Raw genomic sequence first — 72,089 nt, 5'->3', positions numbered from 1 at the left:
CTGGCTGGCTAAGATCTCGGCAATTACGTTAACTAGAGACTTCAAATTTTCACTAAAAGCTTTCTGCAATAGCAAAGAGTAAAGTATTCTTTGGTCTAGGCTCTAGTCTATTTTGAGTTAGATTACTTGTGAGATCGATAATTTTAAACTTAACTAATAAAATACTGATCTGTATTACCAAAAATGCGATTCATTTATTATTTATTTTTATTTATTATCCGTCTCTTGTTCATCATGCATATGCTGATTTATAATTTGTTCCGATAAAAGACTTAAGTAACAAAATTATGTGAAAGAGTAGAAACAGCCTGAAATTTAAATTTGACCGCCGCATGCGCGATTTTAAGTTTCTCTGGAAAATAAATTCGAAAAATGGTCCAATTTTGAGGTGAAAAGGTTATAGTAACGAAATCGTTAAAGTGAAGGGTATAATATGTTACATAAAAAATAAGTACTACTTAACCTTTTCGCTGCTAAATTAAAAATTCGAGTGTAAACAGCCTGTGCTAAATTAAAATTGTACAAAACGTATATTTACGTACGTCGCACTGAGAGAAATCGTCGCGCCTATATATACGTCATCCGCAGAATGATTTGCAGCACCCAGCACGTGCATATACGTGCACAGCAAGGTTGGGAAGTAAAGCTCAATGTATTTTATCGGAGGGGCATAAAAATTTGTTTATTTATTTTTGATTTGATTTTTCTATTTTTTATTTAATTTTTTTATATTTTTTTTATATAAAAACAAAAAAATAAAAAATAAATAAAAAAATAAACCGCAGCCTCCTACTTCGTCAATCCACCGTATTCATCCGCCATCTACTGATTGACTTATGGATAAAACAACTTATCAAACGTCTGAATAAATAACTACTACAACAAAATAAATGCGCACACGTGCTACCTGAAACCGTTTTTAGCGTACTGGACAAAACTAAATTGAGTCGTGTTGGTACTCGTTGGAAAGCTCACGAAATGGGCTTTCGGATGGTGTGAAATGATTGCAGCACGTTAATATACGGAGGTAGCACAGAATTTTAAACAGGTACAACGTATATATACGTACGTCGCACACAGATTCCGCATTTTCAGAACGTATATATACGTGCGCAGCAGTGAAAAGGTTAAGTACTTTCCAACTCTTCAATGAAATATGGGGTTTGGTACACCAGTGAAATACAACGCGCCACTGGTGACCAGAAATCGATCTTTTATTGTAAAGGAATTATGATTGGAGGGGGGTCTTCGATGCTATATACCCTTTATAAAGTATACAAGCGGTGTTCTGTGATACAACAAAAAAATATGCATTGAATTTACTGTAATGAGGAGTCGAGAAAACGTACATCCACGAAAAGTACAAATTTAAAATTCCATCTGATCGGGTATATTTGCTAACGTACTGTAATAAATTCTGAGAGGCGCCTAAACAGATTTTTAGCGCATTTCCACAAAAATTAAAAAAAAAAGCGCTATTGTGGCCACTTTGTCCGTCCTCTCGTTTTGCGACGCTACTAGTTCTTTATCTTAAGAAGCTATTGTTCTACTTTTTTCGCTATTTGGTTCGTTATGGTGACGAGTCTTGCACCAAGGAAGGAATTTTTTCTGTACCGCTTACAAAAATAGTACTTTGTGTACCAAGGCGGGAAAGTGGTTGTTTTCCGGGGCGAAGGAAGATATGGCCAGGCGAGGCGCAGCCGAGGCTGGCCACTTCCTGAGGCCCGGAAAACAACTTTCGTGCCGTGGTGCACACAATATTTTTTATCCTATACACTTTCATTTAAAATTAATCCCTCAACAACGTCCGACCGCAAGCGCTTGAATTTGGATTTGCTTTAACGCGTCAACGTGCACGCGTTTGTTTTGTTTATTTCCATGTTTCCTGCTGACTACGCGAAAAAAATTTTACGAAACGGTGCAATCTAAGTGGGCCCACGAGTATATTTTTTACTCGTAGATCTACCCCTTTCCGTTATAATACAGTTCAACGCAAATTCAAATTCTAACGCGCTTGCGATTGCACAGTGCGGAGTCACCGAAGGGAGTCACGGTGCAACAGAGCAGAGGTGCAAGTGAATACCGATCATGTGCGAACTGAGTTGACATTTCCGGCATTTCACTGGCGCGTGATTATTTCCTTCGAAAATAACGGGATTTAAGGGGTTGTAATTAATACCAGGCGCATTTGAAATTATTACTGGTCTTGTGTATTAACAAATGTGTTTTAAAATTGAATGTGTGTTTTCAGGGACAAAATCACACCGGTTATATTTTAAATCCTTGGCAGGATCCATGTCTTGTCAAATGTTAGATGCTTTTAAGACTGGATTTATGCTTGGCGACGAAAGCGCAATGGGCACACTTTAAATCCTTGATGATCTTGTATTTTAAAAAAATGTGTTTTATAAATAGATTTAGGTATGATTTATTCATTCCTTACAGTCACACTGGACACATTTTAACTTTGGGGTAGTCTCGTATGTTAAAATGCTACTTATTGCGGATAAGCGGTGTTCTACTTACAGTGCAAAGTAAATCTTGGTGTTAAATGTATTGACACAGATGCTCGTTTGAAAGTAAATGGGAGATTATGACTTAAGTTTGAAACGTTTGAATTGGTCACGTGATATTGGGAAAGTACCTATTCAAATTCACGAAACATTGATAGGTATAGGTTCGCGGTAATTAAATGAATTCTTGAATTCAGTAAAATAAAGTGAACATAGGGTAAATTTAATTATTAAATCAGTGTTGACGATTTTATGTTTCTTATTTAATTAAAAAGAAACTATAGATAGGTCCTTACGGACCTATCGGCGCCGTTTAATTAACGTACGCCTTTTTTTGTTGTTTACCGTATAGAATTTTTTTAAATTTTTTTAAAAAAAGTTTTTATATTTTTTTTAAATTATTTTATTATTTTTTTGTTTCTTTATGTAGTTTACCGTTTGTCAATTTTTTTAATTTTTTAATTTTTTTTATTTTTTTTTGTTATTTTTTTGCTTAATGGTTGTTACAATTTTCTAAAACGGAAAAAGAAATTTGATTCTGTTCAAAAAAGCATCGATATGTGAATGGTCAATCTCATTACATAGGTTGGTAAAAATGCTTCGCATTTTAAGACTGCGCTAGAGTAAGTATATTTTGCACAGATATCGCCGAAAAGAGGGGTATTATACGTTTGTGTATTAATTTTTGGAGATGTAATCTATGTTCGGCGCAATACGATTTTTGCACAATTTAATTAGATGATCCTACCTACCGCGCGCTTTTCATTTTACCGCACTACTGCAAGAAATAGTCTAAAATGATATATGTTTTTCGTTTGTCAGATGTCAACACGCACTATGAGGTTTGAACAAAGACAATTTCTCAGTTTCAGTTTTGATGCGGTAAGAAAATGATATTGAGCAAACTGAATTAACATTTGTTTTTTGGATACATCACATACATATTCAAAGTTGTTAAATTTCGATTCCAGATCAGCTCATAATTGCACATAAGATTTTCTAATTTTGGGAACAATTTTTAGGTATGATGAGACATACTCGCCTCGCTCCGATTTGTTACGGTCCATAAGTGATGTTTCCAAAAAACAAAATATTCGTCACAATTTTGAAAAAATTGGCAATTTACTCTGCTCAATATAATTTTCATACTGTACCAAAACTGAAACTGAGAAATTGTCTTTGTTGAACAGTGAACAGTACGAGGCGAAGCCGAGCTATGGTCCGTAACAAATCGAAGCGAGGCGAGTATGTCTCATCATACCCAAAAAGTGTTCCCAAAATTAGAAAAACTTATCTTGTCGAATCCCGGTCTGCACATAAGATTTTTTAATTTTGGGAACACTTTTTGGATTTGATGAGACATATGTACGATGGGCTCCGGCGGCTCTCGCCTCGCTCTGATTTGTAACGCATAGCTCGGTTGCGTCTCGCACTGTTCGTTCAACAAAGACAATTTCTCAGTTTCCGTTTTGGTGTGGTAAGAAAATTCTATTAAGCAGACTGAATTAATATTTTTTTGAATTTGTGAGGAATATTGTTTATGAAAACATCACCTATACAAAGTGACTTTTTTGAAAATTTCTATTCAACTTGTTGCATCCAGATCTGCACATAATTCACATAATACTGTTATCACTTTTTGGTTTTGATGAGACATACGCTCGGGGCTCGCCTCACTCTGATTTGTCGCGGTCCATAGCTCGGCTTCGCCTCGCACTGATCACTGTTCCACAAAGACAATTTCTTAGTTTCAGTATTGGTAATGTAAGAACATAATATTGAGCAGACTGAATTGACAATTTTTTTGAATTTGGGAAGAATATTTTTGTTTTTTTGAAACATCACCTATATTAAATGCCTTTTTTTTGAAAATTTCTATTCAGCTTGTTCAATCCAAATTTGCACATAAGATTTTTTAATTTTTATTATCATTTTTTGGGTTTGATGACAAATACGCTCGGCTCCGGCCGCCTCGCCTCGCTCTGATTTGTAACGGCCCATAGCTCGGCTTCGCCTCGCACTGTTCACTGTTCTACAAAGACAATTATTCAGTTTCAGTGTTGGTGTGGTAAGAAAATGATATTGATCAGACTGATTGGACATTTTTTTTGAATTTATGAGGAATATTTTTGTTTTTTGGAAACATCGCTATGCAAAGTTTTTGGAAAATTTCGATTCAACTTGTTGACTCCAGTTCCTAACATAAATGCACATAAAACACAAATGGTAATACTTATTGGTTTTGAGGAGATCCGTTCGGCCTCGGAATTGGTGTGAAAAAAAGTGTAATGTGTTATTGGGCATTGGTAAATGTCGTTTGGCACTGTGGACGTAGAGAGACGAGTCTAAGGGAGGGCCAGAGTTTAGCCGAACTCGCCTTCGGCTCGCTCGGCATTGGTGTACAAGACGCGTGTGTTAAGAATCGAAAGTCTTTGGTTATTTTACTTGGTTGGGGAAACAATTAAAAAGAATTTTTGTTTGAATTTGTATTTCGAAAAAAGTTAAAAAAAATAGCTTAAATCTACAAATAACCTAATGTCCACCGCTGCTTGGTGTCACATTCGATTTAGCTTCATTTATAATTTTTGTTTGAATTTGTCTTTTAAAAGTTAAACAAAATTTTAAAAATCTACAAATAACCTAACGTCCCAAGCTGTTTGGTGCCACACTATTCACTTTCAGTTTTTTTTTAAATTTGTATTTTAAAGTAGTATATATAAAATATGTAGGTATAAAAAAGCCTCGCACTGTTCAGTGTTCAACAACGACGATTTCTCAGTTTCAGTTATGGCGTGGTAAGAACATGATACTAAGCAGACTGATTTGATAATTTTTTTGAATTTGTGAGTAATATTTTTGTTTTTTTTTGGAAACAACACCTGTACAAAGTGATTTTTCTACTCAACCTGTTGAATACAAATCTGCACATAATTGTACATAAGATTTTTAGTTTCGATAACACTTTTTGGTTTTGAGGGTACATCCGCTCGGCTCCGGCGGCTTCGCCGCCTCGCCTCACTCTGATTCGTAACGGTCCGTAGCTCGGCTTCGCCTCGCACTGTTTTCTGTTCAACAAAGATAATTTCTCAGTTTCCGTTTTGGTGTGGTAAGAAAATGCTATTAAGCAGACTGATATTTTTTTGAATTTGTGAGGAATATTGTTTATGAAAACATCACTTATACAAAGTGATTTTTTTGAAAATTTCTATTCAACTTGTTGAATCCAGATCTGCACAGATTTTAAATGTTGTTGTCAATTTTTGGTTTTGATGAGACATACGCTCGGCTCCGGCGGCAAAGCCGCCTCGCCTCGCTCTGATTTGTAACGGTCCATAGCTCGGCTTCGCCTCGCGCTGTTCACTGTTCCACAAAGACAATTTTTCAGTTTCAGTTTTGGTAATATAAGAGCCTGATATTGAGCAGACTGAATTGACAATTTTTTTGGACACATCACCTATATAATAAAGTGCCTTTTTTTGAAAATGTCTATTCAACTTGTTCAATCCAAATCTACACATAAGATTTTTAAATTTTGTTATCACTTATTGGGTTTGATGAGAGATACGCTCGGCTCCGGCGGCAAGCCGTCTCGCCTCGCTCTAATTTGTTACGGTCCATAGCTCGGCTACGCCACGCACTGTTCACTGTTCTACACAGACAATTTCTCAGTTTCAGTTTTGGTAATGTAAGAAAATTATATTGGGCAGACTGAATTGACAATTTTTTTTAATTTGTGAAGAATATTTTTTTTGGAAGCATCGTCAATACAAAGTGACTTTTTGTTATTCCGACCTATTGTTGAATTTAACAAATTCAGATGTGCATATAATTGCACATAAGATTTTTTAATTTTGATAGCACTTTTTGGTATAAGACATACGCGATTGTACGCACTCATTCTTGCTATCCCCCTAAGCCGCGACAGCGTCTAAGAACGCTTACTGTTTAACTTCCGGAGCGTGAAATCACAAAACCGGGTGTTTCGCGGGGGAGGAATACCCCTCGCGAGATTTCCTAAATTGACAATTTTTTTAATTTGTGAAGATTTTTGAAAACATCACCTACATAAAGTGCCTTTTTCTGAAAATTTCTATTCAACTTGTTCAATCTAAATCTGCACATAAGATTTTTTAATTTTGTTATGACTTTTTGGGTTTGATGAGAAATATGCTCGGCTCCGGCGGCTTTGCCGCCTCGCCTCGCTCTGATTTGTAACGGTCCATAGCTCGGCTTCGCCTCGCACTGTTCACTGTTCTACAAAGAAAATTTCTCAGTTTTGCTAATTTTCAAAAAATTTCGTCCGCAGGTATAGCAATTCTAATAATAATTGCGGTTTCCCCATTATCGTATATCGAATCCCGATCGCCTTCCGATCGATCGCCTCCAATAGAGAACTAAATATGCTATAATTTTCCCATTGTAAGTACATACCTACGAATTACCGTTTAAAAATTATAAAAGAAACTTGGCAAACACGCGATATAATCGTTTTTTTAGAAACAAATTTCCAGAACCTTTATTTTTCAATCGATTCGGACGGGGAGCGGTGCATACGATAGCTAATAATTCGAGCTAAATATTCCCCATTGAACGTACCCGCCTGGCAAGTCTCTTAAAAAATTATAACCGAAAAACTCACGCGTCTATGTCACCCTTAACTTAAAAAGCATTCGGATGACTTCCAATTTCAAAATATACCCAAAACGCAACCGGCCACGTATACATTAAGTCTTCCGCAATAACTTTTCCATTGTAACATTATAACTATTTTCGTTCCTTTTAATTAAAATAATTAATATAAAAAATTTGTCAAAAAAAGAAAAAAAAACGCGCGCGCGCTCGGGTTCGAACGCGCAATCGTCAAGTTGAAAGTCCGAACTGCTTACCACTAAGCTACTGGGACTTACATTAACACTTCTTTTAAACCATTATAAGTAGGTACGTCGAGAATACGTAAATTAGCAAATTATTTAAACGTACTTTATTTACTCCACACTTATTCGAAGCACTTTTAAACTTTATAATAATCAATTTCAAACACTTACCGATCATTTTAATACGTTAATTTCCTTTAAAAAACACTTTGAAAACTTGACGGAATCCGTTTGACAGTTAACCGACACTTAAACTTTATCACTTAATTTCGAACACAAATCGATCACGCACCGTCTCGAAACCGATGTTAACACATTCCTCGTAGTTTTCTCGAATTTTTGAGACCTCTACCGAAATTCTCCGTCCAAAATTAAGCTCGCAATTAATTAAAAAGACAGTACGGCGCGTTCGGCAATCTTCGGCGCTTAATGTAGGCGAAAAACAAAACGAAGCGGTCACGTGACTTTTGCAGACCTTCGGGAGAAAATTTACCACGGCGCCGTCGTCCGAGTTACCTCCTCGAGGTAAACGGAAAAAGAAAGAGAAAACTTGGCCGCAGGTATCGAATCCGATTTCGAGCCCGTATCTCTTCGCCGGAACGCGCTATTCAAAATCTCCGGTTTTTCACCTCTCACCCCCCTCCGGGGGGTGGTAGAGCGACCCGCGACCCCTCGTCTCGTAGATCTCGTCGAGATCTACAATCGCGCAATTGTACGTTTTGCTCTAACTCGAACGGTTCGGCCTGTAGAAGGCGTCAAAGTTGGAAAATGCGAAAAACCACCTTTTCGAGAGCGACCCTCCGGGTCGCGCGGTTCCCGAACGGGGCTATAGAATGGAATCGCACCCCGGCACAAATACGCTCCTCCACGTCGCCCGACGTCTCAGAAAGCGCGAAAAAAAGTTCCGGTGAAGTTTTCGAGTTACGAATTTTTTTCTAAAATTTTCGATTTTTTCGCTTCTTATGGCAGCTACCCCGACGGGTGCCCCCAGAATTTTCTTAACCCCACCGAAAGTCGCGCCAACTATCTAAACTCCCCGAACCGGCGCCTCGACTCCCTAACCCCAACCGTATAGCTACGGCGAATTTTTATCCGAGCCCGCGCACCTCGACGACGATGCTCTTCAGCCGCTCACGAGAATTTCCCAGTAGCGAAATTCTCGGAATCGATTCGAAATCGTCTCAAAAAGGTCTGATAAAATTTTCATCAAAATCGAATCATTTTTAATTAAATTAAAAATGAAAATCGAGTTGTTGCCTGAGTTCCTTATTTAAGGATCGAAAAACCGAAGCTGCGGTTTTTCGATCCTGTTAATAACTTCTTTGACATTTTATTACAACCGCGCCATCTAGCTTACATAAGGCGTATTTTTTTTCTCGCCTAGCCGACAAAATTGAATTTTTAGGCTATCATCACAAAAACGTTGATTTTGTGGTCGCTTTTGCGGCCATAAAGTTTCACTTTATTGTACGCTTCTGTCAAACTTTACTTTATTGTACACATCTGTCAAACTGTACCTACTTATTTGAAACTGATGTGTGAGAAACAGTAATCTGTTTGATACAAAGCGTCTATCTGGTCTAGCCCCATCAAGGATTGGGCCATCCACGTGCGTTTTTTTTCATTTTCGGACTTGTAGGAATGTTTCACACTATTTTGCATAATCACAATGTTCGTATTTAAAATTATAGTTTGACGTTTCAATCTTTGCTCCTTGCATACCTTTTCGAAGTGTAGAATCAAAACATGAGGAAGATGTTATTGCTTACATTATTATACAAAGAATCACCAGCAATTAACCGAGAACACAAGTAGCTACCTATACCTGCCATCAAAGTAGGTAATCAGGTTTCTAATAATTGTACAGCATGTTAACTATAAGGTCTTGGAAGCCACAGTTACGAAGGACCTATTGCATTTGACATTATTAAAATCTTGTGCAACGGAGGAAGTTGCGATTGTACTTTTACTCTCAAACGCCTGCTCATCATATATGACTTAGGGTCGCAACGCTTGCAGCTTCCAAAATTTCATTTGGGGTATCTGAACTGTCGCTATCACCCATTTTGATACGCACAAAACACACGCAAAGATGCTAACTATAATTACATATGACAGGAAATGCTTTGTTTTTAATTGTCTAAGATAACTATGATTTTCAGAAAAAATATGTTTATGAGCAAATTTTTGAATTCTTTTTTTGATGATCGCCTAAAAAATGTTGTGTGCACCTTGGCCAAAAGTGATTTGTTAGGCCTCATCTGAATTGCGGCCTCGGCTACCGCCTCGGCCGCAAACAACAGCTTCGGCCAAAAAACATCACTTTTACGGCCTTGGTACACAAATAACTATTTCTCGCACCATGCGTGCAATTGTCTTCTTTCGCGTCCTCACACAGGCGAGAAAATGTAAGTTTCTCCTTGTATAGAATAAAAAAGTTATTGTAAAAAACAAAAAACCGTTTTTTACATGTTCCATAATTTTACACTTTTGCCGTTTATTAACGATCCTACAGATCGTTTATAATTTTGTATTGCTGTCTGTCGTCTGTCTGTTGGTCTGTCCGTCTGTTCCTTTGTCTGTCTGTCTCTGATGTATCTGTCCGTGTGAACGATAACTTTGTTTAGAAATGTCTGATCGCTTTTACATCTCCGTTAGTTATTAACTGAACTGCATGAAATTCAATATGGGCATAGCTTTAGCCATATAATACGCAATGCCAACAGTTGAGTCGAATCGATTCAAAATTCACCGAATTCCAAACTTTTTTAATTATAAAAGTATTTAAATGAAATTTGATACATAGCCACTAGGAATAAAGGAAAATCCAACGCCAGTTTCAAAATTTGGTTTTGCGCATGCGCAGTGCCAACTTTTTTATTTATGGAAGAATTTAAATTAAATGTGATACATAGGTGCTTGGAATAAAGGAAAATCTAGCGACAGTTTCAAAGTTTTATTTTGCCCATGCGCAGTGCCAACTTTTTTTATCTATGGAAGCATTTAAGTGAAATTTGATATTTAGGCGCTTGGAACAAAGGAAAATCTAACATGAGTTTCAACATTTAGGTTTGCGCCAACTTTCTTATTTAGAAAAGCATTGAAAGAAATTCTTCTCATAAACTGAACTTGAAGTAGCACGTCAAAAATGGATTGCCCATGTGCAACGCTTTCTTTCATATTTGTGGCCGGATTTTTACGATTTTAACAGAAGTTGCATCTTACAAATGGGAAATGAATGCAAGTGGAAATGCGCTTTATGTAAATCGTTTACGATTACTTTTTAACTTGTTGCTTTTACCTTTAAATGTAATTTGATCTATGTAAATAAGTAAAGGAATGTAGACTCTGTCATGGAAGAGATAACATTATGCCCCTGTGTCGAATACCTACGATTACCTCATGGCAAAAGGCTATTTCTTTTTTACGGAACTAAATAAGTGGTTAACAACTTCCACTTACAGTGTCTATCTAATGTAGTATTATCTTTGCATGAACGTAGTTTTGTGCCTATTTCTCAGAGAAGATATGCCATCATGGATATAGAAATTATGATTTGCAACCGTCAGTCCGGTTCTAAATATTGATATTTGGTATATTTTCGGATATTACTCAGCACTAGTTATTTCCACAAAAATCACAGTTACAAATGATAAATGGTAAGCAGTCAGCACTGAATAGAAAGAAAAAGTAATTTTTGAACCTGTTATTACAGGTCAAAAATTGTAATCCATTAGATTTTGCTAGTATAAGGTATAGATATACATAAATTTTAAAAAAATTTATTCGCATAAGACTCCAATAAATTTCTAAAGCAGCTGTAACATACGTATACTATAAATCTTTATAACACAGAATAAATGAACATTTTCTTAGAAATACAGAAATTACATATTACTTACTTACTATGAAGTTAAAATCTTTAAACTTAATATTAAAGCAACTAAGAGAACACGCTTGTATTGACTATTGCAGTTTCTGGCCCATCTGAATTTCCCCCAGTTCCAAGCTGTCCGGTTTTGAAGTAAGGATAACATATTCCATTTTGTGTAATGCTATAAATTGTGATTAAAAACATAAATGGCACATCCAAAGTTACAAATGACCTCAAGCACCATTGGCGTATTTTGGGTAAACCTAACGCTTTCGGGTAAGAGGTCTTTGTTATTATGTATAGGCTGATTAAAACCCCCCCAAGTTTTGACTGGAGGGATTATTAAGGGTGCAAGTAGAATATTATGTAAAAATTGTAAAAAGATATTGCAGAAAAACTGTAATTGATTTAAAATAATAAAAAAATGCAAATTCCAGAGATATTCCGTGACTTCCTATGGAATTTATTATTTACACGTGTGATAAATTACAAAACACACTGTCTAATAATAGTATTTTACATTATTAGCCAGGTAAGTGAGTTTTTTACTGGCGATAGGAGAAGTTGACTTGCGAGCCGTCAGACGAGCCTGTCATCTGCTAGAGCCAGTAAAAACTATTACCTGGCGTATAATGTACAATATTTTATTTGTTACTCATTTGTAAACGTAAATAATTAGTTCTTAAATTTATCTTGAAGAAATGTCTAAAATATCATGTGATCCATGTAACCGAGACTTCGCATTAATTCTGGTCAATGAAATTACTAGATTACTAACTTGTAAAATTTTTACAGGTCTGCTGTCAGTTTTACAAGTCTGCTGTCAGTTTTACAAGTCAGTAGCGTTTAAACATGACGTTTACCCGTTTGCGTTTTGTCTTGTTAATCAACGTTTACAACTGAGTAACAAATAAAAGTTTTTATCCCAACTAAGAATTTCATTTGCACAATTTTTCTAAGCATTGTTACTCCAATTGTCATCCTTAATAATCTCTCTAGCCCAAGGGGGGGGGGGGGGAATCACTCTGTATCTGTATAGTAATATTTTATTATTTTACTAGACTCCTTGTCAAACTTGTAAAATACTCACTTAATAAATCATTAAACGCTGTTGCTATATTAAGACGATTAATAGGTCTCTTGCAAACATCCTCAATAGTTGGATTTCCCTGATTTTCAAAATCCCATTTTTCTAAATTCCGTCGCAAGCACTTCAGCCTTAAAAACAATTTTGTAATCAATATCGTGTATAAAGTACAATTATTTAAAAAATACCTATTTCGTTTCAATTGCATCTCTGGATCTACAACTGCAATCCTATACAAAAAATATATTAAAAGTATTGTTTACACTTAGTTGCTTTCTTACATAGGTTTTTGTCTAGGCGCTTCTGCTGCTGGTGGAAGTTCAGTTTCAACAGTAACGTCGCGAGGTGCTAATGATATGTGCTGCTCTTCAAGAATGGGTTGTGATGATAATCGTTTTTCAAGCATCGGAACAATGGATTGATCTAAGCCGCTCGTAATCCGAGTACTTTCAGCTACTGGTAGTACATCTATTGCTGGCAGATCTGGTCTAATATATCGCAAAAATATTAGTTAATCTAAAATCTACCCTACTTACATTGGAGGAGGAAGAATGAGTTCCTCACGACTTATTTGCTCTATTGCTGCGGTTTTGCGTCGCTTAGAAGCTGGCGGTTGATGAATATCTACAGTTACAGCCATCTGATGTTGTTCGGATATTTGAAGAGGAGTATGCATAGTTTGAGTTTGAGCTAAGGAGGAAACAGCTCTACTGTCGACTTTTGATAAAGCATCTGAACGTAGTATACTGGGTCTTATACTGCACAAAAAAAAATTATATACAAATAAGCAAAAGGAGAATTTAATTACTATGGCGTTTCCTGTATGTTAGTTAGGAATGTGTCGCCTTCGTCCAATAATGGTCGTAAAAATGGCAGAAGGGGAAAAATCAGTTTGTCTGCATCTTCTGGTTCGGGTAGCGTAATTGGGCACCAATTTTCATATTGCCATAAATCAAACAGTTCATAGTCATCCTCCTAAAATAATATAAAATTACCAAATGATCCCCACAAAATTCCTTGTTTATAGAGATTGCAAGAGTAGTATTATATTTTGGCAAATACTGATTTTTTGAATTTCCTACATGAAAAGCGCTAAAATCTAGCGGCTTGGGGCCGGATTTCGGTGACACCTTCCGCGCCCCTCCATCGTGAATATGTTTTTAGACAATCGACCCTATGCTGGTAATTGACCCCCTAAATTAATCAAAATTCAGGAACCCAATCCGATCATGCAGGTTTTTTGTTACCAACGCCCATAATTTTCGTAATTAGAAAACGTAATTAGTAAAATTCTACCTAGCTGGGTAGACTGGGTCAATACAGCAAAGGTATTAATTAATTTTTCAACAAGATTCCTAGACACCTACCTCACACCGATTGATATTCACAGTACGCCTTGCCCGTATTTTAACTAAAGTTTTTGTTAGTGGAATCGCCTTTCTTTCTTTCTTTCTCTGCGGTGTTTTAACAATTGGCTGTTCAACTGATTTCTCAACTGGAAGTATTGGTTGCTCTAATATTTTCTCGACGGATTTGGGACGTGGTGCCACAACTATTTCTGTAACCGCCTGCTCTGTGTCTTTTTCAATCACATCTATTAACCCAGCAGGCTCTGGAATCACACCTTCCTGTATAGGAGCAGGGAGGATTGCATCCTCTTCTTCACGTCTCAGCAATACTGCCTGGGCTGGGATCGCCTTTTCCTTTCTACTTTTTGTGCGCTTGGTTGGTGTACGTGGAGGCACAGTTGCCCTGGTAAATACATTGATAAATCATAGTACAAGTTGGTACAGATTGTTCCAATGAGATGCACAAACTGCAAATTTATTGGGCACGTTCATAAGACACAACTGTTGTGGAACAGTTACCGATACATCTTATAATGATGTCGCTACTTTTACGGAGCAGTCAGCCATTTTTAGTAGCGCTACACTTGTCAAAGTACGGATTGTGACATAACACCACAACTGTTACTGATACGCTACCTAGTAGCATAGTGATAACTGTTGTGTCTTATGCTCGAGCCCAATATTTTAATTTTCAAAATCCGTAAATGTGTTATGAATGTGCACATCCCTTGAAACACTCTATAAGTTTATTGTGGGAAATGTTTAGTGAAGGAATGATGATGCAGGTGTTACTGTATTATGTGTGTAAGCTTTGTATACGATTAGTATAAAAAGGAAGACAGCGTGGGACTAACTGTAGAGGTGTAGAAGCCTTGGATATGAAATCAGGAAGAGCAGGTGCAGCAACATCTTCAAGTATACCAAAATCACCCAGTCCCCTTGCAATATCCTACGAAAAAAAGGAAAATGAGACATGCATAACCATATGTTAGTTCAAGAGGAATCATCCAAAGATCGTATCTGATTCAGGTAGTAGGTAATTAAACATAAGGCATAGAATGTGAGGAAGTTCCATGTGAGATTATGTAACTCAATTCTGGAGTGTTTATATGGAAATAATAGCTTTTCATTAAGCTGTGGCGTTCTTTTCGACTAATTTTCCACAGTTGAGTTTATGTAGTTCCGCTAACCTTACTATATTATTTACTTACTATACTGCTATGGAAAATATGTGAACTAATTCTAAAATAATACAAATGGGGTAAGTTTTTTTTTATCTCTAGGTAGTTTATCAACCATGTGTTCGAACACGGTTTGAATGACAATTTCAGTTTATGTATAAAAAATTTTTTCATATCTCAAAAATTCTGTTTTTCTTTACTTTTTGGATATTTTCTGAATTTCGATTTTTGTGTATTATACAGCTAACATCAGTAACATCCAGCCAGGCATCTATTGGCAACTGCTTATATACAATATTTCAGTATCATTGTTAAGCATATTTTGTATTTGCAATATTTGTGGTGGTACCTTTGAAAAACAGCAATGTTGTTGAGAAAGCGAATCACAGCAGACACTTTTTGTGGAAGTTCAAAAATAGAAAAACCTGCTAGTTTACCGTACGTACCCAATGTTTATAAGAATGTAACCAAATAATTTCTCTCAAATTCATGTAACTGCTTTTAGTCAAAGTATAGCCATATTAATCAAAGCAGTTTTTGTGTGGCTGTAGAATAAGCTGATGGGATTTTTTAAAATATAGGGTGACCCATAAACTACGGGTGTATTTTAACATCTTGTAGATTAATTTATATAGATACAAACAAGAATAACGACTTTTGTCGTTTTAAGTAACATTTTGGAAATTGACTATGTATATGTATAGGGTTATTCTGTATATTTGTAGACAGAGCATAGCACGTTTATTATAAGAGATAGAAAAAAACTTTACATTCAAAAGTGGCGGGGTTTATCAAAAATTGCCAGAAAAACTAAAGTAAAAAAAAAACAAATGAATATCGCAGTTAGTAAAAAATCAAATTTGGTAGATTTTTAATGGAAGTTCAAAAATGTTATTTCCTCATTTCAAAAATGTACCGGGTGGTGACTTGCGTCACGCATCATAGGAATTTCAATGTAAAATTCATAACATGCCATTATTGGCTCCCCAAACTATTTTAGAGCAAAAATATATTAAGGATTTTTGTAGAAAAAATTTTTTTACGTAAATCAACCGTATTAGTTTTCAATTTTTTGCATAATAAAGACGGAAAATTAGAAAAATAAAACCCCCATCTTTTTCAATAATCTGTGATGCCATGGAATTTTATAATACAAAACTACGCCAATATCCGTCATACCATGGAATGTCTGCTATGAAACAAATCAAAGTCTACCAAAAAGTATTATATTTAGAATACAACATAAAGAAAGACCAAATTAGTAAAAACGGTTTCCTAATAATAACAATTTACAATAAATGTTCGTGTTGTCACCATTAACTGCAAGACAGTAACCAAGTCGATCATAAAATCAATTTCGAACTGCTGCTAATTGATAACTGGATATCTTTTTGTTTTAGAAAATTCCATGGCATCGCAGATTATTGTGTATATACAGGGTGATTCCTATAGTACCTGCCACCGTTTGGGAGCGTATAGGGGGTGCCTAGGGGAGTATTTTGATATAGGACACTTGGGGTCGGAAATCTAAAATAAGGGCGCCAGAACCAAATTTATCTTCTGGAATTTCACGCCTGTATGTAGGCAACCCAACCGACCGACGTTTCGCGCGGAGCGATGCAGAGCGAGTTAGCGCGAGGAAGCGACATGGGAGGGAAGGAGGGAAAACGACAGTCAAAAGCAATAACGTTTACAAGTGTTCAACGTGGCCACCGTTGTTCTCAATGCACTTCCTACATCTAGCCAACTATTATTATACTATTGCCATAGTGTTTATTCACTTGATACGCGTCGTTGCAGACGGGATTTCGTGGGTTTAAACAAAATTCTGATCAAGTGTCAGCCACACATCGCCGCCTGAGATCGCTCCGTGTGCACCGCCGGCCGGTTGGGTTGCCTACCTACAGGCGCGAAATTCCAGAAGGTAAATTTGGCTCTGGCACCCTTATTTTAGATTTCCGACCCCAAGTGTCCTATATCAAAATACTCCCCTACGCACCACCTACACGCTCCCAAACGGTGGCAGGTACTATAGGAATCACCCTGTATATAAATATGTTGATATTTCCTTTTATTTGCATTTATGATATATTATCAAAATGTTTTACCAAATCGCAGGTGCCATAACAAAACAAATGACCTTTACTATTTATTATTAATTTATATATTTTTTATATCTTATTTATCCTGGAAATATATGATCAACATTACTTCCAATAGATTTTCTGTAGTTTGCTTTCAATTTGCGAATGTGTGTATTTTCGTTACATCATCTCTGCTTGGGAAAGAGATATCAAAATGCGGTTTTCACTGTTTCATCTTATTTTATATAATATATATAATAATTATATCGTTTCATTTGAAATTTCCAAGAAAACCTGCAAAGTTTATGCTAATGTCAAACAGCACCCTATAACCTTTAACATATACTAAAAAGACTCTATTCATGTAAAATCTGATTATACGAAGTGAGCACTTTGCAACAAGACTTATTATGTGAAAATCGATTTACCTAAACCGAAGTTACATTAAATTCTTTAAATAGATGTTCCCCTTCCTCCACTGCTCATATTAGACGCCTATATATCACATGCATTTGACGTATTTTGCAAAGTATAACTACTAAGAAGTGCAATAGTCTAAAGATGCTGTAAGTAAATGTGATCATGTTTCATATTATATTTCACTAATGCGACAGATGCATCTGGGCAATAACTTTTATCTGCATTTTGTGAGTACCATGTGCAACATTCCGTTTTCCAACAAACATTACCCGTTACTAGTGATGCAATCCAGTCAACTGCGGCGCCGTCGGATGAGTCTCAGTGAGACATATCACTCTCGCTTTGTCACTATAGCGCGTTCGCACCTCCAAATTCAGTATGGTGCTTATGGACATGCAGTACATGCTTGCAAAACGTGACAATGACAGCACAAGGAGATTATGTTTTGTTTTAATGCTTCCATTTAATCATATGTCAATTTGACATCAATGCGGTTAGAAACAAGGATAGTATCATCAAAGAATGACACAAAGTAGTAAGAGAGGCAATTAGTCCATAAGACCCCATACTGAATCTGGGGGTGCGAACGCGCTATAGTTAATCGTGCATAGGGTTGCCATCAACAAAATTACACATCCAGGACAAAAAGCAGGAAAACCCCGGATTTTGGGGCTGTAAATCCGGACATTCTAAGTAATTTTTAAAAGTTCATGAATAATGTTTATTTATTATCCTAAAACAATACAGATTTTCTGATAATTAAAAAAAAATAAGCAAACTAATTCTAACTTTTATGTCCTACGTCGAAATTTGAACCTTCCATTTTTTATATTTCTCCGCCTTGCCTATACTATTTAAAACTTCTTTCTTATCTAGGAGGAATTTATAAAAATTAATACAATTGTAAACTTTAAAATTGTACTTAGTTTTTATTATCGACGAAACGGTTGATGTCAATAGCATATTTCGCTCTTTCGTCCACTGTTGGGTAATTAATGAGAACACTCTTTCTACGTTTGCATTATGAGCCGGTATGCAAAAGAAGTACTGTGCAATTTTTATCAGTTCAGAATACAAATATACATTCGGAGTTTTAAAAAAATTGAACCATAATTGACTGGCAGTTAACAATTTGTCTTCATCACTTAAGTTTAAGCTGAATGTTTTTAAATTCATCCACTCATCTAGCAATTTATTGTCATCGATATTAATGTTCTTATTTTGTAAAAATATAACTGTATCCTCAATTACCGTCCATGGAGTATTATCCGTAATGTTGGTCAAAACCATCCACTCAAACTTATCAAACTGTTGAAAAGGTTTGATCCATTTTTCTATATATGTTTTCATTTCATGATAGAAATCGGTACAACATTTAGCGAACTCTTTTTTTGTGTCTTCATCATGCGCTGTTAAAGCACTACGGATTTTTAGTGGTAAAAAGTGTTCATTTACTCTGTTATCTAACGTTCTTATAATAAAAGTAAGTATGTTCCTCGTTTCCAAGACAGAATTATTACTTTTTTCTAATTTTTCAATTTGTGAGTGAAACACGTGCATTATCGAGTGAATGAGAAATAAATACGCTTCTGAGAGGGGGTCTTCGAAAAACTTCTTTATTAAAACGGGTGGCTTCTCCAAGCTTCCAAAATAGTCCTTGAGTGGCTCATACAGCTTCAATAATCGCTCAATAGCTGGGAAAAGGTTAAGCCAACGCGTTTTTGAATGATAGAGTAGCTGTTTGTATTCCGCGTCAGCTGCAGCACAGAAGTCTTTTAGTGACTCAGTTCGCACAGTGTATATAGAAAAATAATTGTAGATTTTCATTATAATAGATTCCGCATCTAATGGCAGTAGATCGCATGCATGGTGCACTGCATTATGAATAATATGCGCAGAGCAACCAACACCAACCATGTTGTTATTTAACCTTTCTTTCAGTTTATAAAAAACATTGTTTACTCCTGTTCGTTCGCTACCTCCAAAGTTTGTATTGCAGTTATCCCCCGAAAATGCAACACATTTGGACAAAAGATCGTGATGCCGTAATTGTTTTATAATAATCTCCGTAATTGTGTCGGATGTTTCATTTTCAGTACACTCTATTTCGAGAAGTTTTGTCGTGATTCCGCTCTTTTGGTAATCAAAATATTGCAGAATAATTGGGAATAACTTAGTGCTCCCATGATTACTGGCGTCAGTGGATATACTAATGAATGGTACATTCTGCAGATCACTTTTCATTTCGGCAATCGACAAAGGGCTTAGCACATTTGTTATTATAGAAGTAGCTTTTGTACGATTGCATGTCATTTTTTTGGCAGTGTCTGATCCCGAAAACAATTCTCGGTTAAAAGCATTAGTGCAATCCAAAGAATTAAATGACATATGATGGTACACTGTATGATAAGCCATTGCGCCTTCGGCTGCTCGTACAAGATTGTCGTCAGAACTAGGCCTAACAAAGTATGTAACAATGTTTGAGGTACTGGCCTGATTTTGGAATTTTGTTTTGTGTTTTTGTGTGTTCAGGTGTTCATTTATGTCAGAAACACCTTTGTTAGCTACCGAAATAGTTGTTGAACATATTGTACAATAAGCCTCCCAGTCATATTTTCCTTTTTTCAACATTGGAAATTTATTTTGTAATTCACTGTTAAATAGGCACTTGCGCTTAGGCATTGTGATTACTGAAACAAATTTCCATAAGTATGTTAGTGTCAATCAAATAAAAAGACAAACAGTATATACCTACATGGAAATCACAATTTAAGGAATCTAACTTACAGAAATACAATCGTCGATAAACGAACGCATTTCACTTTAGTGGTATGTTAAGTAGCACAGAGTAGCATTTCCGACCTATGAACCTATAGTCCTATACTTACGCTGGTCGGATGCGCGGCGTATAACTTAAAGCGAGCTTTGAAAACGACTCAGTTGCTCGTTTTTTAACGATTTTTGGAAGCCGGACTGTTTAGAATACCTTACCCGGACGCCTTTAAAACTAGGACAAATCCGGGGAAACCCGGACGGATGGCAACCCTAATCGTGCACAACACAAAGGGTGCAAGTTCGGTTAATAAAACTGTATTTACATGCAGAATCCCACACGATCACCACCAAAATACAACAGACAAAGTCTACGCTTATTAGCATTTATGTACCTATGACACATGAGTAATAAAAAACAATTGAAGCAACTCTTAGAATGACTACCACTTTAGAATTTGAAAACATTTTTGGAGAAACTCGGTTTTGATAACCAAGGAAAGCATTGTTAGTTTCCAATTTATGTCCAACTGCAAGGCATTTTCAGCTTTAAAACATTCATGGAGTATAATGTGATGCGCAAGGTGCTATTAAATGATTGCAAAAATTAAAAAATTGTAAGAAATGACGTTCTACCACTTCCTATCCTTTAAAATGATTTTTTGCAATAATTTATTTGGAAACAACACTCTACGTTACTGTTTGTTAAAGTTACGGAATATATGGTCATATTTAGGTGGACCTATACAGGGTGGAGACTTGCGTAACGCATCATAGGGATTTCAATGTAAAATTCATAACATGCGATTATTGGCTCCACAAATTATTTTAGAGCAAAAATGTATTAAGGTTTTTTGTAGAAAAATTTTTTTTACATCAATCAACCGTTATTAGTTTTCAATTTTTTTTGCATAATAAAGACGGAAAATTGGAAAAATACAACCCCCATCTTTTTCAATAATCTGCGATGCCATGGAATTTTCTAAAATAAAAAGATATCCAGTTATCAATTAGCAGCAGTTCGAAATGGATTTTATAATCGACTTGGTTACTGTCTTGCAGTTAATGGTGACTTTATTCAAACATTTATTGTAAATTGTTATATTAGGAAACCGTTTTTAGTAATTTGGTCATGGCATCACAGATTATTGAAAAGGGTGGGGGTTTTATTTTTCCAACTTTCCGTCTTTATTATGCAAAAAATTGAAAACTAATATGGTTGATTGACGTAAAAAATTTTTTTCTACAAAAAACCTTAATACATTTTGGCTCTAAAATAATTTGGAGAGCCAATAATCGCATGTTATGAATTTTACATTGAAATCCCTATGATGCGTTACACAAGTCACCACCCTGTATAAACCTTACCAAAAAGAATATAGCAAGATGGGTAATGGTAAAGATTCACAAAATCACATTATAAAGTTATAACTCGAGTTATAAGGACAAAGTATGAGAGAAAGCTGCAGTTTTTAAAATACCAACCGTCTCAAAATGAGATTCAGTGGGTAGCTCCTCACGAATATTAATAAGTTCTTGGTTTGCATGGGTATCAGTTGCAGATTGACGACGCTCAGCCTCGGCGACAATGGTTTGTAAATCAACATTTTGTACTTGTCCATCAGGAATCAATAGACGTCCTACTTGACCATCTTGAGAAAGCACTATCCTTCTCTTACGTTTCCTACGTACTTTAGGTCGCACCATTGGTTCTGACTTACTTTCATCTACTTGTAGGAAAATTAGTTTTAGATAAGTAAATTACTACAATCTATACGTACCATGATGAGTAAGACTGTAAGACAAAAATTAATTATAAAATACACATTTAAGACATATCAAAAACTTACACTACAATTGCCGGTCTTCTAACTTCCCGGAGAAACTTAATTATATCTTCTAAAATACCAAACATTTGTAAAGTACGACAACATTATAGGGAACTTACCTTCCAAAATTTCCACTTGTCGTCTAAAAATCTTAACCAACCCATTAATTAGCCGAGATGCCAAACTTAAGGAGAGCCGCAACTTAGGTCGATTAGACGAACTCGTTACCATTTCAAATATTTCTTCACTAAAACAATGAACGGTTAGTTTGGGTGAAAAACGTTTAACATTTCAATTTACCACAACTTTATTACGTCGCAAGTAACAATTTGGTGGCGACGTACGTGAGCCGTTCCCCGAGTGGCACATATCCAAGCAATGGAAAATTTGCCGCCATGTTGGGGGCACAACAAGTCGATGGCAAAAAACATCTACAAGAATACAAGAATTATTGTTTATACGTTTACAGGTATTGAGCTGTGGACATGAGATTAAAGATGATACAAAGTGATTGAGTTAATGTTCGTACCTTATTGTTTTTAAATTACTACAAATTTCCGTAAATCACAACAAAATTCCTAACCACAGTCCAAACTGTTTCTAAACTCACAACACATTTAAAAATTTTCGTTTAGTAACGGTTTTACACAATGGACCAATGGTAGTCGTTCTAATAGAATCTTTGTTGCATTGTTGCCACTGTTATCGGAAAAAGATAATATGTCGGTTAAAACATTGTCAATAATTCCAATATCGTAAAAATTAATTTAATGCTTTTTCTGCAATCTACAACTAGGAACTAATTGGAATTGGCCTAAACTGTGTAAAGTATAGGTTAATTTAAATACACAATTCAAAAAAGGACACGGGAAAGTATTAGAGCGCTGTGGAAAACGCCTAAAATAACGCTCTGGAAAGCCTAAGGTTATGAAATTCTTCTCAAATTGGTCTCCTGTCGCATGCTCTCACTTGCAATTTGTCGGAAACAATGGCTGGGGAGAGGGCACTTGAGTGTTTTCCAGAGATTCAGCCGATCCTTCTATAGAACTTTCTAGGCGCACCTTTCAAATATAATGTGCGTATAGTCAATTGTAGAAGTATGTACAACGCCCAGGAAAAACTTACAGTGGAGGAAAGCTAGAACGTTCTTAGAAAAGACTTGTAAAGTTCCCATAATGTTTATAGTTCCCTGGAAAGGACTCGAGGAATTAGAAAGGGCCTGATGCCTAGGCCGTTTGAAGAACACGATAGAATATTCGAGAAAATCTTCCCTGGTGTTTTTTTAGGAGTTTGAAACCCTTCAAAACAATCTGAAACCTCGCTCCAAAACGGTACCTTCTTAAATACTTTTGTGTTTATTTCAGAGCTTTGAGGCGCCTGTCAGATGTACAATTTCAAAATTCAAGCTTCCGTGCACTGATGTAAAAACCATTGAAATAAGTCACTTTGCAGGAATGTCAAGAATTGTTTTTTTGTAATTTCCTCATAGGAGGTAAGGATATTCCAAGTTAGAGATCATGTGGAGTGTCGGTATAATTGTATTACGGCGGCGGCGCTGTCCAGAAAATAAGTGTTCATAATGATTAATTGCTTTTGGAATATCTTTTCCGTCAACAGCACGAAGTGTTGTGCTCTCATATGACTTCAGGTTAGACACTGCACGTGTCTTAGAGGCACTGTGCAGTCACCACATCGGTGCAAAGGTAACCAGTCACCAATCATATGGCTTTGAAGGTTCAACCTGAGACCTGTTGACACGTGTTTCTCTTTTCTAGGTTCAAGATAGTGGTGACGATACCGCACTGAAGTGATTAAATCTCGTTTGTGGTAAGGTTTACCTTGGGATGACTACGTCTTTTCCTACTACACCTTTTATTAGATCGGGACATCTTCTTTCCTCTGTCTGACGGAACCAACGGCTGTAGCATGCGTTCGCAGATTGTTTTTTCGGCAGCGAAAACCGGCTGGACCCTGTGCTGCCATAACCAGCGGTACCGTTTCCTGGCAACACTACACATGTTAGACCTTCTAGGCTTTTCAGATGAAGCTTCATCTGAGGACACTTGCGTTTCACTGGCTAATGTAGTTTTTTTATAGCCTTTATTTTTATAGGTCCCCTCCAACTCCATTAGAGGCTGGGAGCTATCCTAAGGTCTTGTATCCTCTACGCCCTCTACGCTTAGAAAGGCACTTCTCTCGGGTGTTCCTTGTTTTTGGTACATATAATATCCCCACGAGAACTGGAGAGTCACTTAGCAGAACGCCATACCATAGGAAGGAAGATTTAAAACTAAAGTTTCCAAAGTTCGCTTTTTAGAGACCGCGCCTACCTCCTCAATCATTTATCGCATGTGCATAAGCTGTTCCACTTTGTGTTTGAGGGCGTTGAAGTCAACATTCTCAAGCACTCTCCAAGCTAAGCTCACGAGATGTGACCGTGATCAGTTTGAGATGCATGCGCGGTTCATTGTCATACTGACCACTTGACCAGTACCATGACACCGCCGTTATTACGTAATACAAGCCGTGACAACAACCGGACAGTTCTAGCTGGTTCGATGTTCGGCGCTGCCAGAAACTATTTTAATATGCATCTGTGCGTACCTACTGCCCTACGCGTCACGAATGATCGTTTCTCTATCTTTAGCATTCATGATGCCTCGCTGCGAATAAGTTTGCACACTTGCTGCCATAAGAGGCGTTGTTTGATATATCTTCACTATATAAAGGCACTTTTGTATCTCGATAAACCAATAAGACCAATCTACAGTTCCAGGTTTTGGGGCCACAAGTAATTATTGTGCTTTATTATACCTAGTTCGCTACATTTTACCGCCATATCCATTTTTGAATTCCTCGTAAATAGGTTATTTCAGTTTTAACTTTAAATAACAAACCTGATTATAGCATAAGGAGGTAATGTTCTCCAGTGCATACCACTTTATTTTTTTTATAAATTAAATGTTACTAAAATAGTTACTAAATTGCAAGAAAAATTGCAAGAAAAATAGCACAAGTTCTATAACCAGAAAATTGCAGAATGTCTTGCTGCAATATTTGGCGCAAGAAATTGCACGTGCAATTTTAACATACACGGAGCAATTTTTCGTGCAATTTCTTGCGGCAATGAATTGCTGCAAAAATTGCAATAAAAAAATTGCATCGTCTAATACAGCTTTAATCTACTGTGTATAGTAGTAAAAGACAAAAGCAGACGTTAATGCGAAACTAAGTATATATAGAATAATCATAATCCAGTCAGAACCGGAGATTTTTCTCAAATAGTCTACATTTTAGATTTGTAAACGTATGCTTGCGCGTTCTTGATGTGTATATATGCATTTCGTACTTCACTCAAATATAAATCTCCCTGTATATATGAAAATCTGGCAATGACGCAACCATAAACTTTTCGTGCAAACTGCAAAAGAAAAGGGTAGGGAGAACAATAACATTTCCCTAACAAATTTTGGCGGTTTTTTTTAGTATAAGAAGAATTTGCTTTATATTTTATTATGGATAATAGTAGCTTACAAAACGATCTCAGAAGTTGCTTTGAATTGTATGGCAGTCTCAAGGAGCAAGTATTGGAAAAATGTATGAACTTTATTTGCGAAAGTAAGGTTATGGAATATTACAAAACTTTTTCCTTTATAGGTGAACAAATGTGCAACTTGTATAACTTAACAGCAGAAGATTTGGCAAACGAATGGGGAGCTTATAGTGCGTCTAACCTCGCGAGTGCTGTGCCTACCCTGGCCGCACTCGAAGGTATGGAACGAAAGGAGTTTGCAAAGCGAAGTGAGGAATTCGCATCGATAAAACCAAGCGTACAAACTCCCACATCTACAAAATCCCAGAGTCGCTTAGATGAAAGGTATTTGTACCGAGGGTTGTGATTTACTGAACTATCGGCTTCATTCTTCCAGCATTCAGAATTCCCCATCAGTCGGCATTTATAGTACTCCAAAAGTAAGTACCTTTTTTTTTATACGATTGATTTAAGTGGTTAGCGAGTAGAAAAATCAGAATGTTTTTATTGTGCAACTGTAAGCACATTAGTTGAGATGAATTAACTCCATCTTGTACTTACCCATTTTTTAATAATAATTTTAAGTTGATTTTCACGCGTTTTACCGTAAACGGGTGTTTTGTTAGTTTTTAAAGAATTTTCCGGCAAATATTTTACTTAAAGTTTGCCGGAAAGGTAAGTTTTTTAAGATGTTGAGGTATATTAGATGTTAAAAAGTGACGTGCGTGTTTTACTTCGCGTGTGTCGCGTTGTGTAGAAAAGGACGGTAATATGCGAGTGACGTCCGTGATAGTACGTTGCGCAAAAGTCTTCAAACTTCTCGGAAACTCCTCAAGGCTATTTTATTGTTCGGCAGCCATTTGTTGAATTCATCAAGACGCTTGTGGACGCTTGGTTTTGTGTGTGGTCAGTGTGTAAATATTTCTTGCAAATTTTAGAATTTTAAAAGTAGGTGCGATCGATACAACGACTTGTTGATTCAGCGTAACAGATTTTGTTTTAAAAAGTTTGAAAAGATCGTATGTTTATTGGTTGAACAACGCTCATCTACAGGTGTAAACAACCTCTACCGTAAGAATTTATGTGCTTTGTTGTATATACAAAAATTTTGCACAATGTTAATTATGCTTATGTATTATCGCTTTTTTAACAGTTTGGTTAAGATTTCTGCAATTTTTCAATTGTTACATTTACTTATATCTGTACCTATAATCTGGTTTTTTATGCAGTGCACCTCTTTGTGGTCGGTCCTAAATGGGTATGGGTCTAGTGGCACGTTTCTTAAATCGTGACTAGATCCACACTCATTAAGGAATAACTACTAATCGTCTTGGTCCATGTGAGTCGTTACGCGCAATGTTTGCAGACGAGTGTGATCTGGTGCACGTGTATTATAAGTCGTGACTAGATCCATACTCGTCTATGAAAGTTGGGCTTGTCGTTTTGGTTTTCGACATTCGCAGGAGCCTCAATTGCAACAATAATAGATGTTACTTTTGAATGTAATTGTATTTCGATAATAAAGTGTTAAATTATTAGATGATTTTTGTGTTTGTACTGCATGAATGGATGCTGAATCATATGCTTTGTCTAAGTATGTTGATATAATTATGATAAAAATGAACACTGATTAAAAAATGCCAATGAAGCGAAACCTTCAATGATCTTTCATTATAAAGGTAATGAGATCTTCCAGGAAACCACTTTGATATTCTTCAAGTAATGCTGTATTCATATAAATACTTTTACTGAGGCACTGATTCTAAGTACCTGCAAGCGCCTTAGTTTTGTGATTTAAAGTGATGCTCCGAATGAATCAGATCCCAAAGTTTAGTCTCCTTGCACTCTCAACAAATTAATTCTTCTCTAACACAAAAAAAGTAATAATACAAGGTGTTTTGCACTCTTATACACAAGATGACCCAACGAAAATTTGTATCCCTCTAAAACTCTGTAAAATAAATGTGGTTCCCAAAAACTAATCGATTTTTATATAAAAGTGCATAATTTTTATGCAAAATTAATTCTTTGGGCTTTAAGTCCGTGCTAGGGGTGGCAACTCCCACAATTTTTAATTGGATGAGGGGTCAAATGTCCTATAATTTGGAAGGGGGTTTTCATTACTTACACTTTTTTAAATCGATTAGTTGGCGAGAAATTGCGCTTTACAGTTGAAAAATATGTATAAACAGCCCAAAAAGGTTTACACTAACGAGAATATTTGCTCAAAATGACCTCCAATAACTTTCACACAATAATACAATCTTCGATCAAATCCAGATTGTACATTTCTCAATACCTCTGGAGATATTCTCCTGCATTCGGTGATAATTCTACATATTCTCTTAACAGCTGGCTATGGAAAAAAGTGACTTATCGCTACATAGCTGATTTTTTGTGTAAAATATCCTGGTACATAGTGAAGTAGAAAAAGTCACGTCTGCCAGCGAGATCTGAGAGGGGCGGTCCAAATATGTCAAATTTTAATAAAACTGCTGATTTTACGACTGTATTTACCTCTGGCGCCTTTATTTTGAGTCCGACGCAAAAAATGGTTGAGACTTTTTTGTACAGCTCATCAAGGCACATCTTTTTTTATATATAACATTTTTCGCTATGAGGATACTTTCTGAGGAAAATTATGAAATGAATAGTTATAACTGTTCAGTTTAAAATTTTTCAAAAACTAAGCAACTCACAAAAAATTGTTATGGACTTTTTTTGTAGAGTTTCTTATGCCACATTAGCCAATGCATGCGAAAAGCCGTTATGACCCTTTTAAACCTTCAAAAACCCTGAAGATGGTAACAGATCGAAACCAAAATAGGTCGTTTGCGATTCACGATACAATCCTATAAACATTCCAAATTTTATCAAAATCGGTTCAGGCGTTTTTGGGGTTATCGTGTTCACAAGAAACGAACCTCGTGCATACAATTTAAAAGGGCCGTAACAAAAAATTTGTTGAAATCATTGTTGCACACACTGGCAAATGTGGCATACAAAACTCTACAAAAAAGTCGATTGCAGTTTTTTTTTGACTTTCTTAGTTTTTGGGAAATTCTAAATTGAAAAGTTGAACTATTTATTTTATAATTTTTTTTAATTTGAACTTTTCTTGAAAAGTAAGCACCATAGCGAAAAAAATACAAAAAAAGATGTGCTTTCATAAGCTGATAGTAATAATAACGTATATTGTGTAAATAAAACATTCTAAGTTTTTAACACTCGTCAACCGAAAACAATTACAGAAAAAATATGTGAGACGAACAATATCACAGGTTACAATTAATATATATTAATATTATCACAACTTAATCACAGAGAACAATGTCACCGAAGTCAGAAAAATCATTTGTTAAAAACTCCTTGATGCTGTAAAAAGCTTTTGCTGTACCAAAAGTCCATTTTTTGCGTCGGATTCAAAACAAAAGCGCCAGAGGTAAATATAGTCGGAACAGTGGCGTAGCGAAGGGGGGGCGGTCCACCCCGGGCAGCAATTTAGTAGGGGCGGTAGCGTCATACCTGCCAATAATATCCCGGGGAGCTTTTGAAAATAACTAAAGTAGGAGACGATAAAAAAATTGTGTGAAAATCATTGAATAATAGTGTTTTTATTCAATGGTGAAAATATATTTAAATTTTGATTTTGTAAGCAATGACGATGACCATCGACGGACTTGAAGATGCTTTATCTGAAAAAAAAACTGAGGCGAAAATACATGACAAAGAGACTCCTGTTCTCTGTATATCAAGCAATTCAAATATAATTATCTTCTTTGATTCTTGCGTTTCTTTCTTCAGAAACAGTGTTGGGTATATCCTTTTTACCGCAATACAAAAAAAATTGAAAAAATACGTTGTTTTCTGTCTGTCTGTCTTTATTGTAGTGTGTGTTTTTTTATCGGATGCCACATGGATCATATAGGTATCAAACGAAAGCTTATAGATATAATGTCAAGAGGTGAATCCCCCATCCACCCTAAAGAATCACTCGCTCTAAAGGTACTCAAATCCAGAATAGAGAAAGAAATTTGAACTCTTTTTTTTTAAATAAATGATAGGGAACTAAAAATGGTAACCAGCTCCTAAAATATGTATATAGGGCGGTAAATCTTGATCGGGCGCCAACGTGCCACGCTACGCCACTGAGTCGGAAAGTTCGAAGTTTTATTAAAATCTTACATATTTGACCGCCCATCCTTCCCTATATATCAGCATACTTTACACCAACAAGTAAAAAGTTTTCGCCCTAAGGCAAGTAACTTCAGCGCATTTTCCATAAATTGATCAATACTTCCCCAAAAGCCATACCTATGTGCGCTATGTTTTTCATTACTAGAGGCATATATGATTAAAATTTTAAAGAAATATCTTCATAAATAAGGAAGTAGACACTTACTGCGCAGTTGATATTGCGCGTCTTGCGCTTATTAATCTGATATTTACAATATGCAATACGTTTGCTTTTACTATAAGCATCTTTGGTTAAAATTTCAAAGAAATATCTCCATAAATAAGAAAGTTGGCATTGCGCAGTCTGCGCGTGCGCACATCTGATTTTTACTATATGCGATATATTTGCCTTTACTACAAGTATCTGTGATTAAAATTTCAACAAAATATATTAATAAATAAAAAAGTTAACATTGCGCAGTTCAATCGCCAAGATTTTCTTTGACTCAGGTGCCAGAGCGATACGCTACCGAATGCAAAAAGAACGAACTAAATATCTTGAAAACTGTAGGAGTAGTTAAAGGCCTCGGACAGACGGACGGGCAGAGAAAGTGGCTGCAAAATCGCACCCAACTTCGTTGGAAAATGCGCTAAAAATCAGCCATGTAGCAATAAATCACTTTTTCGTGTAGTTAATAGAAAAGTGGCGTATTGTTAAATCAAAAATCGTGAAGAAAAGTGAGACTTTTCTTGTTAGCAACACTTTTTTTCATTCATTTTGTTTATTATTGTAAATCATAAATTAACAATTTGTTAAGTTATTAAATATTACACCAGAAGATGAGGAAACGATCGCAACGTTTATAAAATATAAATTCATCCTCCGATGTAACTGTGAAGGCTCGTTTTTTCTTTGATTTTGTGTCGTTTAATGTTATGACCAAAATATTTCCCCAATCTTCTACATCATCCACGTTTAGTAACCGTAATTCTTCCGCTCGACAGTGTCCGTGTAGGGCAATTACCAACACGACCTTTATAAACAGAAACTTGTCATCAGGAGACTTTTCTGAAAACTCCTTTACGGTATCCATCGATAAAACTCTCGATTTTTTGCCACATAACCGTCATTTTGACGTTTCAGGTAAGCAAGTAACTTTTTATAAACAGAAATATCCACATTGTCCTATATTTGTAGAGTACTTCTCAGCATCGAGTATTGTGACCATAGTGTAGCAGCTTTAAGTTTTTTTGCCTAAGAATGTTTAAAAATCAGTGCTAATAAATTTTATAAATACGAGTAATACAAACCTTTCCAACAAAGTACGCAATTAGAATATCTTCATTTGCTCCTCGCACATTTTTTATATTTCTCCAGTCACAGAACTGTAGGTATCATTTCTCGTACTTTACTTTGGACTTTTTAGGTAATAAACTTGACTCTGCTTCTAATACCAATTGTAAAATTTTTTCATTATTCCCGTTTGATTGACTCATTTTAAATGAGCGTTATTCACAAATTATTTACTTGTTCGTATGTTTTGTTACCATATCAACAAATGCTCAACATACTTTGATATTATAATAAATTATTCTTCGACATCAAAACAAAACGTTACAATTAGAGTTATTTTTGTAAATAAACTACACGAAAAAATAGCATGATCTACACGTAAGAAAAGTGAATTTCTGTGCTCGTGCAAATTTGATCCACTCGTGAGCTGCGCTCACTCGTGAATTCAAACATTTACACTCACTAGAAAACTAACACTTTTCTAAACTTGTACATCAATGTACTATTTTTCCGTAACCAGCTCTTCATCTATTGGGAAAGCTTTTAAGCATAATGTTCGGCATAATGTCAACTGACTATCAACAAAATGACTCTTACTCAACTCCCAGTTTAGGATGAAGGGGTCGTTACAATCAGTTAAAAAAACACTTCCTTTGCTTTCTTATATTATGCGATCCAAAATGAGTTGCTGTCGAGTCAAACGTTTTTGGGAAGATTTTTCGAATGATTGGAATTTCATGGCATATTTCTATTTTACCTCTTACCGACGCCGACGGCTTGTCCTTAAATTCTTATTTCCTTTTTCAACAAATCTCTAAATAGAGGCTGAAACATTGACTTTAATTTTATCTAAAGTCGTATGATATGAAGCCGCGGTCTTAAAAGAGGACATGGAGACATTAAAAACTAAACGTACTGGAGAACTGAAAACAACAAAAATCCCTTCAACATGCGTTAGTTCTGGGTTGAGGTGAAGTTTCTAATTTGGTAACCAGGCGATTATAAATTACGTTTTATGAAGGTTCATTTTTAGCGCTATTGCAGCCCCTTTCTCTGTCCGTCCGTCCGAGGCCTTAACTACCCTACAGTTTTCAATATATTTAGTTCGTTCTTTTTGAATTTGGTAGCTTATAGCCTCGCCAAGAAAAATCTTGACGATTAATGTGCGCGAACCGAACTTTTTTTATTTATGGAGATATTTCTTTGAAATTTTAATCACAGATGCTTCTGTTAGAGGAAAACATATTGTAATTATTTGACGTGCGAATGCGCATGAAGATATTTCTTTGAAAGGTTGTTTATTAGAATTACAAAATAATGAGTAATTGGATCATAAAATAAATATGCTTTAACCATAAAAGTACTTTAACTTATTTCCCTTTGTACACATAAATAGTCCGCTCTGTGACATTTTATCTCGTCCAGACGTTGCAACCGCTCTTTGAGAGTACTCTTCTTCAACACACAGGATATTTGACAAAGTTTTGACATTACGAGTGGTTATGTTTCTTTCTAGACGTTCCCATCGCCTTTTGTTGATACTACTTACCCTATTGTCGCTCTTGAGATCGTCTAACCGTTTACGATAAGAAGTCGGGATGGAGAACTGTGCTTGGTCGAAATTAATTCCTTTTGTTAGGTTTAGACTACCATTAAGGGTAGAACGTCACTTAGACAAATTTGTTGTCATATGTAAAAGTTATTAATCTCGAGCAATTAATTTATGCAGCAGTTCAAAATGTTGTGTCTGGCACACCTTCACCTAATGCAAAAAATTCTGACTCAGGGACAATACCCCTAAAGCTAGTTCAAAACTGCAGAAGGGGGTGCGCACGGATGAAACGCAAACAGTACATTTTTTTAATATCTAAAGTAAGTGTAAGTCGCATCTAATCTCGAAGGTTACATTTTTGTTATTTACCTTTAATGTAGATTTCTTTTACTTCTTACTCACAAACGACAAAATATTTTTTAATCTCTCAAAATTGTATTGTTTTTAAATTTTTGTAGAGAAGCAATGCAAAGAGGTTACGAAGTCCAGAACGGAACAGTTTGCTCAAAGAAGACTTACATTTGTCCAATCAAATAGCGTCGAGCCCAGTTTTACAGTAAGTTTCATTTTGAGTTATTATGTATATTTTAATTTCAATTAGTTCAGAAACCTATGACTTTTCCCAACGGACTAACTCTGGCAAAGTGGAGGTATCATATGGTATACAGACACTTTTAATGAACGCCACCTTTAAACGAAAGCCTGCTGACAGCAGTAATGATGTACAAATTAAGATATACTCAAATGGAGAGACAGAAGCGATCTCACCAGATGTACTTTACATGTTTAATGTGAGTCATTCAAAGGCTTCATGCTTAAGTTTAAAGGTGGACTGCATTGGAAAATATCTACTTCGGAAATTTTCCCTTGGAGAACCACACTCATATGGGAAAGCATCAGTAAGTTCTAATTGTCAATTACTTTTTCCAAGTGATTATTAACAGGGTTTGATTACCACATATGGGCAAATTTGTTCAGATTTTGTGGACAAGTTAGACCCGTCTGCAATATTACTGGAAGGTTCTCATGAACTGACTCATGGAAACAGTGTGCAGCTGAACCTTAGCAAACTTTCCAACTACGCAGTTTTTCCTGGTCAAGTTGTTGCTGTTCAGGGTTTTAATCCTCATGGCAACAGCTTCATAGCACAGAAACTTTTTACAGATGCGTCTGGTAGTGGTGCAACTCAAAGTATTATACCCACATTTACAGGTAAGTTGTAAAAAATACGTTCTAATTTGACCAATACAGATTTCTATTTTTTGAAAATCGCATTAAGCAAGCTCAAAACAGTTAGACTCAGTATAATTGATAAAGAAGACCTCACCTTTTATTTATTTTTTTTTATACTGTTTTGTAAGTGGTGTGGTAAGGTACCTACTAATTATTTCCTTGCTGAGATGTGTTACTAAAAAACAGTTTAGAAAGATTGGTTTCACTCACAGCAATCGGACTTGTCAGATCTAGCTATAGCCTACAGTATTATATAATTATAGCTCCTCAAAATCAAAGCACAGTGCAATAGGCGATTACTGGCAATCTTTGGTGTTCGTTGAAAATATGTTGTGACGGTCTGTGGTCTGTCAAATTTCCTTCCATAGAGGTATAGTACTATATCTAGATTCTGCTGTGGTCCAGGTCCTTGAAGCAAAAGCAATTAGGCGTTACGTTCCAACGTGAAATTTGTGTGAAATTACCGTGCCTGTACCTCGGTCTGACGCATCACTAGATACGTTGAAGGTCTTATTCTGTGGATACGTCATAGTGTACCAAAGTGTCACAGTTTTCGTTTTGCCGTACACGTATCGTGCTGCGATTTTCCCGACGAGAACGCCCTCTTCTGTATTTTTCAGGCGCGCACGACTCGCACTAATGCAAACTCGTCCGAAGTAGTTTTGTTTACCACGCGACGAACACAGTTTATTTTCAGCCGGACAACGTTCACGATTTCCATGAGATGGATTACCACAATGTACGCATTGTTTATTTTTATTTTTTTTGCTGGGCCACTTTTACCAAAAACATGCGAGATGCCGTGACCTACTCTGTTTATCTGTACTGTAAGTTTCTGTTCATATATAAATGCTTGTGCGTATGTTTCGATTTCTGTTAGCGTAGCTGCGTTTGAATTATATTTGAGAATTATTTCTTGTTGTCACCATGCAAAACGTTGTGCGTCGTATACCCAGTCTTCTTTATTGGGACATAACTTTTCAAATTGCAAACTAGAAGCCATTTTTCTCGTCGCCAAATATATAGTATGGTAGAGCAATAGCCCTTCACGTTAATTGAGAGAATAATAATAATAATAAGCCTTTATTTGTCCGACAGATTAAATAATCCAATTATATAAGTGAGCATACTAGTGTGTAGTGTACATAAAACGAATGTTACACGTAGAAATTAGAAATATTTGCAATATATAAAACTTAAGCTAAAAATTAGGAGCCAGGTGGTTAAATCTAGACAATATAGTGGGCAGGTTATGAAAATTTTTGTCTATATCAACATTTGGGGAAATACAACATACATCAAAACATCTCATGTCATTCCTTTGCCTAAAGTCAATCCACCTCAGCAGTTTGCCCACCTCCGTCCAATTAGCATTCTGCCTTATTGGTCCAAAATTTTGGAACGAATTCTAGAACAATCATTATAAAAGTTCATATTGATAAATCGGATTTACTCCCGGCCCATCAGTCAGGGTTCAGACAAGGTTATAACTGTGTTACGGCCTTAATAAAAGTAGTGGATAATAGTCTTGTGGCACATGACAATAATCAACTAACCGCACTGGTGCAAATTGATTTTTTTAAAGCATTCGACACTATTGATCACATTATTAAGTGGCTTTGGATCTACTATAAGTGTCTTGGATAATCGATTACAAAAAGTTAAACTCAACACTACCAACTTGTCGGATGCTTTACCTGTATCTTGTGGTGTGCCGCAGGGATCAATTCTAGGGCCACTTTTGTTTAATTTAACACTATGAAGCTCTCTAGTTCACTTGTTAAGTGCTGTTCGCATTTTTATGCAGACAACAGTCAAATTTATTACTCCTTTGATTTAAACAATGTTCAAGCAGCAATAAATATTATCAATAACGATTTGGAGAGATTTGCAAAATATGCAGAAGGTCATTGCTTAGCCATTAATCCTACTAAATCTAAACTGATGCAATTTGGCCGATTTAAAGCACTAATATGTTATCTTGTCCGTCCGTCCGTATAGAGGATTAAGCTTCATTATAAAGTAATTAATGTCATCAGTAGGATAAGTGGAAGAACAGCAAATTGTTACATGTTAACGAAGCTTTTTTTAAATTAATTTTCATGGTGAACTTCGCCTTTAAATGTATTGTAATATACAATTAATAAAGAAATCTATTATTATTATTATTATTATCGGTGTTTCTTGTGAGAACTCAGGTCTAGCCTGGTTAACTAATCGCACGGATTAAAATCAAGTAACGATTAGTGTATTATTATTATTATTATTATTATTATTGTCGGTGTATCTTGTGAGAACTCAGGTCTAGCCTGGTTAACTAATCGCACGGATTAAAATCAAGTAACGATTAGTGTCTGTGTCTGTGTCTGGTGAAGTTATGTAGGGTCCTAAAAAAAATAAAATAAATATAATAAAAATAAAAATTCACACACTCACATTGGAAATCTAGAGATAGTATGTAATTCATACTTACCAACATAGCTATTAATGGCCACAATAGTCAACGCTATTAGGAAAGGAGAAAACAAAACAAAAATATCATTATAATAATTCCTGTACTTTTATTAAATAGAGTTTATTGTGTAAGTGTTTCTTTGGCTTTGCGTTTGGGTTGAATACGAGTGGGTTGTGATAACGTGGTGTGTTTATGTGAAGAAGGAGTTTTGTGTTTTTTAGCTGTGCTAGGCCGTGTAACTTTATTGGGTGAGGGCGTCTTTGTAGTGCGTGTTGCGTTACTTGTATTTATTGCGTTTGTTTGTTCAGGAAGTTGTGTTTGTGTGGTTGGTTGAGTTAAGAGTGGAGATATTACAGTATGTTGTGTGTCATGTTGTGAGTCTAAAGTGCTGTTTAGGCTTTTGCGTTTGGGTTGAATACTAATGGGTCGTGATAATGTGGTTTGCTTCAGAGGTGAATCTCTGATTGTAGTATATGTTGTATCATTTGTTGTACTTGTTTGTTCGGTAAGTTGTATTTGTGTGCTTGTTTGGGTTAGAGGTGGAGATATTACAGTATGTTGTGTACCGTGTTGTGAGGGAGTGCTGTTGTTTACATGTATACGTTGTGGATCATTTCTGTATGTAGTATCTTGTGTTATGTTTAGAAATTTACGAACAATATGGCATGTGTTGATAATGACTGCTTTTTGTAAATGTTTGTATGTGTTTTTGTCTAAACCTAATAGTTGTAAATTGTGGTGTATTGTCTTTGGTATAACTCCAGTAGCACTAAGAATAATGGGAACTATAACAGTAGATTTCATTCTCCATTGCGTCTTAAGCTCGATAGCTATATCGGTGTATTTGCGGTGTTTTTCTGCATGTGTTTTAGTTAAGTTGTTAGTGTTGGGTATGGCAATGTCTATAATACAAATGGATTTTTGTGTTTTATCTATAAGTGTAATATCTGGTCTATTATTGTGGATAGTTTTGTCTGTGAGTAGTGTCCTGTCCCAATATAATTTGTGTGTGTTGTTTTCAAGTATGATCTGTGGCGTGTATTTGTAGTATGGTGTCTTATCTGTTATGAGATTGTGTTTAAGTGCTAATTTTTGATGTATGATTTTAGCTACCTGATCGTGTCGATGTTTGTATTCAGTTTGTGCAAGTCGTGTGCATGCCGATATTATATGTTGGATTGTTTCTGATGTTTGTGAACAGAGTCGACAAGAATCGGTTGTCACTGTTTTGTCTTTATGTATGTGTTTTTTATAGTTGCGTGTATTAATGACCTGGTCTTGTATTGCTAACATGAAACCCTCCGTTTCCGGGAAGATATCACATTCAGACAACCAAGTGTGCGTTGCTATAGAATCAACACAATCCTGACTAACCTCTTGTGGAAATCGTCCATGCAACGGCTTTTGGTTCCATGTCTGTATGTTATTTGTGATGTATGTAAGTTTGGATGGAGGTGGGAGTATATTAGTTTCGTGTAGGTTAAGTGGCGTGTAAGATTTGTCTGCATATGTTACTGTTTTGTGTAGGACTGAAGTATCTGTTTTATTATAAAAGTATTGTCGCAAATTGTGTATTTGTGTTTGGTGCAATAGTTTTATATCTGTAAGTCCTCTACCTCCTTCCGAACGAGGAAGGTAAAGTCGTATAGTGGAGGAGTGAGGGTGATTTATATGGTGTTTTGTTAATAGTGTACGTGTGTTTCTCTGTATTTGTTCTAAATCTGTATTTGTCCAACGTATAATCCCAAAAGAGTATGTAAGCACTGGTGTGGCATAAGTGTTAATAGCCTTGATTGTATTTCTACCGTGTAATTTTGTTTTAAGTATACTGCGTACTCTTTGTAGGTATTGTGTAATAAGTGTTTGTTATTATTATTATTATTGTCGGTGTTTCTTGTGTGAACTCAGGTCTAGCCTGGTTACCTAATCGCACGGATTAAAATCAAGTAACGATTAGTGTCTATGTCTGTGTCTGGTGAAGTTATGTAGGGTCCTACAAAAAAAGGAATTCACACACGCACATTGGAAATGTAGGGATAGTATGTAATTCATACTTACCAACATAGCTATTGATGGACACAATAGCCAACGCTATCAGGATTATTATTATTTCGACACATACTAAAAATAGGGGACCTAAATAGGAAGTTCGTGCGTGGAGTATTATTATAAAAAGTATTAGAGTTTCTGGAATAGTAACTTGGAACTTGAGTTTATTCAGTAAATAGGCGCAATCTAAATTATTATATAAAATATTGTAGAGGAACGAATATTAAATCTTCAAAGCAACTCATTTTGATTGGTACCTCGCTGTGGGTACGTACCGTCGATTTTAAATGACAAGAATTTTAGGAACTACAGGATACAGGATAATTTCAAAAACCTTACTGAAGTTACTCAATATTATTAAATTAATTGGACGGCAGTTGGTTAAGTAAGACTTAAAATTTATTATCTGTACAAATGAGTCAAATTTTTCAAATAATGGCATGTTTAATGCAGGAAATAAACATTATTGAAGTACAGAGAATCCTATAATTGTGCGTGAGAGAGAATTTCAAAGAAAATTTAGTGTTTACGTTTGGTGTGCTATTTTGAAAGACAAAATATTTTTTCAAATGTGTTCAGGTGATCGGTATTTACAATTTTTAAGAGAGACGTTAGCAAATATGCTAGATGATATTATCAACAAGATGGTGCACCTGCCCACAAGGCGTAAAGAGTAACACAATATTTAAATATGTTCCCGAATCATTGGATTATCTTATAGTTCTCGAGATAGCAATAGTCGACAAAATAAAATGAACACCCTAGTCGTGTTCGCAATGACACAGCACTTATGGTATAAGATTTATTTCTGAAACATATGGATCTAAGTTACTAGTATCAACTTCCCTGTTTATACCTACCAATCAACTATTGAGGCAGGAAAAGAATAGACAACCCAACTTTTGTGTATTCTGAAGTCTACGATTGGTATAAAATTTGTTCATTAAGTAACCAAGTGTCATGTTTAAATGATCGGATTTATGGCTCAGTGGTAGAGCATTGGGTTATAAATCCGGAGGTCGGGTGTTCGAACCTGGGTTGAGGTGAATTTGTCATCTGTGGCGGAGATGGAAATTAACTTACACCAGTTCCGAGCATTCTACCGGCTACTCCGAATTAGGTTTTCCTGCAGTTTTCCTAATTCGTAAGGTAAATACCGGAGTAGTATAGACCAACTTAAGACCTTCTGCAGAGGCACCTCTAAATAGCATTATGCGGGTCACTCTGTAATTGGGCGCATGCCTGTTGAGGGCCCAAAACAAGAGAGGAATAATAATAATAACAATAAATAGTATATTAAGATACTGTATAATCAAGTCTTTAAAGCACGCGCAACGAGTTTAACGACTTTCACGTTGCAAGTGCTTTAAAGACCAATTATACACTTTCAAATCACCAATTACCTTTAGTGAGTTGCGCCATATTATTCATTATGGACAAGGACCTGAACTGCCGCCTTTTGCACTAATGTGAATGGTACCAATTGCCGGAATGTCAATTATGTTTAGTGCAATAAAGTCCTATTATTATTTCAATTATAGGCGTCTAATACACGGTGTCCATTTTTCGAGTACCACTATGGGGATCTCTTTACCTTAAGAGATAGAAAGTTGGTTAAATGGGGATAAAGTTGCGAATTTCCTTGCTGAATAACCATCTGAAAAGAAATTTAAAATATCATCAATAGTTCTGAAAATATCGCAAAAAAACGAAACTTTCTGATTTTCGTTTTTAATTTTTTCATGATAAACTAGTCGTACTAGACATTTCTAATTAACACATTATTCGAACACTTTTCAATGGAGATTTCGAATGCTACATTTCGTTTTAAATAACTTTTAAGATGACAGAGAAACATGTGGCAACTTTAGTTTTTCTTATGGGCGCCATTTTTAATTTTGAGATTTTAAGTTTACGTCTTTTTTTCTCTTTACGTCGACATATCACACATGGTGGTTCAGTATCACATTTTTCCTAAAATACAATTTTTAATTTTTTAGGAAGAGTGCTTTGGAAAAACAAAACGTTCTTTTATTGTGAACAAAAGTTTGACAGTTTGATGCATATGTCCGGTTGCAGCGTTGGCATCAGAGAACTAGATGTGTTGAGAAAATTCGATTTTCATATGAACAGAATTGAACCTTTGTTTTGCAAGAAAATTATAATTCAAACTAGAACAAAATACATAAGAATAAATAATATTTTTGCAATAAAACTAGCACAAACGTAAATGACACTGCTTGAAATATGTCAACATTTTGTTCACAACAAAAGAACGTTTTGTTTTTGCATAGCACTCTTCGCAGAAAATGAAAGTTGTATTTTTAGAAAAATATGATACTGAGCCACCATATGTGATATATCGTTGTAAAGAGAAAAAAAGACCTAATCTCAAAATGTCCGAATCCAAAACGGCGCCCATAAAAAAAATTAAAGTTGCCACGTGTTTCCCCGTTATCTTGAAAGTTATTAAAACGGGATGCCATATTCGAAATCTCCATTAAAAAGTGTCTGAATAATGTGTTAATTAGAAATGTCTAGTACAATTAGTTTACCATGAAAAAGTTAAAATGAAAATCAGAAATTTTTGATTTTTTGCCATATTTTCAAAACTATTGAAGATATTATAAATTTATTTTTAGATTATTATTCAGCACGAAAATTCGCAACTTTGCCCTCATTTAACCAAGTTTCTATCTCTTAAGATAAGCAAGATCCCCATAGTGGCACTCGAAAAATGGACACCGTGTATACAACAGTTGCGTAATAAAGTCAATCTGCTGTGAACAAAAATTCCTGTGTTTGCAGTTTTAAAGTAGACAAATAATGTCTTATTTTTGCTATTGTGAATTGAATGGCTCTTGGTACATTAAAAAAGAAACGATATTCGTTATTCGATGATAATGTTTATATTACTTTTATTTACAGACGCTCCACTTAATTACTAATTGTTGAACTAAAATCTTACATTGACACATTTCCATTTTTGGACTTGAACATGTGATGTGTAATTTAGAAAAGTCTACACAATTAGACAATATCTATATAACTATTATTAGCACATATTATATAATAATAAATTAAATGCACATTCTATTAGGACCAGTGACACACACCTTCAATTTGACTTACATCGGTGATTTCGCTAAGATAGACATGATTTCAATCATTGCTAAATTTTTTTCACCATCAGACTTCGTCGCAAGCATTGCGGCGACCAACTCTCCAAATATTTGCTCTGGCGTTCTTTCTTGATTATCTGTTTTTTCTCTCGTCGGTTTAAAATACGTTGGCTCCTCAACATCACTACTTGCTGTCCGTTTTCTTGTTTCAGACGTATGTAGAGTACTGTCCGGGGTGTGTGATTTTATGGTAACGTTAACGAAGGAACTGTTATTTGGAAGCGGCTGTTGATATGTGTTTGTTGAACTTGTGGGGTGATTTGGTGTACTGTCGTTTGTATGCTCGTCTAAGCCATCATAGTCTGAGTTAGCTTGTGATAAATTGCAACTATTGTCACTGGTCGCGAACATTTGACTAGACTCCTCTACTTGCCAATGCTTCTTGCGGTATTGTATTACACTGTCTAAGAACGCGAGATCGTCCAGAAATTCCCATTTTCCTGCTATTCCTTCCGAGTATTTCTGTTTTTGTCTGATGTACTTTTCTCGCAAACCCTTCCAACGTAACGTACATGTGTTAACTAAAAATCATTTGTTACATTAAAGTTAAAGGCAATTGCACAGATGTAAATATACTATGATAGCTCATGACAGGGAGAACGGGAAATGGACTTGTAGCTAACGCAACTATAATAAAACGACGCGATCTACATCATATAGGCATTTACATAATAGTGGCCTCAAGGGTGCCAATATCTATGACCAAAGGCTTAATTGATTTCTGTCCGTCTGTTGAATGTTGTACAAGGAACTATTGTATTGACTCATAGTCTTTGTCATTAATGTTACAAATGGACAAAGTAGAAGGCAAATTGTTGATTTAGATTATTATTACACATTTGTGGATTGGTACACTATTAGTGCAAGTTAATGAACATGCCTACCTATTTTATTAAGCAAATGATTAAAAACTAAACGTTATTGCTAATCGAAATAACACACTACCAATTCCAGCACGTTTCATTTGGCAACTGGGAGAGTCAAAAGTTGAAGCCACAGATTCCAATAAAGTATGTTACATTGTTTTCTCTCATTATCAAATGAATGTAAATCTGATATGGGCGAGTGAAAGGAGCAGAGGTGGCCAAATATTTCCTGAGAAGCAGGAAGGGGAGATGAGCCATATTAGCTGTGATGTAAATACGATTCAACATGCATCCAAAGTTCACAGGACACAGCATGTTTTACAGAAGTTGAGGGTGTGTCCATCTACAACATAAAATATTTCGAAAATGAAATTTGATCTATCTTGTCGTCCATAGTGTCTCAGATTAGGATTTGTTTTGTATCTTTGTGAAATGAGTACGACAACAAATTGTTCAAAGTCACTTTTGCTACCGAAAGGATTAAAAGTAAAGTAGGGATTAAAACTGACAGTAAACACAATTTAAAAATGAATGCTTACCTTCAATTGTAAATTATGGTTCTTGGAGCATATTTGCCTTATCACTACTCCAGAGGTGTTTTTAAATGGTCAGTTTGGCACAGTGGTTTTTTTTACGAGAATCTTAAAATAAAACTGACATTTATTTATATCGTAACACTAACATTCTAACATTGATTATATATTTATTTTGGAGGAGGAATGGAATGATACCATAAAAACTATACCATTCCATTTGAAAAATTAAAATGAGCACATCCTGTATCAGTGAAATTAATTTTATTGTATGCCAAAATTATTTGTTGCAACTTTTACAATAACTTCCAACGCTAGAATCTTGGAGCACTCTATATATATCAATTTTTTAAGCTCCATGCAAAAAAACAATCATAGTTACATGAGCCATTTTTAACAAAGTTTTAGTAGTGCAAAAGAGTTTTTTAAATTGTATTTTACATGATTGATTTGTATTTTTACATTGATTTTTGTCATGAAGTCTGCATTTAACATTAAGAAATTTGATTACACTTTTCGGGGGAGTTTTGGAATTATGGATACAATTTTGGAACACCCTATACATATTCATTGCAACATTTTTGCTCTAAAATGTATACACATTTATGTATTTACTATTTGATGAGATTTATGCATTGCTTTTTGTGAAGTTATTTCAATGATTTATCAAGACCTTCAAAATTATTGATTATCTTTTCCAAACCCTCAGAAAAATTTCACTTATGACTTTTAAAAAAATTAATTTATTTTTTGCCAGACCACTGGAATAAAAACAATTTAAAATCAGTTTCCTTTACAGTAAAGTTACTGCTGTTTATTGTAGCTAATGAAAGATGATGGTATATATGTACTTCTCAGTTTCACAAAAAAAAATGGCACAGGGCCGCGAAAACCACAAGTCTTTATCTTCGAAAACAGCTGAAATACCCGGCGATCTGAACCAAAATAGGACACATGGTACATAAGGACAGTTTTCATTGAGAGTAAGGTAGTATTGGCCTTCGGAGCATTGTAAGATTTTACCTTTGTATCAAGTAAGGTCTGTTTGTTTTTGAAAGGTTAAATATGTAAATTATTGACACATTCTGTACAATTACTATTTACACGGTTAGATAGCATCTTTTATAGGCTTTTCAATAATGTATAACAAGTAGAGGTTAGCTATTTAATTTTTGTAGTTGGGGTAGGTGGGACCTAGGGGGTCCATGGAGACGAGTTCTCTCTTATATCATTTTAATTCCCCTTTTCTAAACGGTTGTGACCATTTTTTAATGTCTTTTGTTTGTTAGATATAGCATATTAAAAGACTTAGCACTACAAACAGATTCAATCTAGCTACGTTCGTTTTCGAAACAGAGAGTGAAATGAACAATTTTTTGGGATGTTGTCGTATCTTACCACCCATGTAAGATAGAAAAAAGGTAAACACTGTCCGTTCTAGATATTTGTACATAGAATCCAGTGGCGTAGTAAAAAAATTTTTGACCACCTTTTCTGAGATTTGACCCAAAGTTGGCATTTTTAAGTGCAACACCCTGTATATCTTAACGTGAATTTTGTTGCATTCTTTTGTTTGATTACATTGATATATCACACCCTATGTTTTTTTTTCAGTCACGAACCAAAAATAAAACACTTATTTATTATTGTTTTTTAGTAGGCTATAATATGCAAAATTTCAGAAATATCGGATCACTTTGATTAAATCAGTAGGTATTTGATAGCAACACAGAAACAAGTATTATGTGTAAATAAAACAAATGAAATGTTATTACCAGCCATTTCAACTAAAGTGACACCTTAAAACAATCTACATATTTGAAATCAATTGTATTTATCTTTTATTGTTAACGTGCAAGACTACAAATCAAATACTGATTTAATCAAAGTGATCCAATATTTGTGAAATTTTGCATATTCTAAACAACTTTTCTTAATAACAGTTGGTGGTATTATCGACCGAAATAGCACTTTACTCAACCTACATTTATTTTTTTATCAATTTTCACGACTATCTTTGATTTTAAAAGGCAAAAATGTGCTTGAAATTCTATTCATCCAAGCAGGCTGGAATTCCAAAATATCAAAACGAGATTTTTGACAATTACCCATATAGTGAAGTCAATCCGGGGACACATTGTATAAGATACATACAATTATATAAAAAAATATATGTTGTGATACATCAATATAATCAGGAAAACAAATGCAAAAAATTGACGTTAAGATATACATTTAAAAAATACCAATTATTTATAAGTCAAATCTCAGAAACGGTGGTCCAAAATTTTTTTCTTGTGTACACCACTGGATTCTGGAAAAACTGTTCTTTTTACCAAGTATCTCAGAAACAAATGTAGCTAGATTGGTTCTGTTTATGGTACTACAATTTTCACAAAAAAGTGGCACAAGGTCGCAAAACAGCTGAGATACACTCAATCTCAAACAGGACACATGGTACAAAAATTACAAACAATTTGGAGAAGTTATAGAAAGTGGGTTTGATTAATTAACAATTGTTTTAGAAAAATGTTGAAAATTATTAGGTTTTAAATTAATCCTACTGATATGTTTACATAAACATAGGTCCACAACGCTTTGTTACTGATCTTCAAGATTTATTAAGATTTTTCTTTATATCTTCTACATTTTTTTATTTATTTTTCTCAAATTTTAAATATAAGTTACAGTTATCATTGGTTATGTCAATGGGAGTAAGAACCTACAGGTTGTTGTTTTTTCAGGGGCCATGTTCCATTTTCTATCCCTGAACTTTTTCTCAGTGCACCACGGGTGGATTGTAAAATAAGAATTTGGTTTTCCAGTTTGTTTGGAAACTTTTTGGTCTCTTGTAATTTTTTCATATTTGTGACCGTTATTAAGAAAAAATAAAAATCAAATTTCGGTAGTTGACTAAATGAAAGTAAAATTTTTAAAATGGCCCTTTATTTGAGTAAATTCTGGTTTTTATTAGTTTTGACAGTTCGCATTTTGATTGTACCTACTGTGTTTGCATATGTAAAAAAAGGTTTAAGTGTATAACACCCCTACATCAATAAACAAAGCGTTTGTGGACCTATGTTTATATGAACTTTTAGTCATAAAATAAGCAAAAAAATTAGCCCTGTATATGCAACAGTCTTAGAATGAATAATTATCTCCGTTATCTGGAACTTAATCTTTAAATTGGGTATTGTACTCAATACAAACATCCCGTACAAAGTTCCTTCTTTAATGATAAACACAGAAAAAAATTAAAATAACACTCAGTACTTAGTTTTATGTTCAATTGCCAAATGGTAAATGGCTTCAATTCTTGGTTTTTTAATTGTAGTTTTTTATTTCGTATTCAACAACAAAAAATATATAGGATGTTCCATTTAAAAAAATGTGTAGGTGCAAATTCCGGTTAAGCAGTTCGATGGCGTATTTTTATTCTCATTAGCTTTGTCTTTACGAAATCATCATTCTTTTTGTCTATCACTTCATCTGGAACTGTTAATGTGATAACTTAAAAAGGAAAGAGATGTGCTATTATGTTTTCACAATCAGTCTCCGTTGTACGACTTCATACATGAGCAAAAAAAAGAACCTCCCAGCGTCCACTTCTTCTTTACTACATTTGTTCTATGGTAATTGGCACTTTGCATCGTTTGTACTCGGAAATATACCTTTCAATCTCAATAAATTTGTTTCGCCTAAATAATGCAGAACTAAACAAGCCTATTCAAGTTCTGTTGAAACCAGTTCAATGTTTCTCAAAGGCAACCCACAAAAAACAGTGGCAGCAAAATGACAACAGGTTAAATATACTCAATCTCACCTTGATTTTGCAGTCACTTATGGTCAACAGTGATGCCAAATGTCATCAGAATATGATTTGAAAAAAATGGGCGTATCTTTTGGATAAAATCGGCATCGTTGTGCTAAAAACTCCTATTAGGATTGCATTGCCTTATGTTCCCTGTCCTGAAAGTCAAGGTGGGACGGACTATACCATACTTGAAACAGTAGTTACATCGTGTTTAACAATGTCAGTTAGGAATATTACTGTCAATATTAATATGATTTTTTTAGCAAACAATTTTAGTAAGTACAAAAACTTGTACTTACTATATTTTTTATACCAGCAAATTACATAAATTTCATTCCGTGGAATGGAATAATAGTAATGCTTTATACATCTAAAGTGGCTAAATAGTCTGTGAGCAGCAATATCATATTTTATCAAAATAGATCAAAATTTGGAAATTAAGTCAGGTGCTAAATTTGACAAAAGTTTCAAAGATGGCGGCGGGATCTGCTTCAACTTGTGATATTTTCATACTATAAATTGTTAAATTAAGAATAAAAATCGACCTGTTGTTTACCCTAAAAATGAATTTATTTTGTACATACATATAGCCAGCTCTGTATGAAGAGTTGTTTAAAAAAGGAAAAAATTGTGATAGTTGGCAGATTTTACTTTGTATTTAACTCGCATCCAAATGACAGTTGATAGCTGTGATGAGCTATCTGTAGTACATTTACATCTGTGATACTACGCACCTACCATCTGTCTTTAGCATTTGCGCAATTGAAGTCCAAAGACGTTCTTTCAGTTGCTTGTCATGGTAGTCTCGACAGTGTCGATCCCACAATGCATGCGATTCTCTGACAAGTTTAATAAGCGATCTGCAGAAATCAAAAGCCGTAGCCTCCATTGTGCTGGAATTTCCATTGTCGGAGTCATCTAACGTTCGTTCCTCGTGATCACTGTGTTCCAATGTTGGATCTTGCTTGATAGGCGATGCGAATGGATCTGTTTGCTGTTGTTGAATCCAAGCGACATTGGATGACTTTCTCGTTATTATGTAAGGATCTAAAAATTGTAAGCATTCCAATAATTCCCACGTACGGTAGTTGCTTCCGTAATGTTGTAGCTTTTCCCTTTCCCGTATATATTTCTCTCTAAGTGCTTTGAAAGCCTCACGACAAGCAGGCCCTGCCACGGAAAACTTGGTAGTAATTGTAAGTGAACATTGTTGTTTACCTGTTGACTTCAATTCTACACCAATTTTATTCCACAATGTCGCCTTAAAACCTTGATCTCGAAATTTATCGTGGCTTCTGTCCCATAATGGTGTACATTGGGCCACTACAGAAATTAATTTCTTATGATCCATTCCTCTAAATCATTTTGGTCATTTGTAATTAGGAAACATAATGAGCCTTTGCCTAAATTAGCACTTCTCGGTTATCTACACTCCAGGACAATGTGAAAAACACTAAAAACACAGAAATTACACTTAATGATATTTAATTATGGTAGTCTTTACTGTTGCCTTCCTATTTATTTTTATTTATTTAAATAAAATGAGATAAATTCAATAAAAGTATGATGGAGAGAGTGGCACAGAACATAAATCTTACGAGATCTAATTTCTATTGGGTCTAATCACTTTATGAAGCTTGCATCATCTCTTTGAGGTTACTGTAATTAGTACTAATTTACCTTAATTAACTCTCTTGTTATGTTTAAATTGAACTTTTTTTACATTTGTTACGCACTTTGGTGAATAAATATATTAATTAGATAAAGCAAAAATACCGTGCGTGTAACTTTATGTATAAATAACGAAATAATTAATTATTTTATTTTTGCATAATTATCGTTAATTAGCAAGTTAATTGGATCCAGGTGAATTGTGGGAAAAATGTACTTAATCTGCAGTATATTGAATTTCTAATTACCTTTTTTCTTATCGTTTGGTTAGAAATGCAAGAATTCGATTGGCACCAAAACGATTAGAGGCTTCGACCGCGTTTAGGTATTATTTGCAACAGTAATGTTAAGGTTGCTCTCCTTACGTCGAATCTGCTTTTTAGTGCATTTTATGGTGGGTTTATGCACCGATATTTATTTAACTAACTTAATTTGTCTGCAGTTAGGCTAACATAACCTCAATTTTAATATTATTTTTGTACTAAATGCCGAATTGATTTAGAGCGGCAAATAAGTATACTTTCAATCGCAAGGCGTAATTATTATTGTACACAAATTCACAAATGAGAAATTAAGAGTTGAACTGCATGTAATTATAAGTACTTAACCTCTCTAGATTACCAATTTCTTTTTAAAAAAGGCTACGATACTTCACTGAATTTAGTCAAATATAGGCATTAACAATTAGACGAGCGCCTGCGCACCTCAATTTGCGCTTAAAAGACAAAAGTTACCTCGATTAACTTGAATTCCTAAAGTAAAATAAAATTAAATATCGGCGCCTAAACCTACATTATACTTCAAATCACTCTCAATTTTGAAAATAATATGCGATTTTTCCGAAATTTTAATGTAAGCGGAATTTTCCGGTTTTCTTTATAGCATGATAAATTACGCTTTAATTGCGCAACTTTTCTCTAATTTGTATTTGACTCTACGTCAATCGTTTTGTCCGTCCGTCCGGACCCACTTCTACCGTTTTGAACTACTTCTAGGGAAATGGTCCTAGAGTCCTGGGATTTTTTGCAGTAGGTGGCCGATACCTTGAAGGTGTGCCAGACGGCCATCAAATTTCGCTGTCGCCCCCCCCCCCCCACGAATTATTTCCTGAGATGCTGTTTTTGAAAGTAAAACGTGCATAACTTTTACATACGACAACCAATTGGTCTTAGATTTTGCATACGCATGCCTTTAGTGGTTACAAGTTAAACTGTAGAAATTTGGGGGGGTAGACACATGTTCTACCCCTCATGGTATTCTAATGAAAGGTCTCATCGAAATCACTAAGCGACGGGGCCAGAGGGGGGAGGTTAAAAATTTATTTTATCATTGGATTCTATTAAAGGTCTCAAGGGGGGGAGTGGAACTAGTTTTATCCTTCATGATACTCTAATGAAAGGTCTCAAGGAAAGGAATTAATTTATACTAACCATAGTCTTCCTCCTCGATCCCTTGTTGACTGTTGTGATCGGTTATAATTCCTTATATCTTAAGAGTGAATTGTCAAAGGAAAGTACCTACAAAGGGCGATTGGGACGTTTGGAAGAAATATAACCATTGGGCATTTAAATAAAATTTGATACATAGCCACTTGGAATAAAACCAAATTTAACGCCAGTTTCAAAATTTGGTTTTGCGCATGCGTGTCAACTTTCTTATTTATGGAGGGATTTAAATGAAATTTGATATATAGCCACTTGGAATAAATGCAAATGTAGCACCATTTTCCAAATTTGGTTTTGCGCATGCGCAATGCCAACCTTCTTATTTATGAAGGAATTCAAATGAAATTTGATACATAGTCACTTGGAATAAAAGGAAATGTAGCGCCATTTCCCAAATGTGGTTTTGTGTAGGATGTACAGTGCCAACTTTCTTATTTATTGAAGAAATTTCGTAGGGCTGTTTAAAAAAATGCGCATTATCTGAACAAGGGTTGTGCACAATTTGTACTTGTTTAATTATTGAGATCCTAAACATATTTTTTTACGATAGTATTGCGTTTTTCTTGAAAATGCATGTCTTTCTCTATCAAAAATTAAACCAACATTTTAATCTAGTAGCGAATGAATGTTTTACACTCTATGTTATTTTTGTCCAAATATCCAGTAGCGTTATTGTTTCTTTTGTGTCTACACATTTGTACAAAAATAAAAACGAATTACTATCGTAAAAAGAAGGTTTTTAGGATCTCAATAATAAAAAAAAATGATGGCATTCCATTAAAAAAAAGTTACAAGTCGCTATTTTGAAATAATTCGTCCAATTGAAAATCTGATATCACCCGTGTAGAGAATGTCGTGAAACATATTACTGTCAAATATTTTTAGAGGATTACCTATAGTGGGGCTAAAAAAATAAGGCGCTCACTCTGAAGTGGACTGTATATAAAATTAAACAAATTCTGCATCATCCGGGAATCGAACCCGAGCCGCCCGCGTGGCAGCTCACAAAGATTAGATGAACGACGACGAGGGGTTTATACACATACGTGCAAAACACCTAAAACCTAAAATTAAACCCTAACTTTATCAAACACTACCCATATTCTATCTATCCAAAAGCAATTTAATATTAAACGCCACAGACAGAAAAAAAACACTTGCCTGACCTTCAATTAACTGTTTCAATTTTTAACAATCGTTTTTTTCTGAATTAAGATAACATCTAACAGTCCACGTAAAAATGTTGTTTCAATTTCAATTAAGTAATTAGTTAGATGTTAAACAGTTGATGGTAACACAACGTTTTAAAATCGAACAATAATCACGCGCGCCAATATTAAATAATTTAAGTAAAATAACGTGTCGAGGTGGTTTAAGGTACCTCTATATAACAACATTAAGGCTGGACAGTACATACAGAATTGAGTGTGTAAAGTTGCCTATTGTCAATCGCTAAATTTGGCCATTTATAATATTAATTTGTGATTTATGGCAGAAACATAAACTTAGACCAATAATGCACATTTTCTATCTGTATAAACCAAGCGGCGCGCCGGAATCTATCTTTTCGCGCTTTTAAGGAAAACTTTTAAGTTGTTTTTCCAAGATCACTTATCTATAAATGAAGTTGGAACAATTTCCAAAGTTCGTAAACTTAATATCTAGGCAATAACGCCAGGAAAATTTATTTCCTTTTTTCTTTTCCAAAATGTGACAACCTAACAGCCCTCGACGTTACCTTAAAAAAAAAGATTATTTTAAAACATTTTAGTAAACCCCGGCGTTATTGTCAGCTGAAGCATTCACCTTTCACAGGAATATTCGACCCCTTCTTCATCTTCACCTAGAATTCAGATATCGTGGAACGAAATCAAGCAACGGAACACGTCTACTGTCCAGCCTTAAGATCAATCGTATTACGATAGTTCAACCATAGATCAGTTAACTGAGATTTCATACAGAAAACCGCGAAGGCATGTGCCTATCTTCAATCGCTTATGAATAATAAGCATTTAATTCAGTGAGTGTGTTATTTTCACGTCTGTAAAGCCATTGAAAGCTTATAATTCTTAAACGATTCAAGATGTATGCTATCGCGGAGTCTTTAACAATTTATTTTGGGGTTGGCCTACGTTTTGAAAGAAATGCGCGCATACATGATTTTAGTAAGAAAGCACCATAAGACTGTACTAATGCAAGTGCGATACACTGAGCCGCAATTTTACATCTCTCACTGTATTCACTTTCACCTAAGCGTCTCCACTTTAGCGCATTGTGTCAAAAACAAGCAAGGGAACTGTGCTTTTATTTCTTAGCTATGGGATATTCTATAATTATATGTCTGTAAATATTGATTCTACCGGAAAATGGTTGAAATAAAAGTTGTCCCGAATTTGTGCGTCAGAAACATGTTCATTTGTTATTTTTATGCAAAAATAATTTTGATTATCTAAAGCTTACTGAATAAAGGGTCTAGAATTTCGCAAAAACTTTTAATATAAGTCTCATATCTTTAAATTATTCAATGAAATGAATGTAACAAACTAAATACTTTGTGTACAAAATTCCTACCTTCAGATGGTACACCCATAAACGCTGGTGAGTGGTGATCTTGATGAAATTTGGAAATAATCTGGGAGTTTTTGGAAAGTAAAAAGAAATTCCAACTCATTCTTTAGATATCAAACATTGATGTCTCTGCAATATCTGTGAATATTAGAGTAGGTACCTAGTGATTCGTTATTTTTATGTTCAAACGTCCTCAAATACCCAGTTTAAAAAATATATATATTACGGAACATTGGTATTGTTTTTTGCTGAGAAAATAATGTTTTGGAACTTTTTTATACTGAATCAGTATTTATGATTATTTTATTCTGTTTCAGGGTCCCTTCATATAGTGGTTGCTGTAGGGCCTTTCACTGTTTCTAGTAATTTATCCTACGCACCATTACAAGAATTAGTAAAGTATGTCACGAATCACATTCCTCACGTTTTGATTTTGATTGGGCCATTCGTGGATGCTTCGCAAGATAATGTAGCGGACATAACAATGATGGAGCTATACGATACATTCTTTGAAGCATTAATACAAAATGTTATGTCACCATTAGAAGGGTAAAAAAATGTTATATTAGCATCGTAATCAACTTTTTTGTTTATATCAGGTTAAACATTAAGGTTGTGTTAGTGCCTTCGGCGAAAGATGCCCATCATCATGTGGTTTTCCCGACGCCGCCTTACAAACTTCGCAAGACATACCCCAACCTTCAGTGTGTAGGTGATCCTAGTATACTGAATATAGAAGGCTTAACTTTGGGAGCGACGTCTACCGATGTACTACTTCATCTGAGCAAGCAGGAGTGTTCATATGGAACGCAGGGAGGTGATCGTATCAGTCGCTTAGCTTCACATCTTTTATGCCAACAAAGTTTTTATCCTTTGTATCCTCCAAATGAAGACGTTTTTATTGATTATGAGTTACTGGAACAACACGCTGGAATCAATTTTATTCCCAATATACTGATTGTGCCATCAAGCCTTCGCTATTTCAGTAAAGTAAGTATCACGTTTTAGTAAAATACATTAACATGTTTTATTCTTAGTACATCAATGGATGTGTGGTGATCAATCCCGAAAGAATCACAAAAGGTTATGTTGGAGGGACGTTTTGCAGAATGGAAGTAGCCCCACAAGTGTCATCTGGTAGTCTATCGGATAGTGTTGTTGCTCAAATTATACGCATTTAGTGATTATGATTTTTATTTATTGTTTTTGTCAACTTGACACCTTTCAATTTTTTAACGTTATAAATATGTGGAAAAAGTTATATTTTTTTCTTTATTTAGTTATCATGGCCCAGGACAGTAATTCTTCACTTTTATCCTTTCAAAGAAATGAGAGAGAAGAGACTAAAAATTGTCCAGTGCCAGATAAGTCATCTCTCAAAATATCTTCTTCTTTATTGGGTAAATTAATGCTTTTGTCTGCGTTGATGTGTTTGATCATTTTAGGTAAGCAACAATAGGTACATTGTGATTTTATATGTTGCAGAAGAGGCAAAGAAAAGACATTAACATTTAGTAAACGTCTGTAGTTTTAATTTTGATCGTAACAATTCTGAAATTTGAACTGCACAGGCTCAAACATGGAGACTGATAAATTTGTTTCATTTTATCCACCTTATGAGTCACTGATAAAATACGCGTAACTCTTGAGGAATGACGCCAAAAGTGTTTTTTTAATCGCAATGTCGGCACGCCGAAGTGCGCCTATCCTATTTACTGTGCGTGCCTGTCTGGAACGCTTGAGATAGATTTCAAAAACCCAAAAACTCTTAAACTATTAGTGTAATTCATGATTTTTCAAGAGCTTTTATTTAGATTTCTCAAATCGAAAGAGTAGTACATGTATTATAAGCGTAGGTACTCTAGTAAGAAAATCAGAGAAAGTTGAGAACTGTAATGAGATGAATTTAATTTTGCCATTCTCAAAGGCTTTTGGGCTGCCTTGGCAGTAACACACTTGCATACTTTCAGGTATCATTAAAGGAATATTAGGATTATGTTGTTGTGCTCCGGTAGGTATGTGGAGTTTAGGGGCATTAATAGATTTGCCACGCCCAATTGACAGTTACCAAGAAGGTGAACTGGCTCATATTCCTGTCGTGTATGATCAGACCGGTTGGCCAGTGCATCCAGAAACTGGACAACGTACTGTTCGAGCATTACCTAAGTGTGTATATTATATGGGTACAATTACAAAATGAAGTAGCTCATTTTTATTATTTTCTCTAAAGGAAAACGGAGTTCTTCCTGAATACAGTCTTCTTCTTGGCGTATCCATTAGCAGTTCTAGTCTCCATTTGTAGCGCATGTTGCTTTAAGGAATCTGCTGAACATGAATCAGGATGTTACAAATGTGTGAATACAGTTGTTTTCAATACATGCGTGCCCAGTGCTAGTGGGGTAGGTTTACATACAAGGTATGTTGTATTTATTAGTTAACTACTACTTTGTAGAAAGAAAGTGGGGATGTATTGCCCATATATAGTGATGACGATGCCAGTCAGGAAATAAAAGATACTCACTATGTGGTAAACCAAATGCGCTATAGTCAACAATCATTGATCAACAAGAGCTCATGGTATAGTTAAAGTTTGAATTCTCGTAATTCTAACATCATGTGTAGACTATATACCACTGTAATAAAAAAAAAGAAAATATTTCTAAACATTGCTGTATTTATCATTATATGACGTATTCAAAATTTCATACAACTTCTGTCATCTGACAATGTGCTACAAGCACCTAAACACGTTGGGTAAGGTTGTTTAGTACTGTAGCACTATCGTTATATACATAAATCGAGTCTTTACTATTACTAAGCACCATATTCTTCATCACTTCAAAGTTTATGGTACGCGAGTTCTTATAGTTTAACGTAATACCCTTCACCTTACACACTGTTTTAATTGTCTGATCACTGGTTGAAAACACTCTATAGCTATAGTTTTTCGGTCCCGCACTAACAAATTCTGTTATATAATTTCCTTCGCCGTACGCCTCCAGCTCGTCAGTTATCTCGCCTAGGAAATCTCCACAAGGAGGATTTCACTCACCAGGTTTTGTCATAAATATTATGCTGTACGCGACGACCCAACCTCTCCAAATAACTATATAGCTCTAAACGTGCATGAGCTGTCGTGTACGCGGCTATGGGTTAACGTGTATAATGGATTGTACCTGAACCAAAGGATCTGTAAACAATTTGAAAAAGTCCTTTGGCTCACATACAATGCTGGATTTGGGTAAATTGTCTCGTTGGCCAAGTTTGCCCCAGAAAGAATTCAACATTAGTTGCCGAAATTGTATTACACTAATTTTTATTGAAATATTAGTTAGTTGGTCGCTATCGATTTCGGACGTTCTTCGTCCATCATCAGGCGATATGTCAGTATAATTAAAAAACGAACCATGAAAAATGTAATGAAGAATGTTGAAGTTGGACGTTATGTCTGTAGAATTGTGAAACATAATAATAATAATAATAATATTTATTGGTGGTGTTTATACAGAAAGTATTTCCACACGTCACAGTATAGGGAAGCACAATTGCCACTTTATTGTTCGGAGCCATCAAACTTGTAGTTCAAGTACTCATTGATGCTATAGAATGCTTTCGCACCAAGGAACACTCTGATTGTTTTTCTGAATTGTTGTTCTTCCAGATCCCTGATGTAGTCAGGAAGAGCATTGTAACATTTTTTCATGTAATAGTTAATGTCTCGTCCTTTTACCGGCCGATAGTAGTCTTCGACAAGGTTGTTTTTAGTCCGTACATTGTAATGACATTTATCACTGTTTTTAAGAAGGGTTGGAAGGGCCTTCTTTGCGTGTGTTAGACAGGTAAATATATACACACATGGGAGTGTAAGGATGTTAAGTTTGGTGAAGGATAAAAGGCATGTGTGGTGAGGTGAAGTGCCTTTTATGTTTCACAATTCAAGTGTTTGTGAATAAGGATCTTCAAACAAGAACTAGAAAATTTTTTATCTGTAAGTACCCAAGCTTTTTGATCTGCTCTGCTTGCTCGCCTGCTTGAAATGTACAATTTGCCAAAACCACACCTATGATCCAGAATCCAAGACCCTGATCTCACTCCTGAATCCAAAACTGCATCTTCAGTCCAAAATCCGAGCCCATGGAAAATCACAAAGCCACGGCTTCGGGGGAAAAACCCACGGTCAAAGTCAAAGGCCACGTCATTGGGGAAAACCCCGAAGTGAAAGTCCAAGGCCACACCATTGGGAAAACCCAAGACCATGACCTTGGGAAAAACCCAAGGCCATGCCCTTGGATGACGTCAGCGGGGGGGACAAGGTGTCCCAGGGTCAACAGTGGGGGGGAGGTGTCCCTGTTTTACTTGTAGCGAATATCCAAAAATGCCAATAGACATCGAGGCGCCATGAAAAATTAGTCATCGGCGATAAAGAACGAAGGCGGATGTGACGCAATCTTTCATGGAAGTACGGCGTGAAGCGAGAAGACTCGAGACCACTCGGATCACCACCAATGAACCTTGCATTTTTGCCTTGAAGTTTACAATGTATTTCTTATGGCAATAATTCCATGGCCGTATTGATGGTGACCATGTGATACAATAAACGAACGAATTTGGTTTCAATCACAATCAGCCATGGAATTACTGCCGTAAGAAATACATTGTAAACTTCAAGGCAAAAATGCAAAGTTGGTTCCCAGATGAAATACCAAGTGTTTAGTATCACTGGTTTTGTAATTTTTTTATCTATCGAGTGATCTAAAAATCCAATACGGCGTCCATTTAAAATACGAAAGGTGATGTCAATACTCGAAAACCGCCATTTTGAATTTTTTTCTATGTCCATTGAATTTATACCATCGAATCTTGCAACTTTTATTTTTTTCAACATATCACATCGGAATATCGATTAGCATTAAAAACTACACAACTTTGCCAATTTAACCGAATCTGTAAGTATAATAATAACAAAGATAGCTATATTATCCTACTCAATTTAAGACATCCTGTATAAGCAAAAAGAAAATCAGTAGTTCCAATTTCGACGCTGGAGCAATAAATAGTTCGTGCCGTAATAAATTTTGTACATGCAGTTTTAAGACTAAATGAAAACATTGCAATTGTAGAGCGTTCACGCGGGTCAGAGATATCTGTGTATTTCGCACATCGTCATGGAGGTACTACACTTTTTGTCAATTTGTGCACGCTGTCTTGTTAAGAAAAATAAAAGATTGGAACGTCTCAAACAATTTTTTTTTACTGTTTCTCTGTTTGCCGTTGCATCAATTTCTTTGAAATTTTCCTTTAAACGCTCATATGCGCCTGCCCCTTTTTATCCATGTCACTGTACTCCTTAGATTTGATACGCCAAACTGCCTATCTGCCTAACCTGTCTCCGACACACCAACTACACTATCAGACGTCCATTAAATTCAATTCAAAATTTTCCGCCAATGTATTAGAGCAAGATAGGAGAGCCCCCAGACCTAACTGATTTTCTGATGGACAAAACATGTACGAGTACAATAGAGTAGTATTAGTGCGTACAATAAACGTATACATACCTCCGAGCATACCTCCTAACTTTTTATGTTTTTCACATTTGTTAATATGCTAAACAACACATTCCCTTGGCAATACTCTACTGCCAACTGATAAAAAAAATACATAAAAGAGCAAGAAGCACCGCCGCTGCAGTGGCATAATGTGAATCCAGAAACCAAGCAGCAGTATGGGGCTTACCGGTTGCTATTCGAAGCCACCGGCAGCGGGTCCCCATGGTTCTCAGGGCTTTTCCACCAGCGGAGACGTTTAGCGGCCTAACACAGACCTTGGCGTAGGCACAATGCTGTCTATTACATTTTTAAACTTGAACCGTGATCAAAATGTATGTAGGTAGGTATAGCCGCTATGCTAGATTTACAGAACAAACTAAAAGTAATATGTTTATTTCGCCCTGCAAATAAATAAAAAATCATTGGAGCAAATTCCTTTATAAAACTGAAAATTTTACATGTTGTTCATCTAAACAAAATCAAGTAATTCATAACGTATTGAAACGTTACTAATTTTATAGAAAAGAGATTATAATTCGTTTAATAAACGATGACATTCACAATTTTATCATCTAACTGGAAGGAGATGTGAAATATCTCAAAATTCAAAATGTACATTAGCAGAGATATTCCACATAAAAATAAGTTAAGTAGATAAATACTGTTATAACACAGATCGTTTAAGAAGAGAGATATGGACTAAAATTAAGGAAAAAGTTTACTCTTGGGTTTCCTAATTTACCATTTTCTACCGCCACCTCCTCCAAACCTACCACCACCACCGCCGCCGCCGCCTCCGTATCCAAAATCGCGATTTCCACCACCAAAACCGCGATTGCCTCCAAAGTCTCGATTCCCACCAAAATCGCGATTTCCACCAAAATCACGATTTCCTCCAAAATCGCGATTTCCACCGAATCGACCCCCTCCTCGACCACCTCTCTCTTGATCTTTGCGCTCCTTCCATGCTGCAAACCTTTTGCTCATTTCGTGAAGTTCCTCTGGGACATGCTAAAAATAAAAGAAAATATTCATTCACTTTTTCATTCTTCTAGGCGCTTTATTGACATTTCCAAGATATAATGAATGTCAAGGCTGATCAAATTTCTACATGTAAATTTACAAAGGGCGCTTATCATGTATTTTTACCACCCGCACGTTGGTAAGGGAGGTATTGTATTGTGGTAGTTTTTTTATGGAAATACACCTTTTAAGGCACCAGGAATCCGATCACACAAAATGTTGATGATGTTGGTTGGTCTGTCTGTCTGTCTGTACTCTAATTTGTGACTAAACGGCTGAACCAATTGGAACCCAATTTCGTACACGTAGCAATAAAAGGGCAGAATCGCGCATGTAAAGTGGTGCGCGTGGTATCTGTGCTATTCACCGCAAATTTTTTTATATCTGGTATTAAACATTCAATTTTTGATATTAAATATTGGACACACTGTGAAACTGTGTTTCTAATTAAAATTAGACCATGGTAATCCTGAGAAAAAAGCTTAATATTTGTTAACCAACACAGTTATGATAACTACAAAAATTCCCAAGAACGCCTACTTTAGTTGTAACACATTGCATAGTACAGGGTGTCAAAAGAACGTTTTGTTTTTCCAAAGCACTCTTCTCAAAAAACTAAAAATTGTATTTTTAGGAAAAATGTGATACTGAACCACCATGTGTGATACATCGTTGTAAAGAGAAAAAAAGACGTAATCTCAAAATGTGTGCCCATAAGAAAAACTAAAGTTGCCACGTGTTTCTCCGTCATCTTGAAAGTTATTAAAAACAGGATGCCATATTTGAAATCTCCATTAAAAAGTGTCCGAATAATGCGTTAATTAGAAATGTCTATTACGATTAGATTAGTTTATCATAAAAAAATTAAAAACGAAAATCAGAAATTTTCGATATCTTCAAAACTATTGAAGATATTTCAAATTTCTTTTCAGATTCTTATTCAGCACGAAAATTGGCAACTTTCTATCTCTTAAGATAAGTGAGATCCCCATAGTGGCACGTGAAAAATAGACACTGTGTATAACAGACAGGTAAAAACAGTAAAAATGCCGTAAAAACGCTAACTAGTTACATAATCTACCACTAGTCACAAACTCGTTAAAAGAATAAAATGCACTACATAGAAAACATTTTTTTATGCGTCTCTTAAATATGGGGTAATCTAATACCCTTATATCAGGAAGGCAGTTATATAAATATTTGGATTGGTACTGTACTCCTTTTTGTGATTTTGACAATCTGCATAGATCAGTATATTGTTTTAAATTGTGTATGACAGCCCACGTCGTGTTATTTTCAATAGAATATTTTGGTTTTTATTAGTAATTTTTTAATCTGTGGTAACTTTTGTATAAGCCATTGCCATAAGCTGGGGGCACCCATTTTTTATATCAAGATCTCATACAATGAGGCCTAAACAAACCTCTGAAATGAAAGATTTGCATATAAAAACATTCATATTTACAAGTGATTGCAGTTACCTTCACAGACATAATACATATTATCAACTATTTAGAAAACTGATACAGGAAGGTGAAGGAGTAGATTTGTTGTTTTAAAAAAAATTCAAAAACCGTGCAGTATAAGCATATGTTGACATATTCCGATTAGTGAGGTTCTACTGTAATTCAAATTCACCACTATCTTTATCTTCTTAACCAACAGAATGTTAGCGATTTAATTCAATATTGTATTCTACATATCAAAATAACAAGATATCAACAATCAACGTTATTACACTCCTATACAATGAAATAAAAACCTATTAAGCTGAAGAGTACTTCAATTTGGCTTTCAACAGCATAATAATTTCATCCAACCTTACGAGCATTTCACGACTTTCCACCTGAAAGTAACTAATTAATTTTACCGCCATCTAAATATCAATGTCTCACCTTTTGCAGTTCCAAATTACTTAATTCATCGGCCAACATATTCTTGATTTTTACTTGCTGCTCCAACTTGCCTTCCAAGATACTAACTTGGCTCGGTTGCGTATTAAGAACGTCTCCAGAATTTATAATATCTTCACTTAATCGAACGAGCAGTTCCTCTTTTCGCTGATTTTCCCTTTGCATCGATTTCCACTTTTCTTCTTGCGTTTTAATTTCCTCTTCCAGAGTAGATATCTCCTCGTTGATTTGCTTTAACTGATTTGACGACATTTTCGTAACTTCTTCGAAGTTTTCCTTATACTGATTGTATTCGTTCAGGATCGGTTCCAAGTCCGCCATACAGACTTTGAGTTCCTCTCGAAGTTGGGCAGTTTCTGCTCTTACGCGATCCGATTCTTCGGAGATACTTTTAAATTCCTCCTTCAAATCGTTAGTGTCTGCCGATGTTTTTGCGAAGTGCGCTTCGTGATTGACGCTCTCCCCCTTTAGCAGTTCGTCAAATGAAGGATCGGTGGATTTTAAAATATCAACGGTTCGGTTTAGTATGCCGATTTCTGTAGTTAAAGCGCTTAGTTGACCTTTATATTCTTTGTAGAGAATGTTTTGTGCGCGAAGCTTTGAGACATACTTTTTTAAGTTATCCCCTTGAAGAAGAGGCCCTCCAATAAGTGTTTTTAATAAATCTTCCTTTTCAACAATTTCGTCTTGAATCGAATTCATTTTACTTTTTAATTCCATAACCGACTTTGAGACTTCTTGTTTCTTATTAGCGATGATCGTAGCTTGATTACGAAAAGCGACCAGTTGATTATCTGAGCTGACATCTATTGTAGACATTTTATTTTCAATTAAGTTTTGAACTTCGTCATTCAGTTTCGCCAACTCTGCAGTTAAATCATTTATATTAGCTTCACTAGGTTCGGGGCCTCGTATCAGCGATTCGCACAAGTCCATTTCTTGCTTGACATGCTTTAACTCGTCCGCCAGCTGATCTGCGATTATATTGTTTGTATTTACTTCGTCTGCAATTAATTGCACCAATTCTACTTTGTTCCCGTGACGTGTTTGTTTATGAAGGAGGATTTCTTTCAATTCCTTTAATTCATTTTCCATCTGAACTTCGAGATTTTGTTGCTCCAAGATTTGTTGTTCTAATTTATTTTGTTCGTTGACCTCGTTGCGATACGAACGAACCATAGCGATTAGACCTTCCTTGTGAGGGATGTTTTCTATTTTTCGCATTTGCTGTTCAATCCGCTGATGCAATTTTAAAGAATCTTCTTCCATTTTCGATATGTCATGCTGCAATTCTTCCGCTTCCACTGCAAGCTTTTCTTCTTTTTTATTTTCATTGTAAACCTTCCAAAATTCTTCAATTAAACTTTCGTACTGTGCATATAATACGCCCACTTCCACATCATCCAATATCTCCGGAGGGCATTCGATTTTCTCAACATATTTCGAGAGGTAGGCTCTTTTTCGCACTTGTTCCGGTTTAGATAATAGCCAATGCACAATAATACGAATTATCGATTTATTTCCCAGCGAGATACCATTTAAAAACTCCTCGGGGTCCACATCATCGGGAGGTGAATATTTTATATTTTGTAAAGCGTCAAAAATTATGGATACTGCACTATTACTGTCGTATTCACCTTTTGGTATTACGTCCAAAACAACTAACACATCACACACAATACTCAAAAGCTCATCCTTAGATAAACTCTCAAATGATGATAAATTATATTCTCTATTTAGCAATTTATTTAATTCGGTAATTATAAATTTTGTTTCCTCGGCCATGATGGTAGTGTATTGATTTGGTTACCATGGATATTCACAATATAAACAACACCGGAAACAAAATAATTAAATCATTCCTAATAAAATTGGAAATAACAAAGGGATTTAGTTACTTTTTTTTACTTTTACTTTGCGATATAGACAATAACACAAAAACCATTACTGCGTATGCACAACACATATTTTCGGTAAAAATAATGAATACCAAAAAAAATTTATGGGTCATTTTGTAACAAACGTAAATATTGCAATAATCAGCTTATGATCGCTATTTAATTTTTAAATTCTCTGAAATGCAGCCCAGGAACATTACAGTAAATTTCTTGTAGAGTACCGGGTGACGCAATAAGACTGTCCCTCGGCCATATCTCGGGAACCATTCGTGGTATTACTTAGGGGGAAAAAAATTATTGGGTAAATCGGTTATGAAGAATCGTTGGAAAATATTTCCTTTTCTAAAAATGGCCACCAGAGCGCGTAACTGCTATCTTAAATTTTAAAACTGCATTTTCTTTAAATTTTGCATAATAAACTAAAACATGTTTAATGAGAACCAGTTTATCTATCATTTTCGTAAAAACAAAAACTCACTTATTTCAAAAACAAAGATGGTGTGGGGCGTTCAATTGTTTTTGCAATAACCTGCTGTAACTTCTTAACCGTTTGACCGATTGTAACAAATTTGGTACCGTTGAAAAGAATATTCCTTGGGCAACAAGAATATAGTTAATTTAGTTGAATCCTTCTCCGCCAGGGGGCTAGTTTTACACTATGATCCAAAATCCTAAAAAAAGAAATGAAATTATATGACTTTTCCTTTATGAAAAAGTAGCCAAATAATACCCAAAGAGACCAGTGAAAACCGTATTTCAAAATCTCGTTCCTAACCTCAAATATTGGCAAAATGAGATTAATTAATAAACATGCTTGAATTGGATCATATTTGACGTATTTCCGGTACTTGTCGATTGCACGACGACACTTTTAGGTAGGCCTTGGAAAATTAAACAAATGAAACAAGATGCATTATAAAATAATAACAGCCGGAATTTGTAAATTATTCTGCTGTGTTTACATTCAGAAAGTGCAGTTTTTTGAATTTGCAATCTTTTCTAAAATGCTGATTTCTAACCAAGAAGCATTTAATATGCTGGCGGCGATGGTTCGTGATCGATTCGGATAACGCAAATAGAAGATGCGGGCAGCGATGGTCGCATTTTGAAAATACTCAAAATATATCATCAGCATATTAAATGCTTCTTGATTTGAAATCGGCATTTTAGAAAAGATTACAAATTTAAAAAACAGGACTTTCTGAATGTAAACAGCAGAATAATTGACAATTTACGGCTGCTATTATTTCATTTGTTTAATTTTCCAAGGCCTACCTAAAAGTCTAGGTTGCTTTTCTTACGCGCCATCGACAAATACCGGAAATACGTAAAAAGTAAATGTAAGATACAATTTAAGCATTTTTATTAATTAATTAATTATTCTTATTTTCCGAATATTTGAGGTTAGGAACGAGATTTTGAAAAACGGTTTTCACTGGCCTCTTTGGGTATTATTTGGCTACTTTTTCATAAAGGAAAAGTCATTTGACTTTTTTTAGGATTTTGGAACATAGTGTTAAAACTAGCCCCCTGGCGGAGAAGGATTCAACTAAATTAACTATATTTTGGTTGATTCTCATTGCCAAAGGAATGCTCTTTTCAACCATACCACATTTGTTAAAACAGGTTATTGCAAAAACAATTGACCGCCCCACACCATCTTTGTTTGTGAAATAACAGAGTTTTGTTTTTACGAAAATGATAGATAAACTGGTTCTCTTTAAAAATGTGAAAATTTTTTTTTTAGTTTATTATGCGAAATTTAAAGAAAATGCAATTTTAAAATTTAAGATGGCAGTTACGCCCTCTGTTGGTCATTTTTAGAACTTGAAAATATTTTCCAGAGTCTTATTGGGTCACCCGGTACAAAAACCGCAATGTCGAGCGCAATGCCAATTTAATTCACTTCAAATTTTATTTTATATTATATAAAATATAATATGTAAACCAATAGTATTGCAATTAATAATTTTTTAATGCACAAGAAAAATAAATAAACAGTACTACACTTATTGTAATAAACTTGCAATTTATCAATTTTACGTTTGATGCTGAACGTTTTTCCATGGCTACTTCTTTGCTAATACCTTCTTAACTTGTTTATGTTCCATAGAGTTATGTTTGAAAACTACTTCTCCAATGATGGTACCTGCTTCCTAAACTTCTTTTACACTAACCAGAAAAATTTGTTCTATAGTTTTTATTTTGTTAGCGAACCGCTAATCTATGAATCCCTCAACCCCAAACGATAATTTCCAGCTGTTGTGGTTTTGATGCCTAAAATATCATCACCTGCATCAACAAGCAAAATATTGGACAACCTTCAAAACAACTTCAGCTCTTCCACATCGAGTTATTAAAGAATTTCACTTGAAATTCATACCAACTGGTGACATAACAGGAAAAATAGTTGTGCGGTAAAGTATTCAAGCAAGTATTGCCTCTAGTGTGCGATTTCAGTAACTATTTTTTTCCCAGGTATAATTTGCGTCATGACTTATTGAAATAGTATCTTTAATCTTTATATGTCTTAAAATGCCTCATCTATGAACATATGTCTGTTATCATTGAATTTATTTCGACATCCTATCGCATAATTATATTGCTATGTAAACAATGTCGATGTGGACGTTTATGTTTTGGTCCGGACGCCTGAAGTAGATAACGGATCGTTAGTTGTTAATCAAATTTTCCTTTCAATTTATGTAAGTAGTCTGGTTGAGTTTTACGTGTAAACACAAAGCGAGTATTGCGTTTTATTTGCATCCAAGTGGTTTGTTTTTTCATTGCAAAATATTATTTCCTATGATTGTTAAATGTAGGGTAATTTATAGCTTATGTGACAGTTCTGTTTTAATTTATGGGTAAGTGTGGTGTCACACTATGCGTTTTTACCGCTCCCGCTAAAACGCTCCTGTTTGACGGGATGATAATATCACACGTTATTAAATTGTACCAGTCACATATATGCGTTTTCGCCGCACCAACCGGATGCAACCGCATCCTGCTGCCGCTGCGCAGGATGAAATGACAACCACAATGACATGAAACCACGTTGGTTGTCATCAGTTGTCACACTGAGCGTTGCAACTGGGTGTTTTGTTAGGTTTACAATGTTTGATGTGGGTTTATTCATCGAGTGCGTGCATGCAAAAACTGCACTGCGGGAAAAACAATCTAAAGAGTACAAACTGTATAGGGAGAAATCATGGGTAGAAATTGAATTTTTGGACATTCGGTAATATACAAAAAAAATTTTTCTTGTTCATTCGAAATTTTTTCATAAAACTTCGAGAGCTGTTATTAGATTCTCGTCCTGAATTAAAAGGAGCAATCCAATATTGAGGATATATCTGCTTTCGCAATAACCCCTCCGCCTCAAGCCATCTTTAACAATAATTGAGCCATGACACTACTTAGACTGCCAAAATATAGCAAAAACGCATCCCGTTAGACCGGAATAGTGTGACAAGTAGATCTCATCCTGTCAAACCGCATCCGTTTTAGCGGGAGCGGTAAAAACGCATAGTGTGACACCACACTAATTTGGTTATTTTTATAAAAGGTTGATGTAATTTGGTAAGCGATAAAAAATATGCACTTAAACCACAAAAATTACATATTTGTTATCGGAGATGACAATTCCGAGTAAAATTTTGATACCTACATGACTACAAGAGCGCGAAGAAACGATATTCTGATTGGTTGTCATGTTACTACGGCTGTCCCGGAGAAAAAGCATGTGAAGATCGCCTTTTGAGCGTGGTAATTCGGAAATTCCAGTAGATACATAAAAATTATAATAAATTTAGGAGAAGAACAGCTCAGACGAGGAATTTAGTGACTAATTAATCTTATTTAGTCAATGTATATATTTTAGAAATGTACAAATGCGTATTACACAATCATTGCCAACCGCGTAAGCGCACCTGCGCGACCCGAAACGTTCTTTCTCCGTGGCAACTGTACAGCACATCACACAATGAAAAAAATAAGGAATAAGATATGAAATAACAAATAAGGAATAACAATTTTCAATCTATTGATCTTTATGGATTTGCACACAACACTGAAATATGAAATAAGCCTAGGAAATAAGAAATAATAATTTTGTTCAGTCAAATTTTTATTCCTTATTCATATTACGAACCAATGACATTAGAAGAGGCGCGCACGCGTATTCTATATTTATTGTTTTATCTTGTTAACCTAAAATAAAACAAGTAGGTATTAGGTGTTGTTTTTGTGAAGTTATGAACTTGGAATTATGTTTGATGTCTGTGCAATTAGCCTGCTATTGCCTTATTTGCCATTGCCATTATAATGACATAAATTCAAACGGCATGAGTGTTCTGATTGGCTTATAGTCTGTTGCTATTTGTTTGTTGTGTTTTGCGTGTACAGCGTCACTATTTCTTATTCCTTATTTTTTTCATTGTGTGATGAGCTTACGTCCCGTTAATTGGAGGAAGTTTTTTTTTCGAATTTTGTTATGTGTGAAGTTTATATGGTGTCCATTTTTCGAATGCCACTATGGGGATCTCGCTTATCTTAAGAGATAGAAACTTTGTTAAATTAGGGCAAAGTTGCGAATTTTCGTGCTGAATAATAATCTAAAAATAAATTTATAATATCTTCAATAGTTTTGAAAATATGGCAAAAAATCGAAAATTTCTGATTTTCATTTTTAACTTTTTCATGGTAAACTAATTGTACTAGACATTTCTAATTAACACATTATTCAGACACTTTTTAATGGAGATTTCGAATATAGCATCCCGTTTTTAATAACTTTCAAGATAACGGAGAAACACGTGGCAACTTTAGTTTTTTTTATGGGCGCCGTTTTGGATTTTGACATTTTGAGTCGTAAAGATAAAAAAAGACGTAATCTTAAAATCTAAAAAAAAATTGGCGCCCATAAGAAAAACTAAAGTTGCCACGTGTTCCTCTATCATCTGAAAAGTTATTTAAAACGAGATGTCACATTCGAAATCTCCATTGAAAAGTGTTCGAATAATGTGTTAATTAGAAATGTCTAGTACGACTAGTTTATCATGAAAAAATTAAAAACGAAAATCAGAAAGTTTCGTTCTGAACCTCATTTTATTTCGTGCGCCGCGTCCCATTTTCAATAAGAGTGACAGATTGCAATGCACAATCAAACGTTTTATCTACCCTAACTGTTAAACAGAGCCTACTCATTGAAACCTATGCACTACAATCATGTGTCCATGGAAATAAAGAGTATTATTATGGTCGGTGTTTCTTGTAAGAACTCAGGTCTAGCCTGGTTAACTAATCGCACGGATTAAAATCAAGTAACAATTAGTGTTTGTCTGTACGTTGTTCGTCTGGTCAAGTTTTGTCGAGAAAAAAAAACACATTAAGGAAATCTAGAAATACTATGTAACATTATTATTAGTATTATTATTTTTAGAATGTCAATTTAAAATCTACTATAAATTAATCGTTATTTATTCATCAATTTTCTTGGAAAAAAAGCCAAACTTGATTACGCAATGCCCAACCAGTGATCCATGCGTATTTTTGGTAACCAACATATTTTTGGTTAAAAAATGTCAAAATTCTTATTTATGTACCGATTTTTGTGGGAAAAAGAACTTGTATCAACTTTGGGTTTCCGCCATATGAAAGCTTATGGATTCCAGATTTGCAGCTATCAAAAATTAACTTTGGCATCCATTATTTTATTGCCAAAAATAAATCTAAATCCTTATTTATGCACCATTTTCTTGGGAAAAAGACCACACGGACCCAACGGAAAAATATTTTGGTTATCACAAATACACTTTTAAAGAAAGAGTTTCAATTTTTTGGTGCAACAAGATTTTGCACATTTTTAGGTAATGTTTGATTCACTATTGCTACGTACCTGACAGGCTTCTTCTAAAATAGGAATTAATTCTTGAGCATTTGCCCAATCTGCCCTAGTAAAATAACTAATGGAACATCCCGAACGACCGGCCCGTCCTGTACGTCCCACTCTGTGGACGTATTCTTCTATATTCTTTGGAAAATCATAATTGATGACATGTCTATTATAAAAATAAGAATTAAAATAAATTTTCAAAACTAATCTTACTCACGATATGTCCTCTATGTCTATTCCTCTGGATGCTACATCTGTCGCTATGAGAATTTGAACGGTACCATCTGTAATATCTGCCAATGCTTGTTCACGATCACACTGTTCACGATCGCCGTGCATTGCTTGGCAATCAATACCATTTATTACAAGCTCCGAGGCTAAATAATCCGCCTTAGCCTTTTTCCCACAGAATACAATGGCCTTGTCATCAGGTTGCATGCTATGTACGAAATCCATAAACTGAAATTTTAAGTTGAAATAATCACATGGTGCACAACGCTTACCGTTTGAAATTTCTCCTCTTCGCCATCTGGTAACATGATAATTGTTTGAGTGACAGTATGTACAGCAGCCAAATCCAAAGATCCTACATAAACCTGAACTGGATTTACCATATATGAGTCAGCTAATCTGCGAACACCAGACGGCCATGTTGCACTGGTCATAACCGTTTGTCGATCAGGCCGAATTTCGTACAACACTTTACGTATTTGAGGCTCAAAACCCATATCCAGCATACGATCGGCTTCGTCCAGAACTACGTAGGTAAACGTTTCGGTCGATATATATCCTGTAAAACTAGCGTAAATAATTATTAGAATGTTTGGAAGTGCAGTACCGGCAAGGACCAGATCGTTCAATCTGCCAGGTGTCGCAATTACAATATCAACGCCCTTGGTTATTATATTCACTTGCTCTTTTCGGTCGCCGCCACCATATACGCACACTCTGAAAGATGGAAATGTTTATTTGAATACTACCTGAAAAGGTAAAACCGGTTTTACCATTGAACAAAGACTCTGGGCATAAACCTAAGTATAAAAAATAACTTACGCCTTAATATTTTTGTAGTGATATTTCTTAACCTCCCGTTCGATCTGCAAGGCCAACTCTCGTGTGGGTGCGATCACAAGCACGCCCGGACCTTCGCGCTGTTCCCTTGGTGTGGGTTGACCATCGAGATGTATTAGTGCAGGTAACAAAAAAGCTAAAGTCTTGCCTGTTCCGGTTTGCGCGATTCCTATCAGATCTTCCCCGCTCAGCAAAATCGGCCAACCCTGCCGCTGAATCGGCGACGGAGATTCAAAACCTGCCTTCCTGATCTCTTCCAATATTAATGGATAATTTCGGAAAGCTTCCTCAAATGTTCGAACTGGGTTAGGTATCGGTTTATTATCGTTCGGTGTTTTAGACAGCGCTCTAGCAACCACAATGTTATTATTATCTTCGCGAAATTTAGCAACTTCATCTGCAGTCATTGCTGCAACTGCGGGGTCTTCTATGTAAAAGTTTTTTTTTATTAGTGGGGCCTTAGACCATTTTTCTTTTGTCATTCGATCCTGAAAAAATGGATGAATACACATCACTCAGTATTTTTCAATATTTTTCATAAAGCTATTCAGACCATACTATACGTGATATACTGAACACACACAAAGAAATTGATCAATCAAAATGCTCCAAAGTAATATAATATACACTGTGGCCAAGATAAGGAGTGTGGTCTTTCGAGAAGGGGTAAGAGAAAGAAATTCGGTTAAATAAGGTCTAAGAAGATAATTCCAGAAAAATTTTTGTTTTTTGAAATATTTCGAAAAAATCAGATTTTGAGATTTTACAAACTATTTTTTTCTGGCGTTTGACCTACAGCAAAACCAATGACACCTCCACAACTTTCAATGCTCTTTAATTCTATTTGTTGTATGTATTTAGTTTCTATGATATATTTAAAACAGATCACTAAGGGAACATTTAATTAAAAGTTTTCAATTTTTTACGTGAGTTTAAAGTGTTATCTGGTCAAGTGTTGATAAAAAATTGTTATTGGACAAGAATTAATTGGTTTTTCAACAAACAATGTCACGTGCGAGAAAAGTAATGCAGGTATTTATCAGTTCTGGCGACAGAGAGAAATTTCAAGTGAAGTCGGGTTAATAACACCGTTCAATTTGTTAAGAGTAGGTGCTTTTTGCTTAAATAGGAAGAATGAAAGAGAGAGAACGGTGTGTCGGAACCCAGTCGTGTCCTGAGGGAGAATTAAAAGAAAAAACAATGAACTTGTGTAATTTAACTTAGGTAGGGAAGTATCTGTTGGGTGGTATAATGACCGCATACCATTTCGAACAGCATTATTTATTTGGCGCCCAACGTGGGGCCACAGGAATACGTATCACAGGTTCTTACAATCATCAACGTATGGTGTAGTAACATTTTGTTAACAAAAAATGTGTTTTCTGTTGAACTATTGAGCCGTTGAGCATCATTTAACGTGTTCTGGAAGAAGGTTGTAGAAGTTAATACCGGACGTACTCCCAAAGGCGAAATGCCCTTTGTGAGTACCCTCCTCTGACAATCTGTTCTTGAGATATATGCGAGGAAGACTATATCGGTAGAAATTAATTCCTTTTGTTGAGACCTATCATATCATTAGAGTACAATGAAGGATAAAATTAATTTCTATCGCCCCCCCCCCCCCAGTATTCAATAAGGAGTGGCGTGGAATAGCTTGTGAGACTACCAGAAGGGGTAGAACGTGTGCTCATCCCCCCCCCCCCCTATTTTGAAGTTTTACTTAAGAGACTAATTAGTTGTCGCATGTAAAAGTTATTCTTGCCGTCTGGCACACCTTCAAGGTTTCAAGGTATAGGTTACCTATTGCAAAAAAATCCAGGACTCTAGGGGAATGCCCTAAAAGTAGTTCAATATGGCAGAAGTGGGTTGGGGCAGACAAAATGCGAACAAAAGCACATTCTTAAAAAATGCGCAAAAAAAAATTGGGTGGTAGAGAGGATCAAAACAAGCACTTTTCCAAATAAACCTAGGGTGCAACGTGTTTTGTTTAGGAGCCACTCAAAAAATGAAAAAAGGTTTTCGGCTTAAGGCGAGTAAATACAGCGCATTTACCATGAATTGATCAGTACTTCCCGAAATAATAATAATAATATAGCTTTATTGGGTGATGCAGCAGTTGACAAATACGATTAGGTAGTACATATTTTTACAGTTTAAAGATACAGATGCACGTATATGCAATAGACTGCAACCCCAAAGGCGAAGTTCGGTTGAAGAGCAATACTGAGGGACTGCTCTTCTCCGCTCTACCACTTAACCTCAAAATTGCTGCGAAAGAACCCATAACTGACAGAATGTAAATATAATCCGACCAGTGTTACCCTATAGACAGTGATGCCTACTGTGATTGCCATATTTGCTTTGTGCACGTTAATCGTCTAACATTAAA

At 35.3% G+C, this 72,089-nt stretch overlaps 6 protein-coding genes across 7 annotated transcripts in view; 2 read left to right on the top strand and 4 right to left on the bottom strand.

Moving 5' to 3' along the window:
* Positions 1-11,187: 11,187 nt before the first annotated feature.
* LOC116158806 lies at positions 11,188-22,616 on the bottom strand. Its single transcript, XM_031471652.1, has 14 exons — positions 22,513-22,616; positions 22,284-22,414; positions 22,103-22,230; positions 22,005-22,053; positions 21,936-21,949; positions 21,640-21,881; positions 14,552-14,646; positions 13,716-14,100; positions 13,157-13,323; positions 12,885-13,106; positions 12,630-12,836; positions 12,537-12,578; positions 12,352-12,479; positions 11,188-11,442 (listed from the first exon to the last, which is right to left on the bottom strand). The coding sequence occupies exons 2-14, from the start codon at positions 22,412-22,414 to the stop codon at positions 11,354-11,356; spliced, it is 1,899 nt and encodes a 632-aa protein (XP_031327512.1). The 5' UTR covers positions 22,513-22,616; the 3' UTR covers positions 11,188-11,353.
* A 2,801-nt stretch (positions 22,617-25,417) lies between these two features.
* LOC116164079 (DNA polymerase alpha subunit B-like) lies at positions 25,418-53,534 on the top strand. Its single transcript, XM_031478208.1, has 9 exons — positions 25,418-25,580; positions 25,641-25,860; positions 25,913-25,955; positions 32,996-33,093; positions 33,139-33,436; positions 33,482-33,749; positions 52,671-52,902; positions 52,953-53,343; positions 53,391-53,534. The coding sequence occupies exons 1-9, from the start codon at positions 25,499-25,501 to the stop codon at positions 53,532-53,534; spliced, it is 1,776 nt and encodes a 591-aa protein (XP_031334068.1). The 5' UTR covers positions 25,418-25,498.
* On the bottom strand, positions 41,161-48,296 carry LOC116158824 (transcription factor Adf-1-like). Its single transcript, XM_031471671.1, has 4 exons — positions 48,174-48,296; positions 47,888-48,122; positions 47,408-47,839; positions 41,161-41,977 (listed from the first exon to the last, which is right to left on the bottom strand). Exons 2-4 carry the CDS (start codon positions 48,018-48,020, stop codon positions 41,403-41,405), a joined length of 1,140 nt encoding a protein of 379 aa, XP_031327531.1. The 5' UTR covers positions 48,021-48,122; positions 48,174-48,296; the 3' UTR covers positions 41,161-41,402.
* On the top strand, positions 53,397-55,757 carry LOC116158833. The gene is made up of 4 exons (XM_031471680.1): positions 53,397-53,798; positions 54,324-54,519; positions 54,584-54,752; positions 54,806-55,757. Exons 1-4 carry the CDS (start codon positions 53,540-53,542, stop codon positions 54,938-54,940), a joined length of 759 nt encoding a protein of 252 aa, XP_031327540.1. The 5' UTR covers positions 53,397-53,539; the 3' UTR covers positions 54,941-55,757.
* Positions 55,758-58,427: 2,670 nt separating this feature from the next.
* Positions 58,428-72,089, bottom strand: part of LOC116158804 (probable ATP-dependent RNA helicase DDX43) — a 17,265-nt gene continuing 3,603 nt past the window's right edge. For both annotated transcript variants that reach the window (XM_031471648.1, XM_031471647.1), the window contains exons 4-9: positions 69,683-70,188; positions 69,468-69,577; positions 69,133-69,419; positions 68,847-69,088; positions 68,633-68,795; positions 58,428-58,913 (exon numbers count right to left, since the gene is read on the bottom strand). In XM_031471648.1, the coding sequence (XP_031327508.1) occupies positions 58,641-58,913; positions 68,633-68,795; positions 68,847-69,088; positions 69,133-69,419; positions 69,468-69,577; positions 69,683-70,188 (1,581 nt within the window). In that variant the 3' untranslated portion in view covers positions 58,428-58,640. The remainder of the gene's footprint in view (positions 58,914-68,632; positions 68,796-68,846; positions 69,089-69,132; positions 69,420-69,467; positions 69,578-69,682; positions 70,189-72,089) is intronic.
* LOC116158807 (intraflagellar transport protein 81 homolog) lies at positions 60,552-63,018 on the bottom strand. The gene is made up of 2 exons (XM_031471653.1): positions 60,821-63,018; positions 60,552-60,771 (listed from the first exon to the last, which is right to left on the bottom strand). Exons 1-2 carry the CDS (start codon positions 62,621-62,623, stop codon positions 60,691-60,693), a joined length of 1,884 nt encoding a protein of 627 aa, XP_031327513.1. The 5' UTR covers positions 62,624-63,018; the 3' UTR covers positions 60,552-60,690.

The sequence above is a fragment of the Photinus pyralis genome, unplaced genomic scaffold, assembly GCF_008802855.1.
Source record: "Photinus pyralis isolate 1611_PpyrPB1 unplaced genomic scaffold, Ppyr1.3 Ppyr1.4_LG1, whole genome shotgun sequence".
NCBI classification, from domain to species: domain Eukaryota; kingdom Metazoa; phylum Arthropoda; class Insecta; order Coleoptera; family Lampyridae; genus Photinus; species Photinus pyralis.
The sequence above is the reverse complement of the archived record's forward strand: the minus strand, read 5'-3'. Positions and strand labels throughout refer to the sequence as shown.

Coding starts and splice junctions, on each gene's coding strand:
- LOC116158833 (XM_031471680.1), top strand. CDS start 53,540: ATGATTTTTATTTATTGTTTTTGTCAACTTGACACCTTTCAATTTTTT. Junction 54,520..54,583: donor ACTGTTCGAGCATTACCTAA/GTGTGTATATTA, acceptor TTTTCTCTAAAG/GAAAACGGAGTTCTTCCTGA. Junction 54,753..54,805: donor GCGTGCCCAGTGCTAGTGGG/GTAGGTTTACAT, acceptor ACTACTTTGTAG/AAAGAAAGTGGGGATGTATT.
- LOC116158806 (XM_031471652.1), bottom strand. CDS start 22,414: ATGTTTTTTGCCATCGACTTGTTGTGCCCCCAACATGGCGGCAAATTT. Junction 14,101..14,551: donor AAGGCTTCTACACCTCTACA/GTTAGTCCCACG, acceptor TGTATTTACCAG/GGCAACTGTGCCTCCACGTA. Junction 11,443..12,351: donor AGCGTTTAATGATTTATTAA/GTGAGTATTTTA, acceptor CACAATTTATAG/CATTACACAAAATGGAATAT.
- LOC116164079 (XM_031478208.1), top strand. CDS start 25,499: ATGGATAATAGTAGCTTACAAAACGATCTCAGAAGTTGCTTTGAATTG. Junction 25,581..25,640: donor GGAGCAAGTATTGGAAAAAT/GTATGAACTTTA, acceptor TTTCCTTTATAG/GTGAACAAATGTGCAACTTG. Junction 25,861..25,912: donor CAGAGTCGCTTAGATGAAAG/GTATTTGTACCG, acceptor TCATTCTTCCAG/CATTCAGAATTCCCCATCAG.
- LOC116158824 (XM_031471671.1), bottom strand. CDS start 48,020: ATGGATCATAAGAAATTAATTTCTGTAGTGGCCCAATGTACACCATTA. Junction 47,840..47,887: donor TGTAGAATTGAAGTCAACAG/GTAAACAACAAT, acceptor TTTCCGTGGCAG/GGCCTGCTTGTCGTGAGGCT. Junction 41,978..47,407: donor GCAAATGCTAAAGACAGATG/GTAGGTGCGTAG, acceptor AATGATTTTTAG/TTAACACATGTACGTTACGT.
- LOC116158807 (XM_031471653.1), bottom strand. CDS start 62,623: ATGGCCGAGGAAACAAAATTTATAATTACCGAATTAAATAAATTGCTA. Junction 60,772..60,820: donor GTAATTTGGAACTGCAAAAG/GTGAGACATTGA, acceptor AGTTACTTTCAG/GTGGAAAGTCGTGAAATGCT.